Below are 72,089 nucleotides of genomic sequence, written 5' to 3' on the forward strand. Positions count from 1 at the left end.
CGCAGAAGTTTCTGGGCTTTGATGCACGAAATGATGCGAAGGTTTGAACTGAGTTTATCCCCGTAGATTACAAGAGTTTCATCCGAAGGAAGATTGAGACGGATAGCTTTTTCGAAACAGAGGATGTCTGCACGATTGGGGCTCAACCAATCCATGCCAATGATGGCATCAAAGCTTTTTATGGAGACTGGCATAAGGTCAATGAGAAATGAACGGTCGTTTAAGGATAGGGTACACCCTACGTATATCTCGTTAGTGCTCTCTTTCTCACCGTTAGCCATTTCGACGGTAAACTTTTCGGTTAATGGTTGGGATTTTTGTTTAAGAAATTGTTTGAATGCATGACTAACAAAGCTCCTTTCAGCACCAGAATCGAAAAGAATGCATGCATAAGAGTTGTCGAGGAGGAACGTACCCGTGACAACGGTGGGGGTCAGCGACTGCCTCTTCTTGTCCCATGTTGGTTGTTGCTGCTTTGGGGCAGTTCCTCTTGAAATGCCCGACCTCCCCACAGTTGTAGCAGGCTCGACCAACACCCGCTCCAGAGGCTTGATTTGTTGGTTGGGCTGGGGTTCTACAAAATCGCATCGTGTGCCCCTTTTTGCCACAGCTTGTGCATGACATCTCCCGGCACGGGCCGGGATTATGGTGGTAGTTACACTTGTCACACCGAGCAAGGGTGCCAGTGTACCTGCTGGTAGGAGCCTGGGTGGCAGGAGTAGCAACAGGGGTAGTAGCAGCGTGGACCGCCACAGTTTGCTGTTTCTTTGAGGATCCTTGCGAACCCTGACCCTTTCGTTTGATCCAGGATTTCTTCTTGTTTTCACCGCTCCCTTTAGCCGGATCAGAGGCGGTGGCTATTTCCTCGGGATCGTCGCTATGATCAATCAGAATTTGTGCCAAACACTTGGCGCTATCGAAGGTTTCAGGCTCTGCAGACAAAACATTTCCCTTGGTTGGCTGGGTCAGCCCCCAAATGAATCGTTCGATCTTTTTGCTTTCCGGGGATATCATTCCCGGACAAAGGAGTGCTAGGTCCTCGAACCTAGAAGTGTAGGAGGCAATGTCAGAACCCTTCATCTTTAGGGTCCAGAGTTTGTGTTCGAGTTTCTTCATCTTGCCCCGTGGGCAATACTGGGCTATCATGAGTTCCTTCAGTTTGTCCCAACCCATGGCATTTGCCACTGGCAGGGTTAAGGACTTGACCCGGCCGTTCCACCAGGTTAATGCTTTGTTGAGGAAAGTGCAAGCGGCGTACTTCACTTTGTTGGATTCGGAGACTGCGCAATCTCGAATATGGACTCAATCTTTTCAAATCATTGAGTCAGAGCAATAACACCTCCTTTGCCGTCGAAAGATGTGGGTTTTGCGTTCATGAAGTCTTTACAGGAGCACTCCTTTTGGTGTCCCTGACCACTTTCCTGTAATTGAGGATGCGCACCACTTCCCTGACCACCAGATCCACCGGAATTTATTTGCGACATGGCAGCAGCCACTGCAGCAGTAACAGCTGCCTGAAACATGACAGGATCAAATTGGGGAGGAGGCGGTGGTGGAGGAGTGTCGTTGTTTCTCCTGGTAGATCTCCTTCGGGGAGGCATCTTGATCTGAAATGACCAAGAAAGAGGAGGATGGAATTTAGAGATATGAAGCAAGGATATATCTCATAATAATTTTTTTTAGAGTGTTCTACTAAGTGATAGGACAGGAAAATTACTTAAAGTAAGTAAACTATCGCTAAGGGAGGAATGAGTAGTAACACTCGGAACGGATTTCCATGAGGTATTTGGTTCGGACTAAAATACTCCCATGGTATTTTATGTTGAATGGATATTAGGTAAGTTATAGGCCTGCTGTACACCACAGTCACTCCCAAGCACATGTTGGTCGTGTCTCGAATGAATATAGTTGATCAGGCCATATTGACCCTAGACATGACTACATAACTGCCCAGGTTTAACCACAGTGCACAACACCCAAATTACTTATGCTTTGTTCTCTTCGCGATACGGATTTCGGTGCTCGGGAATACTTGTATACTTTTATAAAAATACTGGTATTTTAAAAGCATACTTTTAGTTTAGAGCACTTAGGCCCCTTAGTGTTTATAGTTGTATACCATGTAAGGTTCGGTATACTTAGTTCACTATAAACAAGGGCTCTGATACCAATCTGTCACACCCCGAAACCGATGGCGGAAACGTTCCGGGGCGGAGTGACGTCATGTAGAGTATCACAACCAATGTACATAGCAAGCATAGTAAACACAACCATTACATTACATGAGAAAGTTTTACATTTGTTTGAAATGAAGTGCTACAAGTTTTCTTAGATATATTGGTTAGAACAAAAGTAAAGACGAGTCTTCTATATGCTCCGTCTTCTCCAAAAAGTTAGTAGGAGTACCTGTCTATGGATGCCCTGAGAATACAAGCAGTTTTAAAATATCAGCATAAAGCTGGTGAGTTCATAAGCGGTTTGTTTTCTGGAAAAAGATTCAGTTTCCTTTAGTTTCATGAATAGTTGATATCCAAGAAAATCCCGTATTTTCTTATAAAAGTAGTTTGGTTATCCCTTTATTACACAATTTGAATTAAGAAAATCCTGCAAGTTTCCTTATGAAAATATGATTTGATTTCTCGTTAGATGTACCATACAACCTTGTTTATGAAAAGTTACGTTATCCCAAGAAAAACCTATGTTTTCTTATGAAAAATATTCGCTGGTTATAGATTCTGAAATGATGTGTACAAGTATCTACCATACTTGTATCGATTAAGTGGAACATACTGAATGACTAGTTATCCCGTGGTAAGCATGTTAGTTTTGACACGTACACAAAACTAATAAGTAAGTAGTGAACTAGTAGTAATCAAAGACAGTTATTACTAGGAGGTTAGTTCACTAGGTTCGTTATTACTTTATCAGTAAATCTCCATTATCTAAGTTGCGAGTTCCATAACCATACGATAGACCAGATATGGCAATAAGAAGTCCATCATCATTTTATGACTTTTGTCACCCATGGACCTGACGATCCTACTGTAGCTAGCAGCAGGGTGCGGGGTAGTCAGCCCCGTATAGATCTATACACTCAAGTCACGCTCTCCCTCCAAGAGATTCTGGTTACGGGAGTAGTCCTCCACTCTCGTATCCATGTGGAGTGTTACCGAGGACGTGTCTCCAATCATAAGAATAATGAACTTTACAAGTAATAGTATAGAAAATCCCGGTTTATGAAATGACATGAAATCCTTGTGAAATGTAAAAATATAACATTTTATAATGAGTTTCACAATTGGTTTTGAAAACTAACTCCACGAGTTAGACGGTTGGTTAATACGGATTTCAATGTTTAAAACATATTGAACATGTAGTTATGTTATAAGAAATAATAGATTTGAGTACAAGTTTCCTTGTACTTTTGCTTGTATTCCCCCCTGAAAACATGAAAAACACAGAAAATGGTGTAGGGGTATGAACTCACCTGACGAGAATGTGCCGATTTAGATGCTAAGTATCAGTTTAGGGCTTGAACACGCGTGAGGTTCCTATGTAACATGAAGAGATACATAATTGTATCTACTTAGACTTTGGTTTACTAAGATAGCAGGATAATACACTCCGAGGCACGAAAACACTTCAATTCAAGTGTTAGGGATGGTACGGGTTGTATCTAAGGAGTGTAGGGCCTAGATAAGGTGTTTACTCTTCAAGTGTAACCCTTAGGGGAGTTTACGGTCCAAAGACCACATCCCCCATGAGTTTACGGCCATAAACTCATGGGTGATGTGTTCTTGGTTGATCAATGACCTTATCTTGCACACGGGAAGGTTCTAAGGTTGATTCCATGGCTTAGGAAGTGATCGGGACATGAAATGGCCTAGGAATTAGGGTTTACGGTCCTTGGACCACCCTTGGGGAGTTTACGGTCGTAAACTCATGGGTTTACGGCCGTAAACCCACCCTTGTCCATGTTTGTCCATTTTCCATGTGTTTTGGTGGTTTGTAGGCCATTCATGCAAGTTCTAGACTCAAATACAAGCCATGCAAAGTGTTTGGAGCATTAAAACACCCTTGGAAGGTGTTTACGGTTTTGGGAGATGTTCCCAAACCGTAAACTCAAGTTTATGCTCATTTGGACATGTTTTAGGTTTCTAAGATCATCCAAGCAAGTTTTAAGGCCATTAGACATGCATTGGAAGTGTTAAGGAACATCAAAACCCCATAAAAGGGTGTTTACGGTTCTTGAACATTCAAGAACCGTAAACTCATGTTCATGGCCAAAAATTCATGATCTTGTGGTTCTAACTCCATGCATGTAAGGATCTAAGCATTAGAAGAGGTTTGGAAGGGTTTTGGGGCTTCAAAACCCCCATTGAAGGAGTTTACGGTTTTGGGAGGCTCCCCCAAACCGTAAACACATACTTTTGGTGATTTTTGGGAAGTTCAAACATAGATTTGCATGCATGATAGGATAAACAACTAGTTAGGAAGGATCACTTACCAAATTGGAGCTTGAAAGTGAAGATTTCTTGAGAGAGTTCGATTTCTAGAGAGAGAGTAGAGAGAGAAAGTTGAAGTGGGGAAAAGGGCTCAAAAGTGCCCACTCATCCTTTATATATGACTAGAGTTAGTGACCCGGTGGGAATACACCCAATACCGGCATTAAACGGAGCTTAATATTTTACCCGGGTAAATAACTATTACCCGCACTAGTCATAGTCTAGAAATTTTCAAAAGATTATTTAGAGTGTTTTCATTCAAATAAATATTTCGTTTCAACACATAGGAAATTATAATAATAATTCTAAATGAATTATTTAATTTGAAGGTGAACGGAAAAACCCAAAATAAAATAAATTTTATTAACGGCATGGTTTATGTTAACGGAATATCTTTCGGGTTGTCACATTATGAGTTACATGGTGTAACCCTAATAGCCACCATATAAAAGAATCCCATGGCTCAAGAAATCGTGCACTAATGTGTGAGTGTAAGGGCTAGACGATTTCAAGGAGTGTTCAAGTTTCTCTCAAGTTATTCCAAGTGTATTTGGTGTTGTGTGAACCATTTGAGGTGTCACACTTGGGGCACTAGGCACTCAAGCTTCATGAAGACATTCTACATCAAAGACGTATGTATTCTATCTTGTTATATTTATTATTTTGTATGCTAGATTAGGATAATACCTTGGATGTTCATAATTGTATGTATAATAGAGAAAACATAGATCCAAGGTATTTAGGGTTGCATGTACACTTAGGAGTGTTAGAATGCTCATAACCCAACAAAACAAACATCTCGGTCTGACACCACCGAGACATGCACTCCATATCGTGCCACTATCTCACGCACGTAGATATCGGCCATCTTCTCAACCGATATACTCTCCTGGACCGGGATAAAGTGAGCACTCTTGGTCAACCGATCCACGATGACCCATATCGAATCTACTCCACGTGCGGACCTGGGAAGCTTCGTAATGAAGTCCATAGTGATATCTTTCCATTTCCACATGGGAATATCCAATGGTTGCATCTTTTCATGGGGTCGCTGGTGCTCGGCCTTGACCTTCCTGCAGGTCAAGCACCTCTCTACATACCATGCTACGTCCCGCTTCATGCAGGGCCGCTAGTAATCAGGGCGAAGATCCTGATACATCTTCGTCGCTCCGGGATGGATAGAGAACCTCAACTTGTGGGCCTCATCCATCAGAACCTGTCGTACTCCGCCCCAGTACGGAACCCAGACCCTTCCATTCAGGGTCAACAAACCGCGACCGTCATAATCAAATGAGGCCACCCGGCCTACGATCCGCTCTCACTTCTGGCGCTCTTCCTTCAGGCCCTCAACCTACGTCTCTCTAATCCGCTCCAACAATGGAGTAATCACTATCATCGTAAGACATATGTCTCGAATCGGGGCCGGCACTGCCTTACGGCTCAGAGCATCAGCCACCACGTTGGCATTGTCTGGGTGGTAAAGGATCTCACAATCGTAATCCTTCACCACATCTAACCACCGACGATGTGTCATGTTCAGATTCGATTGATCCATGAGGTACCTTAAACTCTTGTAGTCCGTTTAAATGGTACAACGAACCCCATAGAGGTAATGCCGCCAAATATTGAGGGCAAAAACCACAGCCCCAGCTCTAAATCATGCGCCAGATAGTTAGCCTCGTGAGGCTTCAACTTCCTCGAAGCGTAAGCTATCACGTGACTCCGCTGCATCAATACCGCACCCAAGCCAGTGATCGAAGCGTCACAGTAAACCACGAAGTCATCAACTCCCTCCGGCAACGTCAGAATCGGTGCCTCGCATAACCGTTGTCTGATAGTCTCGAGGGATGCTTGCTGCTCAGGCCCCCAATGGAATGTCACCGACTTCTTGGTCAATCGGGTCAAAGGAACAGCAATCTTGGAGAAATCCTGGATGAATCTCCAGTAATAACCCACTAGACCAAGAAAACTCCGAATCTCAGTTGGAGACCTCGGAACCTCCCACTGCATCACAGCCTCTATCTTGTCCGGATCGACCAAAATACCCTTCTGGTTGATATGTGCCCCAGAACTCACACTTTGAGAACTTTGCGAAAAGTATCTCCCTCCTCAAAGTCTCCAGCACCTCCCTCAGGTGCTCCTCGTGCTACTCCTGAGTCTTGGAATAAACGAAGATGTCATCAATGAAAACTATCACAGACCGGTCCAGCATCGGTCTGCACACACGGTTCATGAGGTCCATGAATGTGGCTGGAGCATTGGTGAGCCCAAACGGTATCACCACAAACTCGTAGTGACCATAGCGAGTCCTAAAAGCTGTCTTCTACACATCCTCGTCCCAGACTCGCATCTGGTGATAACCCGATCGCAGATCAATCTTGGAAATCCAAGACGCACCCCGTAGATGGTCAAACAAATCATCAATCCTCGGGAGGGGATAACAGTTCTTCACTGTTTCCTTATTCAGCTCCCGGTAGTCTATGTACATCCGATGTGACCCGTCCTTCTTTTTCAAAAACAGGATCGGGGCTCCCCATGGAGAACTACTCGGCCTGATAAATCCCTTGTCTAGCATCTCTTGCAACTGCGTAGACAACTCCTGCATCTTGGGATGAGCCAACCGGTATGTTGCCTTGGCTATCGGAGCCGGACCAGGGACCAGGTCAATCCTGAACTCAACCTATCTCTCCGGAGGTATCCCAGGAAAATCCTTCGGGAATACATCCGGGTACTCTCGCACGATGGTACAACATCCACTGTCGCCTTACCCTTATCTCGGGTATCCATAACATAGGCGACATATCCTGCGCAACCCTGCTGAAGGTAGAGCCCCGTCCTCGCTGTTGAACATCAAGTCGGTCCATGCTACGGCCTCTCGCCCTGAATTTCTAACTCTCCCCCACTAGGAGTCCGAACTCTCATTAGTTGTTGCTCGCAGTCGATCACTGCCCCATTGGGGCTCAACCAGTCCATACCCACTATAACCTTGTTCCCTATTAGACTGGTCGTCGAACAACTATAGTGTGCATCCCCGATGCACCCTCGCAACTCGAACGGTCCTATCATCTGCTATTTCTATATCCAAAGGACAGTCTAGCTCCCCCGGAGCTCCAACAAATCGCCTGCTAAGTGAAAGCGACACAAAAGATCGGGTGGCCCCCGAATCGAACAATACCAGGGCTGGTATACGGTTCACTAAGAACGATCCTATAATGAAACAAGTAAACATAAGCGACAAGCAATACAAATAAAGAGAAAATGAGAGAATACATATCCGTCACAACATCAGGAGCCACACGTTCCTCCTCTGCAGTAAACTGAAAAGCCCTGCTCCTCTCCGTAGGCACCTCTTGCCGGCCCTAACGGCCATCTGTAATCCTCAACGTGGTAGGAGCGGGTGCCGCTACTTGTCCTGCTGCTAAATCCGGACACTCGGCCTTTTTGTGGCCCCTCTGATTTCACTGAAAGCAAATTAGATCTGAAATTGTTATGGTTGTGGTGGTGGTAGCTGTACAATCCCTACTCATGTGAACAGTTCAGCCACACTTGAAGCAGCCCGAACTCCCCGCCCTGCACGCCCCCTCGTGCATCTTGCCGCACTTGCCGCACCGGTTGCGGCGCTGCTGGCTCCTCGATTTGTGATCTGATACCTTGGGCTTCTTACTATAACTACCTGAATGAACCCCATCTGGTTCCCTCTTCCTCTCTATCTCCAAATCCAGCTCCCTCTCCCGAGCCCTAGCAATCAAATCCTCCAACGTCTTGCAGCTGGATCGGCTCACAAACTGGCGGATATCACTCTGCGGCATCTCATGATATCGGGCCTTTTTCATCTCCTCGTCCTCGACGTACTACAGAACGAGAAGGGCCCTCTCCCTAAACTTGGCGATGATCTCCGCCACCGTCTCAGTCGTCTGCTCGAAATCCTGGAACTCCCTAGCAAGCTGTTGCACCTCAATCACAGGTGCAAACTCGACCCTGAACCTGGCCAAAAACTCACTCCAGGTCATCGCATCTAGAACTGCATCATCTCCAATGGCTCGTCCGACCTCCTCCCACTAGTCGTGTGCCCTGTCGTTCAGAAGACAGGACACAAGTCGGACCTTGTCCCCCTCGGGACATCGGATCGTACGGAACGCGTTGGTGACATCAGCCAACCATCTCCTGCTAGCAATTGGGTCCCGATCCCCATGGTAGTCTGGAGCTCTGTAAGCTCGGAACTCCCTGAACATCAGTGTGCGTGACCCCATCATGTTCGCCACCTCGGTGCGGAATGCACTCAGTCTCTCATCCAACAGCTCCATGATACCCTCCTTGATCGTACCAAAGATCACAGTAGTATGGTCTACAATACTGCGCGTGATCTCAGATGAGATGAACTCCCTCATCTGGTCATCTAGCTGTTGGATAAGGTGTCTAATTCTGTAACTATATTTGGTATGTACTTGACCCGACCCGGCATGGTCCATTTGGGTTGCACTTCACCGAAATAATTTCTATGGATAATCTTTTGAGAATAGTATGTTCATGATTTATTAATATATTATAAGTTATAATATATTAGTATGAAATCATATTATTTAATTAGTATTGATCAAGAATTAATTTGGAATTAATTAGTGATCAAAAGGAACTAATTAAATATGGACTCTTATATATATATAGAATGGGCCAAAGTTCAATTAGGATGGGCTAAGCTTGCATGGATAGTCCATGGAGTTTTTAACCCATGGATCCTATGGAAATGAAAGGTCATGGGTATTAGGGTTTACATGGATGTAACCCTAATCCACCATACTATATAAAGAGGTCTTTGGCACATGAAATGGCACTAGAGTGTGTGATAGAGAAGGTGGGCCGATTTCTAGTGTGAATTACTATTCTCTCAAGTTTTCCAAGTTGTGTGGTGATTTGTGATTCCACTTGAGGCATCCACATTATTGGTGCTAGGCTCTCAAAACTCCAAGCAATCAACCACAAGAAAAGGTATGCCATTCTACTAGATTTTTATGTTACAAGTACCCCATAATATGCTAGTTAGGATGAGATCCTTGGAAAAATCAAATTTGCATGTATATTAGAGAAAACATAGATCCAAGGTTACTGGGGTTGCATGTACACCATTGGAGTGTTAGAATGCTCAAAACCCTTCACTAGCTTCCCAGCTTCAGAGCACAAGCCTGATCCATCACCAGTGCCTGAAGTGCCAACTGGCCTAGTGCGTTGCATCACCATACTGAAAATACACCATAACAAACATCAGAATACTCATCATAACTCGAGGGATCTCACATACTTCAAGTTTCCTGGATTGATCTCAATCTTCCTTGATTCGAGTATGGATCCTCTTCTTTCAGTAGTATGGGCCCATACTACCTTCCACATCTATCCATACTTTCCTCAAGAAATGCCTTGACTCCACCAAGTCCCTTCTACTACTATTGTCATTCTCATGCTAAACTCATCCTAGGCTTGCCCTTGGGTAATCACCAACCCACTCTCCGCCATCAGTTGCATAATAAGTCCCTGCTATCTCCCCTAACCAGCTCGCGAATACCATTACATATCACTAAAAGTAGATAATTCTTCGAATGAGAGGTCCTACCCTACAACAGTTGGACTCAAACAAGAGCTGCGAAATAGTGCTAGACCTAACCTTCTGAAATTATTTAGTGCTTGTAATATGTAACTTAATATATTCATTTACTAGTAAGTTAAAGATAACTAGAACTCCTAAAAGCACAAAGCAAGCAGCATTCGAGCATTGAGTACACATAATCAAGCATATTCTAATCAGGCCATCATATCACTGACTAATATATACTAGCATGTAGTTTATAAAGTTGATATACATATAACGAGAACATAAGGCATCCTTCCAAGATCCTTAGCCCTAATCTAGCATGCAGTTCTCATATCATAACATAACATAAACTTGTATGGGTAATTTGGGAGTACTTACTTGAGCTCGACTGATTGCATACACCACACCCTTTTCTCTTTTCAAAATCTTTTCTCTTTTTAAAGTTCTTTTGATAAAAATGATTTTCTTTTGAAAATTTTCATACCAATTCCTCAGTTTGAGTTCAGACACAACCGAGAGTGTGCCCAAATCCCTCAAACCAAGGCTCTGATACCAACTTGAAACATCCCAAAAATATAGCCCAAAAATTTCTTTTTAAACCATTAATAAAAACCATAAATATCATCCATCATATAAAGGACATAAATCGTATATCTCAAAAATATCATAATAGCTGACAGTGTATCAAAATCATAGGTCAAAACATCCGAGTGAATCCTCCCAGGCTAAAAAATGTGGAGTGTGCCATGCAGTCATCCTGAGCTCTTCCCCTTACTAGCGGAAGTACCTGAAACCAAAACTGAAAACTGTAAGCACGAAGCTTAGTGAGTCTCCTCAAACTACCACATATCATACACATAATCACATATATCATATATTGGGCCCTACCCCCACTACATCAAGCACTGCCCGGCATCGGCTTGTCAGGCATCGGGCCCCGCCCAGCATCAAACCGCATCTAGCATCGGGCCCCGCCCAGCATCAGACCGCATCTAGCATCGGGCCCTGGCCGACATCGAGCACAGCTTGGCATACATATGAGCATAAACTACTAACACGCATAACGTAAGCATAACCACTTAACTATAGACATATAAACATTCCTAGGGCCCCACCCGACATCGAACCGAATTCCAGAAACATACAAACATTCCTCGCGAACCGCCCCGACATCAAACCGTAGTTTGAAAACATACAAATACATTCACATGAAAGAATCACAAAGACATCAAGCATACTAACATCCTTCGAGTACCGTCCCGGCATCGGATCAAAATCCGTAAAATAAATAAACCTACATCGGACCCCGCCCGACATCTGATCTTAATCCGTAACATACTAACACACATAAACGGGTCGACCTTGGTGTCTTAGACCCGTTCCTACTAAAGGAAAACTCACCTCTCAAGTTGGCTGCTGAAATCTCGTGTGAGGAATCTCTAATAGTTGCTCCAACGACTCCCCGACTATCATTATCACAATAATCACTTAGTCAAAAACTGATAATCCTTATAAGGGTAAAATGACCATTTTACCCCTGGTCAAATTCATCATTCTGTTCAAAGTTAGCATTCTGGTTGACTCAAATCACCGAGTGTACCTATCAACTCGTCGAGTTCTATAACTCAAAAATCCTAGAAATCACGATTCAACTCGCCGAGTCGTCCCCCCGACTCGTCGAGCTCTATCTGGCACAAAATTGGGACAACACAATTCAACTCGTCGATTCCTTCTATGGACTTGCCGAGTTCCTCAGTCTGTTTGATCCATCATAATGGATTAAGCTCATATCCTTCAGATCCAAACCCCATACTTCATCTACATACTGGGAACACACCTTTAAGGGTAAAGTTTCCAACTTTACCCGATATTAATACTTCTTAAAGGGTTTAGCTCAAACCATAGCTCTCTAGATCATAGATCTTGGTCCAAAAGCCATAAAACTCCAAACTAAATCATACTAACATAGATCTAGGCCTTAGACATCACCTGGACACGTAAAGCTCCTAACTTTCCTTCCATGCATGGCCTTTTGGGGCTAAAAGGGCCAAAATAACACCTTAGAGCTTGCATGGGGGTTCCAATGGCATAAAATTTGCACCTTTATGCCATAACAACCCTTAATAGTTCAAGATCTGAAAGGATCCTTGCTTGGGACGTCCATATCCCAAGGGTCAAGTTTCTTGGACCGAAAAACCCAATAAAGCGACAAAGAAGAGATCTAACAAGCTACTAAGCAAGGTTGAGACTTGATTACCATAAAATGAAGAGGATGAGATGTTGTTTTTAGATCTACTAGCTTCCTTCTGAAGCTCCATGCTTCTTCTCTTCTTCACAAGCTTCAAGTACACAAGGTTCACTCAAAAATGGATCATAAACTCACAAAAGGCTCTAGGGTTTCGAGGATTAGGGTTTAGGACTTGGAGGCTGGAAATGAGGCTGATAGATGGACATTAAGATGCTTAAATAGGGTGCAAAACCCCGAAATTAGGGTTTCTGAAACATTCCAAAAATACGGTCCAAAAATTTCGTTTTCAAAATCATTATTTAAACCATAAATCATCCATACTCATAAATAAAATCATGTATCATGTATCATAAAGTATCATTAATCTGTCACATGTCAAAATCTCATATCAAAATATCAGAGTAAACTCCAAGGCTGAAGATTGTGGCGTGTGCCATGCGATCATCCCGAGCCCTTTCCCTTGCCAGTGGAAGTACCTGAAACCAACACTGAAAACTGTAAGCACGAAGCTTAGTGAGTTCCCCAAACTACCACATACCATACACATATAACATGCAATTAAGAGATACGGGCCCCGCCCACACTCCGTTGACTCTGAGATACAGGCCCTGCCCACACTCGGCTACTATGAGATACGGGCCCCGCCCACACTCATTTACTGCGAGATACGGGCCCCGCCGACACTCAGCCACTAATCAAACAGACACTCAGCTACTAATCAAACATACAAGTATCACACAGACAACAAGTATAACTAAATCTAACAGTCAGGCATATATCCATAATCAAGCTAAACTGCAAGATACGGGCCCTGCCCACACTCGGCTACAAAGAGATATCATACTACGGGCCGGCCTTGGTGCCTTAGACCTGTTCCTACTGAAAGGAAACTCACATCGCAAGACTGACTGCTGAAAATCTAGGTGAGAAATCCTTGTCTGCTGCTCCGGTAACTCTCCGGCTATAAATTTCATAATGACACTTAGTCAGAAACTGATAACTATTCTAAGGGTAAAATGACCATTCTACCCCTGGTTCAAGTCAACATCCTGGTTAAGGTCAACTTTCCAAGTTGACCAGACTCGCCGAATCAGCCTTGTGACTCGTCGAGTCCTAGAACTCAGAACCCTGGAATCGCGACTTGACTCGCCGAGTCACCCCATGACTCGTCGAGTTCCCAAGCTACTTGTTATCGCGATTCGTCGAACTGACTCGTCGAGTTATCCTCAGACTCTCTGAGTACTGGCATAATCAGAAAAAGGGACAAAATCATACTACTCGCCGAGTTCCTCAATCAACTCGTCGAGTCCTATGAACATCATCGGGGTTTCTTCATCGGACTCATCGAGTTCCCTTATGAACTCGTCGAGTCCCTTGCAGATCTAACCTAGATAATTGGTTTCACACTTCTACAGCTCCAAATTATATATCTTTGTCGTTTCCAATGTCCATATCTATAAAGTTGGAGACTTGATGGCTTTGCACACCTCAAATGGACCCAAAATCAAGTTATAGCAATCTACTTCCATAAATATGACCATGGCTTGGATGAAAATGGATTCAAGCCTCTTTTTATGACCCTAGAGGCTAAATACTATAGGGAGAAGGGGTTACTTTGCATGCAACTCATTAAACTAACTCATCCTTCTCAAAAGGGTGAAAAGACCTAAAACTCAACATGCAAAGAGATCTAAGCTATAGTTCACCAAGCTAAGAGCTTTTTACCTTGGAAAGCTGCCAAAGATGAGTGTGTTCCTGAATCTTGTTCTCTTTCCCCAAGCTTTTTAGCTCCAAGCTCTTGCAACTACCTTCAATGGCACCAAAACAGACTCAAAAACTCAAGGAAGGAGCTCTCTAACGAACTAGGGTTTCTGAAGGACAGGGAGGCTGATAAGGAAGGCCCAAAGGGGGTTTAAGATGTTTAAATAGGGTGCAAAACCCCGAAAATACGGTTTCCCCAGGCAGACCTACTCGTCGAGTCCATGCTTGGACTCGCCGAGTAGACTCTTTAAACCCCGCGTCCAAACTGGTATCTACTCGACGAGTCAGGGCTACCAACTCGTCGAGTAGCTCAAACTAAATACTTGAATAATTTAAATAATTGCGTACCAGGAACGGGGCGTTACAATTCTCCCCCACTTTTCTTAGACTTCATCCTCGAAGTCTGTTGCGCCTGAGAACAACTCTGGATAGTGCTCCCTCATTTCCTCCTCGGGCTCTCACGTCCACTCTGAACCCTTGCAGTGCTCCCACTAAACCTTCATTAGCTCGACCCTTTTGTTCCTCAACTCCTTAGTCTTGCGATCCATAATCGCTACTGGTCTCTCTATGTAATTCAGGCTGTCATCGACCTGAATATCCTCTATGGGTACTACTGCTGAATCATCCACCAAGCACTTCCGCAGTTGGGAAACATGGAAAGTGTTGTGGATTTGGCTGAGTTCTGCTGGAAGATCTAATCGGTAAGAAACCCGGCCCACCCGGGCCAAAACCCTAAACGGACCAATGAACCTGGGGCCCAGCTTTCCCCGCTTCTGAAACCTGATAACACCCTTCCACGGTGACACTTTCAGGAGGACCATGTCGTCCACCTGGAACTCCAAGTCCAAACGCCGCTTGTCGGCGTAACTTTTATGTCGACTCTGAGCAGTCTGAAGCCTGCTCCGGACCTGCTGGGTCCGCTCTGTGGTCTTGAGTACCACCCCCGTACTCCCCATGACCCTATCACCGACCTCACCCCAACAGATCGGGGTCCTAAACTTTCTCCTGTAAAGCATCGAGAAGGGAGGCCTGTCTATACTGGAGTGGTAGCTGTTGTTATACGAAAATTCCGCTAACGAAAGATAGGTATCCCAACTGCCAACGAAATCTAGCATGCATGCATGAAGCATGTCCTCGAGAGTCTGAATCGTCCTCTCACTCTGACCGTCCGCCTGAGGGTAGAAAGCAGTGCTAAAATGGAGACGAGTACCCATCTCGTCGTGAAACCGCTTCCAAAACCTGGAAGTAAAATGGACATCTCGGTCTGACACCACTGAGACAGGCACTCCATGATGTGCCACAATCTCTCGCACATAAATCTCAACCAGCTTCTTGCTCGAGACGCTCTCCTAGATCGGTATGAAATAAGCGCTCTTGGTCAACCGATCCACGATGACCCATATCGAATCGACCCCACGTGTAGTCCTAGGAAGCTTAGTAATGAAATCCATGGTGATATCCTCCCATTTCCACACGGGAATGTCTAACGGCTGCATCTTGCCGTGAGGCCTCTGGTGTTCCGCCTTGACCTTCCTTCAAGTCAGTGATGTGTGTGAAACGTACTAGTTTTAATCCTACTAACTTAAACACAAAGACAAACACACAAAAGGTAGTGTACCTATCGATTAGTACTTTAGTTCAGGTAAGTAGGGTATCGAACACAGGGAACGGTAAACAATCTAAATAAATGCTAATATTATCTAAATAAAACAATATAAAAGGGGGTTTCTCTAGTTTTGCAAAACTAGAAACTTAAATAATCAATTAACACTCAAACAAAATACAGTTAACAATTAAGAAGAACAATAAAGGACAACTAGATTCAATAATAAAAGAGACTTCTGTTCAGATTTGATTCACTTATTCATATGGTTGATTTTATGGCAAGTGCAATGGATCAATATGTCAATGGTTACCGATTCCTAATATGATTGGGTTCATGTTCACTATTACCAATCCTTTAGTAGACAAATTAATTCAAACAGTGGCCAGTTGATTAAACTAACAAGATTACTAGTGTTCAGTTCGTATCAAGTAAGACTTGAAATAATAGCTAATCAAATTTGTTCAATTCAATCAACTCATGTGTGGTTGTTCATCACACATGCTCACACATTGATTTACATATTTTCTAGTTAACCTTAGTTTCATGTTCACTATCTAGGCATACAATCTTGTATTCTCAAAATTATATGAATCAAGTAATCAAGAAGATGTTCATGCAACTCAATAACTTACTTATTAACAGAAAATATTTATCATCAATACATGAGGATCTTTAACAAGCTTAACAAGATGAATAACCAAATCAATATTAATCCAACCACTCAATCAAACCATGTTCATAAGATTATCTCATCTAAACAAAAGTAAAAAACTTTTAGCTCATATCTATAGCAAGTTATAACCTAAATTCAAAATCTAAACATGGTTCAAAAAAAACATTAAGAAAAAAAGAATAATTATTTGGCTTTTATTCTCTTCTAAATTGTCTCTTAGGTTGCAATCTCGAAAACTGAAGCTCCAAGAACCCTTCTGATCTTCAATAATCGCAGCTAGCCTCCAGAAAGTGTTAGGGTTTCGGGTATAGGTGTTCTCTATTTATAGTTACCAAGAATCAACCTAACTCGTTGAGTTTTCAAGACAAACTCGACGAGTTTTTTCGATAATCCGCGTATACAGCGTGTACAGCAAGGCATCTTCGAATCGGGAACATTCTGACCAACTCGTCGAGTTGAGGGCCAACTCGTCGAGTTCTCTTCGAATCAACATTTTCTCAAAACATGAAAGTCGTCCGAAATTGTGTCTAGTTTTCAGAACATTTTGAATCTTGTCAATCAGAGTTACGGTTCATGAGATATGGACAAAACACTGATGAGGGGTCAAGCTGTCTAGCAACATCCTTCTTTCTTCAGTCTTCAATCTCCAAGCTTCCAATCACTCAATCCTCTTCCTTTTTCACCCGAGCATGTCTTTTATTTCTGAAATTGAATATTAAGCTAATTAAGTACCTTTTGTCCATAAAATGTTATAAAATCAACAATAATTAATAAGATAATGAATGATTTCTATGACTAAATAAGCCCATATCAAAATACCCCACACTTAACTTTTGTTTGCCCCCAAGCAAAATCGAATTTTAACACGCTAATATCACATAAGACAATCCCAATTGAACCCAACCATTATGTCAAGACCGCAACACATGCATTTGTGTCTAAAATTTTCCTAAGGACCCCCCTCAATTCTAAATACTTACAATCCTAATAAACACTCTCCCACTTCTTTTGAACAACACTCATTTTATGCATCCCTCCGAATCCATCCCCAGAAAACCTTCTTAACCTCAAGTCATTTTTGGTTAAACCCCCAAGCATACATATGGTAAAATAACATAGAAAACAAAATTAAAATAAAAATAAATAACTTTATAACTTTTTGCCTTGAATCTTCAATATTTTGCAGCTTTTCTTCAATGTATTTCTTCTTTGTCTTCATAGCTTTGTAGATTCTTTCAAACATTTCATCACTTTTTTTTAATCAACACACTTTTTCCACTCAAAACTAAAAACCTAGAAAAACATATGCTTAAGCAATGGAATTTAACTTCATCCTTTATTGGTTAAAGGCATTAGTCTTATGTGCAATGACTACTTAAGCTTTCCTGGATACATTTCTGGTACACGATGCTAAACATGTTGCGATCCTCAAAATAAGCGATGTTGTGTTTTTGTCTCATGATTTCACAAGAATAAAGGGGGACACAAATGCACTGTAACGTATGTTCGCTCAACTAAACATTTAGATCCTCATAGAATCATCAAACACAATACTAGCATGGAATCCTAATTGCCTTTACCAAAATTTTCTGAATTAACCCTATCAATTTTTATGCAAATTTTTTTTTAAAAAAAAACCTAGGATTCTAAATTTGACTTAATGTAATCAACCCCCTACCCCACACTTAATTTATGCAATGTCCCCATTGCATGTTAAAACAATTAAAGAACATAAAAGTAAAGAGAGAATTGGAACAGACTCCCCTGGGATAGAAGTTGTGAGGTTGATATTCTTCTTGTTAAGCTCCATATTCAGCTGACTTTAGACATGGGAACAGCTCATCCACGCCTTGGGTGTCAAAATCACGTGTTGTACAGCTCCAAAAAATCGAGGAAAAAGGTCTTGGAAATTCTCGGAAATTGATCTTGAATAGTATAGCCAATTGCCCTTGACAAATGTAATCAAATCACCAACTTGAAGATAAGAGAAAGAGTAACTCGTCGAGTCTAGAGGGAACTCGCCGAGTTGAGTCGTTAAAGTTGGCAATAATCGGGTTTTTCCGCATGGACTCGTCGAGTTGGCTAAATGGAACTCGATGAGTTTTCTTTACTTAGTGAATAAAAATAGCTCCGGCTTCAGGTTCGTTACGGACTCGTAATTGGACTTAATTCTCCTAATCCTCTCGTTTTAGACTTGATTTCACGTTTATTCCTCACGCTTTATTCTTTCATTCTATCCCTCACCCTATATTCTGAAAAGATCAAAAACAAATAGCAACTAATAAAAAAAACAAACATCTAAATAAAAATCCTAAATTATCCCTAAATACTAGAAGTTTAGAAAGAAAAAGAAAAGAATACTGTAATGACGGGTTGCCTCCCACAAGCGCTTCTTTTTGTGCGAGTCTTGAGCTGGACTCTCAACTTAATAAACTTCCAATAAACTCAATGCCAATCCATCCGTTGCATTGAATATCTTCTTTGGTGGACCAATTTGTAAAATTTGGCTCTTTGCTTCAAAAATTGGCCAAACGAGCTTGAAATCATAAAACCCAAGAATCTTGACAAGGGTTGGAACTGGTTGGATAATAATCAGAAATGGATCGCGCTTCAGAACTTTCTCCAAAGTTGGAATCGTCACGCCATGCTTCGAAACACAAACTAGAAGTACATGGGGCCATGTCGTGGTAACGGTCAAACCACGACTTGGTTCCTGCATATCAACTTGTTCTTGTTCTTCGTCCGACCTCTCTGCTAGCAACCTTTCCAGCTCCTCCAAATCTTTTTCTAGATTAAATTCTTCATCTTGTAACTTTAGCTCTTGTGACTCAGATTGTTCTTGTTCGTTAGACAAGATGTTATCTAACCATCTTCCAAATTTCTTCAAATCATCATCTGAGTCATACTCCTCATCATCCCTCTCAAATTCCTGTAGTACTTCCTCAAGAAAAACATCAAAAGCATCGAGATTTGGAAAATACATAATAAATAAAAAATTAAAATTAAAATTAAACTAAATAATAAAAAAATTAATCAATAAATTAAAAACGATAACAATTAGCAAATAAAATTAACTATTTGAACCGTTCCCCGGCAACGGCGCCAAAAACTTGATGTGTGTGAAACGTACTAGTTTTAATCCTACTAACTTAAACACAAAGACAAACACACAAAAGGCAGCGTACCTATCGATTAGTAGTTTAGTTCTGGTAAGTAGGGTATCGAACACAGGTAATGGTAAACAATTAAAATAAATGCTAATATTATCTAAATAAAACAATATAAAAGGGGGTTTCTCTAGTTTTGCAGGACTAGAAACTTAAACAATCAATTAACACTCAAACAAAATACAGTTAACAATTAAGAAGAACAAGAAAGGACAACTAGATTCAATGATAAAAGAAACTTCTGTTCAGATTTGATTCACTTATTCCAATGGTTAATTTCGTGGCAAGTGCAATGCATCAATATGTCAATGGTTACCAATTCCTAATATGATTGGGTTCATGTTCACTATTACCAATCCTTTAGTAGACAAGTTAATTCAAACAGTGGCCAGTTGATTAAACTAACAAGTTTCCTAGTGTTCAGTTCGTATCAAGTAAGACTTGTAATAATAGCTAATCAAATTTGTTCAATTCAATCAACTCATATGTGCTTGTTCATCACACATGCTCACACATTGATTTACATATTTTCTAGTTAACCCTAGTTTCATGTTCACTATTCCTAGGCATACAATCTTGTATTCTCAAAATTATATGAATCAAGTAATCAAGAAGATGTTCATGCAACTCAATAACTTACTTATTAACAGAAAATATTTATCATCAATACATGAGGATCTTTAACAAGCTTAACAAGATGAATAACCAAATCAATATTAATCCAACCACTCAATCAAACCATGTTCATAAGATTATCTCATCTAAACAGAAGTAAAAAGCTTTTAGCTCATATCTATAGCAAGTAATAACCTAAATTCAAAATCTAATGATTCAAACATGGTTCAAAACAAAGATTAAGAAAAGAAGAATAATTATTTGCCTTTGATTCTCTTCTAAATTGTCTCTTAGGTTGCAATCTCAAAAACTGAAGCTCCAAGAACCCTTATGATCTTCAATAATCGCAGCTAGCCTCCAGAAAGTGTTAGGGTTTCGGACATAGGTGTTCTCTATTTATAGTTACCAAAAAACAACCCAACTCGTCGAGTTTTCAAGACAAACTCAATGAGTTTTTTCGATAATCCGCGTATACAGCGTGTACGGCAAGGCATCTTCGAATCGGGAACATTCTGGCCAACTCGTCGCGTTGAGGGCCAACACGTCGAGTTCTCTTGGAAACAACATTTTCTCAAAACATGAAAGTCATCCGAAATTGTGTCTAGTTTTCAGAACATTTTGAATCTCATCAATCAGAGTTACGGTTCATGAGATATGGCCAAAACACTGACGAAGGGTCAAGCTGTCCAGCAACATCCTTCTTTCTTCAGTCTTCAATCTCCAAGCTTCCAATCACTCAATCCTCTTCTTTTTTCACCCGAACATGTCTTTTATTGTTTAAATTGAAATATTAAGCTAATTAAGTACCTTTTGTCCATAAAATTATATAAAATCAACAATAATTAATAAGATAATGAATGATCTCTATGACTAAATAAGCCCACATCAGTGAGGCATCTCTCCACGTACCAAGCTACGTCTCGCTTCATGCAGGGCCACCAGTAATCGGGTCGAAGATCTCTGTACATCTTTTTCACCCCTGGATGGATGGAGAACCGGGACTTGTGGGCCTCATCCATCAATACGTGTCGTACTCCTCCCCAGTAGGGTACCCAGACCTTCCCATGCAGGGTCAACAACCCTCGGCTATCGTAATCAAACGAAGCTACTCGGCCCACAATCCTCTCGCACTTCTGGCGCTCCTCCTTCAGGCCCTCAACCTGCGCCTCCTTAATCTGCTCCAGCAGTGGAGTAATCACTGTCATCCTTAAACAGATGTCTCGGATCGGGGCCGCCGTCGCCTTGCGGCTCAGGGCATCAACCACTACATTGGCCTTGCCCACGTGGTAAATGATCTCACAATCATAATCCTTCACCACGTCTAACCACCGATGCTGCCTCATGTTCTTATTCGGATGATCCATGAGGTACCTCAAACTCTTATGGTCCGTGTAAATGGTACACCAGACCCCATAGAGGTAATGCCGCCAAATCTTGAGGGCGAACACCACAGCACCCAGCTCCAAATCATGCGTCGGATAGTTAGCCTCATGAGGCTTCAGTTGCCTCGAAGCATAGGCTATCACATGACTTTGCTGCATCAACACTACTCTCATACCTGTGATCGAAGCGTCACAGTAGACTACGAAGTCATCTACTCCCTCTAGCAGGGTGAGAATCGGCGCCTCACACAATCGCTGTCTAAGCGTCTCAAAGGTTGTCTGCTGCTCAGGACCCTAACGAAAAACCACCGACTTATTGGTCATTCGGGTTGTTAGATCAAAAATATGGTTTATACTTTGCTTTTCTAGGAAAATATATTATTATATAATGTAATATGTAATTTTGTGGCTGTGTACGGTCGTACTCATGTATACGGCCGCACACCTGTGTACGGCCATACACGGGTGTACGGCTGGTGTCTCATATATATAGGATGAGGAGTGCATGCAAGTGCACGGCCAGAAGAGAAAGAGAAGAGAGCATATTGTAGAGAGAGAAACTAGAGAGAAGAAGAGTGTGTGTTAATGTGTATGAATCTTGTATTTAGATCTACATTCTAATCATCAAATACTACAAGATTCATCATCTTCTTCTTCTCCTTCTCTTCTTATTGTGATCTGGCAGCATCCGTTTGATTGGGATTCCGCACCATCAAACGGATCTGATTGGTACTCAAGCATTAGGGGACTTACAAGTGGTATCAGAGCTTGGATTGTATCAATCAATTTTGTCAGATCTGGAGCTTATTTGATCTTATTTTTGAAGGATTCCTGCGTTTTTGGATAGATCTCTGAAAATTAGGGGGGTTTGTTCTTCGCGTTTTCATAAAAACGAGTTTTTGATTGAGTTTTGGAGCAAAAAGGGTGAAAAACGTCGTTTTTTCTTCGCATCTGTTGAAGGTGTGCGGTTGGACTTTGAAGGTGTGTGGTTAAAGCCTTTGAAGGTGTGCGGTTAAGCCTTTGAAGGTGTGCGGCTGGTTGAAGGTGTACGGCTCGGAGTGTGCGGCTCGGGGTGTGCGGCTCGGTGTACGACTCGGAGTGTACGGCTCGGTGTGTGCGGCCTCGGTGTACGGCTCGGACGTGTGCGGCTTCGCACCTTGTTCTCAGTCTTCGCTTCGGTCTTGGTCAGCGGAAGTCTTCGCAAGTCGCATTCTCGCACGTGTTCGCAGCGTTCATTGAAAAAAATTCGTGGGAGTTTTGGGGTTGAAAGGGATCGAACCCGGGTCCCCAGGTTTATAATCCAAGCGCCTTACTAGTTGATCTAGCTTGATAGATGGTACAAGCCTTCGAAATTTAAGTGAAATATTAATCTTTCGCTGCCCCACTTTCGCATTTTTGACATTTTTAACCCCAAAATCAATTTCTTTTATTTTTAAGCTACATTTTCTTCCAAAAATTTTAGTTTTTAAATTTTGACTTTTATTTTTTATTTTTTACTTAAAATTTTGACTTTGACTTTTAAAGTTTGACCTTTGACTTTCTCGTTTAACTTTTAAATTTTCAAATTTAGCTTTTCGGTTTGACTTTTAAGTTTGACTTTTCAAGTTTGACTTTTGAGTTTGACTCTTTAAATTTGACTTTTAAGGTTGACTTTTGAGTTTTTAGTCAAAGAATTTTTTTTAAAAAAAATAATAATAAATAAAACAAAAAAATGAGTTCTGAATCCATTCCGGTAAATGAAGTTTCATGTACTCCAGCTTGTAAAACTACGATTAAATTTCTTCGGGAACAAATTGATTTATTAAAAAGAGAAGTTGAGGACCTGAGATATGAAGGATATCAACTCAGGAAAGGACAGAAACCCCTAAAGGCCCAGTTAGAAACAAAAATAAAGGACTTTAAGAGAATTCAGACAGAATACAGTGAAAAATGTGAACTTTATGATTGTATTAAGAGACAGAATGATGAGTTAATTGCTGAGCTTGATACATTAAAAAGACAATTTGAAACTGCAAATTTTGATTTTAAAAGGTTTGATGTATCAAGCGAGGTAGTTGCCAACATGATTGACCATTGCCTGCAGTTCAAATGAAACCAGCAAAAGGGTTTAGGATACGATAATGTACCTCCTCCTTTTAATCATGCATATCAGTATCAACCTTTGTCTAAAGAGGAGATTGCCAACGAACCATTCATGGTTTATGGCAAGCCATCTGGTTTTGTTTCAGGAGGATTTATTAATGTTGAAAGTACTAACGTTTCTACTTCCCCTGCAGATCAATCCTTAGATCAGGAAAAGCAAGAAGTTGGAGAATCTGTTTCTGATAATAAAACTCAGTCTGATTCTGATGTTTTTGTTTCTGATGTTAAAAATGACAATGTTTTTTGTGATGCTTCCACATCTGCTCCTGTTGAATTTAATTTCTTTGAAATGTTTGATGATTTGTTTGAAAATACTGATGTTCCTGTTTCTAGCACATCTACTTCATGTGCAGGTAAAGTAGTAAAGGATGAGGATAAGGATAGCAGAACTAATTCTAGTTCTGCAAATTCTTTGATGTGTTTGATTTTTTGTTTGACAATTCTGATGTTCCTGATTCAAGCACATCCACTTCACCTCCTCCCTCACCAGTCACACAACCTGCTGTTGGTAAATACAGGCCACCAAAACAAGCAAATCAGAGTGCCTGTTGCATGTGTGCTTGTGGGAAAAATAAGAGACAAGGCAAGGGTACGCCACCAGGGGCAGGAAGAAACAACTTCACAGTGAAGAAAAAGGCATGTTTTCACTGTGGAACACCTGGACACATTGCCAGAAACTGTCCTAATCGCGCACACGTTCCATACTATGAACAAGGGTGGCAGAACGCGCCAAGAGGGAGATACTCCAAAAGAAACCCCTCAAGGTCACGTTCAGACCATGGTGACTAGAACGCGCAGAAGGCCAAGAATCAAACCCACAAGGCCAAGAATCCGAATCCCAAGGGCAAGAAGGGAATTTCGGCCAAGAAGTCCAATCCAAGAGATGCTCCCGTGAAGCCAAAATCAAAGTCATCTCGAAGATCGGCTTCGAGATCAAAAGCGAGTACTGAGCCACCCATCGGATCGAAAAAAGAAATGGGTCAAACCCAACTACAAATGGGTTGCAAAGGCTCACTCTCCCAAATCTTCTAACGATTCTAATTTTTCTTCATCTTCAGTTTGTGATAAACAGGATATGTCATGGGAGAGAGTACCGTGCAAGGATGAAAAAGGTCAACCCAGTTTCAAAATGGACTAGGTTCCAAAGACCAACTGATCCCGCTCGGTGTCGGAGCAGCTATGGAGGCATATCTTCAGACTTCGGTTTGTTGGTAGTGGCTGTTCCAGGCACATGATAGGGGACATCTCTCAACTGTACAACACTCGGAATTTTGTTTGAGAGTATGTGTCCTTTGCGGGAAGGGAAGAAAGGAAGGGATCACATGGGGTTAGTGCTTAATGACATGAAGAATTTTCGGATCTGTTCTGAGATTACGCGTGCTGTTCTCAGACCTTCTGGATGCAAATTCAATCGGTGACTTACGGTTTGAGTTTTCTTCTCTATACTCCTGAGTTTTTCTTAAGCTTATTCGCTTTAAAGACTAATTTTTGTTTTAGGATAGTTTAAATTTGCGCATTTACTTTCGTTTCTCTCCTATGCACAAATTTAGGGGGAGAAATATAAACAAAACAAAAATTTTAAAATTTTAAAAAAATCCAAAAACATTAGCAAATCAGAAAATCCAAAACTATGTTGGTTATGGAATGTGCTTGCAGGTGATTTGATGGGAAGTGATATAATCATGTGATAACAGGCAATCTGAATCTGTGTAAGGGACTGAATCTGAATTGTCTAGGCTCTGTGTTCGATGCGCTGGTAGGCACGAGAGATTAAAATGGACTTGACTAGGCATTAATGAACTTAAGGAATCTAGAGACTTGAAAAATCTTGACCTAGATAGATCCATTTAGCCTGAAAATACGACGCTCAGATAGGTTGAGCAGGGAGATATACATGATAATCCACCGGTCACACTAAAATAATATGTATCTAGAACCGTGGTTTAACTCTTCCTCGATGTACGGACTTTGTCCTTAATTCCGGTATTGATGGGGCGACTGGGGAATTCCGATAAAGTAGGTCTGTAGGAAATTACTTTCTTGCTTTCGTTCTGTTAGTCATATGTTGCCTCCTCTGCGTGATTGAAATACATCCGACCTGGACTGCAACATATGCAATTCTATTTCTCTGCATCTTCTATCTATGCAATTCTTCCTGTCTGTTAGTCATATGCTGTCTCCTTTGCGTGATTGAAATACATCCGACCTGGTACACATCATATGCATCATTCTACTTCTCAATCCCTCTAAATCTGGTTAGTCATATGTTTCACCCTCTGCGTGATCGGAAGATCCGACCTGGGTGTACAGCATATGCATTCTAAATCTGACTTCTCTCATAATAATTGTCTGCTCACCTAAAGTAAGGAGTACTATGGAAGTTCCTGATTATTGGGGTATATAAGGAAGCGGGAAACATGTTCTAGTACATTTAAAATTGAACAATCACTAGGTTGTTTGTAGATCTCGCTGCTCAATTTAGGTGGACAGCAATATCTTTGGTCGTCGTCAGCTGAATGGTCCTTAAGGAATATTATCTAGGAACTTAGGATCACATTGCCTTGTCACTTATAGTATGTCCTAATTTTGTCACGATCTCTCGTGTTTAAGTGGACCACAATACCGGCGATTGACCAGATCTATTCATGAAGGGAGAGGTACTGATAAACGGATAAAGGTTGTGTAAAAACTTTGATCCCAAATCACTCTTAAAGTTAGATATCATTTTTATTTTTGTTAAATTTGTTCATAGTTTTCTTCTAATTTAAATATCAGGGGAGAATTAAAAATTTTAAAAATAAACCAAACAAAAATCAGAAAATTAAAAAAAAAATCCAAAAATAGTGTTATTTCTGTTTTATTTCTTTTTCAGAAAATATGAAAAATCCAAAAAATATTGTGTGCTAAGTTTTCTTTTATTTTTGTTTTGTCTTGAAAGGTGAATTCAGGTGTAGATGAGACTCATGGAGTTTGAATCGAAAATTTCTAAGCCAAGGCTTCATCCGTGAGCATCGAAGAATTCTCATTCGAAGGAGCAAGAAATGAAGATTATTCTTTCAAACATTCAATCCTTCAACCCCAGAAGCAAGGTGAAGCTGACTTGAAGATTATGTGCCAGATTGCATGGAAGCCTCCTCAATCAATTTGCTGCTATCTTGTACCTGCTGAAGTGATCCAGAAGATTAGTTCTCTCTGATGTTCTCTCTGAAGATTCTCAAGCTGAAAGCGCTATCTTTCAAGAATCAGTACAAGAAGCCTCCTCACCCAATGTGCGTTCAATGAAAAATTCTGCAGAAAAACCAGCTACTTTTTAGGGGGAGCTTGTTGGGTCAATTAAGAAAAGAAAGCTATAAACCAAGGGGGAGATTGTTGGGTCAAAAATATGGTTTATACTTTGCTTTTCTAGGAAAATATATTTTTCTATAATGTAATATGTAATTTTGTGGCTGTGTACGGCCGTCCACGTGTGTACGGCCGCACACATGTGTACGGCCGTACACGGGTGTACGGCTGGTGTCTCATATATATAGGATGAGGAGTGCATGCAAGTGCACGGCCAGAAGAGAGAGAGAAGAGAGCATATTGTAGAGAGAGAAACTAGAGAGAAGAAGAGTGTGTGTTAGTGTGTGTGAATCTTGTATTTGGATCTACATTCTAATCATCAAATAATACAAGATTCATCATCTTCTTCTTCTCCTTCTCTTCTTATTGTGATCTGGCATCATCCGTTTGATTGGGATTCCGCACCATCAAACGGATCTGATTGATACTCAAGCATTAGGGGACTTACACGAGTCAACGGAACTGCTATCTTGGAGAAATCCTGGATAAATCTCCTGTAATACCCTGTCAGACCCAGGAAAATCTGAATCACAGATGGAGACCTCGGAATCTCCCACCGCATCACGGCTTCTATATTGGCCGGATCTACCAAAATACCCTTCTGGTTGACGAGGTGCCCAAGAAACCGCACCTCGCGCAACCAGAACTCACACTTGGAGAACTTCGTGAAAAGTCTCTCCCTCCTCAGTGTCTCTAGCACCTCCTTCAGGTGCTCCTCATGCTGCTCCTGAGTCTTGGAGTAAACCAAAATGTCATCAATGAAGACTATTACAGACCGATCTAGCATCGGTCTGCACACGCGGTTCATGAGGTCCATGAATGCGGCTGGAGCATTGATGAGCCCAAACGGCATCACCACAAACTCATAATGACCATAGCGAGTCCTAAAAGTTGTCTTCTGCACATCAACATCCCTGACTCGAATCTGGTGATACCCTGACCGTAGATCAATCTTGGAGAACCAAGATGCACCCTGAAGCTGATCAAACAAATCATCTATCCTCGGAAGTGGGTAACGATTCTTCACCGTTACCTTGTTCAGCTCCCGGTAATCGATACACATGCAATGTGACCCGTCCTTCTTCTTCACAAACAAAATCGGGGCTCCCCATGGTGAACTGCTCGGCCTGATGAAACCCTTGTCTAGTAGCTCCGGCAGCTGCGTAGACAACTCCTGCATCTCGGGAGGAGCCAACCGATATGGTGCCTTGGCTATTAGAGCCGCAGCAGGGACCAGGTAAATCCGGAACTCAACCTGTCTCTCCGGAGGTACCCCAGGTAAATCCTCTAGGAAAACGTCCGGGTACTCTCGCAGTACCGGTACATAATCAATGATCGTCTTACCCTTATCCCGGGTATCCATGACATAGGCGATGAATCCTGCGTAACCCTGTTGGAGGTGGCGCCTCGCCCTCGCCGCTGAATATAATATCGGTCTGCATTGTGGCCTCTCGCCCTGAATCACTAGCTCTCCCCCACTAGGAGTACGAACCCTCACTAGTTGCTGCTCACAATCAATCATTACCCCATTGGAGCTCAACCAATCCATACCCACTATGACCTTATTCCCTCGCAGGGGAATAGGAACCAAGTCCACTGAAAACTGCTCATCAAATAACCGTAGCGTACATCCTCTATGAACCCTCGCGACCCTGACGGTCCTATCATCTGTTATCTCGACGTCGAGTGGACAATCCAGCTCCCCTGGAGCTCTACTAAATCGCTTTCTAAGTGCAAGCGATACAAAAGATCGGGTAGCACCCGAATCAAACAGTACGATGGCTGATATGTCGTTCGCTGAGAACGACCCTATAAACAAACACACAAACATAAGTAATAATCAGAGATAAATAAGAGATAATGGAGAAGATACACACCCGTAACCACATCAGGAGCTGCTCGTGCCTCCTCTGCTGTCAACTGGAAGGCTCTGCTCTTCGCCACTGGCGCTTCGGCCCGACCCTAACGGCCATCTGTAATCCTCAATGTAGCAGGGGTGGGTGCCATCACCTTACCTAATGTTGCTAAACTCGGGCACTGGGACCTCTTGTGGCCCCTCTGATTGCACTGAAAGCAAATCAGGTCAGATGGTGCCGTGGTAGTAGTGGTAGAAGCAGCAATACAATCCCTGCTCACATGCCCTGATTAGCCGCATCTGAAGCAGCCCGAACTCCCTGCCCTCCACGTCCCCTCGTGCGACCTGCCACACTTGTCGCAGCGGCCTCGGCCCTTCTGGCCCTTCCCTCGGGAATCTGTCTTGGGCTTCTTGCTCGAGCCCTCCACATCAGATACCGTCTCTGGCTTCCTCTTCCTCTCCATATCCAAATCTATCTTCCTCTCACGAGCCCTAGCAATCATGTCCTTCAGTGTCTTGCAGCTGGAGCGGCTCACAAACTGGTGAATATCACACCGCAACATCTCATGATACCGGGCCTTTTTCATCTCCTCGTCCACCACATACTGCAGAACAAGAAGGGCCCTCTCCCTGAACTTGGCGTTAATCTCCGCTACCGTCTCAGTCGTCTGTCGGAGATCCTGGAACTCCCTAGCAAGCTGTTGTACCTCAATAACATGTCCGAACTCGGCCCTGAACCCAGTCATGAAATCAGTCCAGTTCATCGCATCCAACACTACATCATCACCAATAGCTCTCCCAACCTCCTCCCACCAATCACGTGCCCTGTCTTTCAAAAGACAGGACGCTAGCCTGACCTTGTCCCCCTCGGGACACCTCCTGGTACGGAACGCGTAGGCAACATCAGCCAACCACCTACGGCTAGCGATGGGGTCCTGAGCCCCATGATAGTCAGGAGCCCCACATACTCTGAACTCCCTAAACGTCAGTGTGCGCGACCCCATCATGGTCATTATCTCAGTACGGAAAGCGCTCAACTACTCATTCAGAAGCTCTAAAATACCATCCTTGACCGATCCAAATTTCATAGGAGTCTGCTCTAGAATGCTACGTGTAACCTCAGACGAAAAAAAACTCCCTCGTCTGCTCATCCATCTGCTCGGATCCAAAGCCCGAGCCTGATCCCTCACCTGAAGTGCCCGCCGGCCTAAGACGTAGAACCACCATATTGAAAATACACCATAACAAACATCAGTATACTCATCAAATCTCGAGGGATCTATCATACTGCAAGTTCCCTGGATTCATCTCAGCCTTTTCTGATTCGAGTACGGATCCTCTGCTTTAAGTAGTACGGGCCCATACTACCTTCCACATCTATCCGTACTTTCCTCAAGAACTGCCTCGACTCCACCAAGTCCCTTCCACTACTACTACTACTGATCTCTTACTAAACTCTTCCTACGATTTCCCTAGGCTAATCACCAACCCACTCTCCGCTATCAGCTGCATAAGAATTCCCTGCTACCTCCCGTTAACTAGCTCGTGAATATTATTACATATTACTAAGAATAGATAATTCTTCGAATGAGAGATCCTGTCCTACAACGGTTGGACTCAAACAAGAGCTGCGTAATAGAGTTAGAGCTAACCTTCTCAAATTATTTAATCCTCATAATATGTAACATAACATATTCATTTACTAGTTAGTAAAAGACAACTAAGAATCCTAAAAGCACAAAGCAAGCAGCATTCGAGCATCGAGTAAACATAATCAAGCATATCTCTTTCAGGCTATCCCTGACTAATCTGTACTAGCATGCAGTTCATAAAATGAGATACATATAACAGGCACATAAGGCATCCTTCCTAGATCCTTAGTCCTAATCTAGCATGCAATTCTCATAAAGCTGATAATCATAACATAGCATATACTTGTATGGGTAATTTGAGAGTACTTACTTGAGCTCGGCTAATTGCATGCACCATACCCTTTTCTCTTTTCAAAGTTCTTTTCTATTTTTCAAAATCCCTTTTGTAAAAATGATTTTCTTTTTGAAAAATTTTATACAACTTCCTTAGTTTGAGTTCAGACACACCTGAAAGTGTGCCCGAATCCCTCAAACCAAGGCTCTTATACCAACTAGAAACATTCCAAAAATACGGTCCAAAAATTTCGTTTTCAAAATCATTATTTAAACCATAAATCATCCATACTCATAAATAAAATCGTGTATCATGTATCATAAAGTATCATAATATCTGTCACATGTCAAAATCTCATATCAAAATATCATAGTAAACTCCCAGGTTGAAGACTATGGTGTGTGACATGCGATCATCCCGAGCCCTTTCCCTTGCCAGTGGAAGTACCTGAAACCAACACTGAAAACTGTAAGCACGAAGCTTAGTGAGTTACCCAAACTAACACATGCCATACACATATAACATGCAATTAAGATATACGGGCCCCGCCCACACTCATGGAGATACGGGCCCCGCCCACACTCCGCTGACTCTGAGGTACGGGCCCCGCCCACACTCAGATACTTCGAGATACGGGCCCCGCCCACACTCGGCTACTATGAGATACGGGCCCCGCCCACACTCATCTACTGCGAGATACAGGCCCCGCCCACACTCAGCCACTAACCAAACATACAAGTATCACACAGACAACAAGTATAACTAAATCTAACAGTGAGACATATATTCGTAATCAAGCTAAACTGCAAGATACGGGCCCCGTCCACACTCGTATACTAAGAGATATCATACTACGGGTCAGCCTTGCTGCCTTAGACCCGTTCCTACTGAAAGGAAACTCACCTCGCAAGACTGACTGCTGAAAATCTGGGTGAGAAATCCTTGTCTGCTGCTCCGGTAACTCTCCGACTATAAGTTTCATAATGACACTTAGTCAGAAATTGATAACTATTCTTAGGGTAAAATTACCATTCTACCCCTAGTCCAAGTCAACATCCTGGTCAAGGTCAACTTTCCAAGTTGACCAGACTCACCGAATCAGCCTTGTGACTCGCCGAGTCCTAGAACTCAGAACCCTGGAATCGCGACTTGACTCGCCGAGTCACCCCATGACTCGTCGAGTTCCCAAGCTACTTGTTATCGCGATTCGTCGAACTAACTCGTTGAGTCGTCCTCAGACTCGCCGAGTCCTGTCATAATCAGAAAAAGGGACAAAATCATACTACTCGCCGAGTTCCTCAATCAACTCGTCGAGTCCTATAAACATCATCGGGGTTTCTTCATCGGACTCGTCGAGTTCCCTTATGAACTCGTCGAGTCCCTTGCAGATCTAACCTAGATAACCGGTTTCACACTTATACAGCTCCAAATTACAAATCTATGTCGTTTCCAAGGTCCATATCTATAAATTTGGAGACTTGATGGCTTTGCACACCTCAAATGGACCCAAACTCAAGTTATAGCAATCTACTTCCATAAATATGACCATGGCTTGGATGAAAATGGATTCAAGCCTCTTTTTATGACCCTAGAGGCTAAATACTACAGGGACAAGGGGTTACTTTGCATGCAACTCATTAAACTAACTCATCCTTCTCAAAAGGGTCAAAAGACCCAAAACTCAACATGCAAAGAGATCTAAGCTATAGTTCACCAAGCAAAGAGCTTTTTACCTGAGAAAGCTGCCAAAGATGAGTGTGTTCCTGAATCTTGTTCTCTTTCCCCAAGCTTGTTAGCTCCAAGCTCTTGCTACTACCTTCAATGGCACCAAAACACACTCAAAAACTCAAGGACGGGGCTCTCTAACGAACTAGGGTTTCTGGAGGACAGGGAGGCTGATAAGGGTGGCCCAAAGGGGGTTTAAGATGTTTAAATAGGGTGCAAAACCCCGGAAATAGGGTTTCCCCCTGGCAGACCTACTCGTCGAGTCCATGCTTGGACTCGCCGAGTAGACTCTTTAAACCCCGCGTCCAAACTGGCATCTACTCGACGAGTCAGGGCTACCAACTCGTCGAGTTACTCAAAATAAGTACTTGAATAATTTAAATAATTGCGTACCAGGAACGGGGCGTTACAGTTTCATTCTGGCAAGCCTACTCGCCGAGTTGAAGGTCTCAACTCGTCGAGTAGATGGCTTAAAACCCGCATCCAATCTCGTTTCTACTCGACGAGTCTGGGGCTCCCAACTCGTCAAGTAGCTCATCAAAAATAAATAAATTATGAATAAATGCGTACCAGGAATCAAGCATTACAACTCATATTCTTTTTAACATTTGGAATATTTGTTTTGTTACTTTAGTAAGCATTCATGCTTAACACTTTTCAATGTTAATATCAAAACATGGAATTATTACATTTTTTGACATTTCATACTTTCTTATAAAATTTACATGACCCAATCTATTATGCCAAAACATAGGGTAATCAGTTTTTAAAGATGAAGAAGATGGAATAGATGCAAAATTAATAACCTTTCCCTTATTCTTGGCATTCTCTTGCACCCGAAGAGATTCTTCTATGTGCAAATGACTACCAAGTTGAACTAAAGACAATTCCTCCTTTTGATGTTTCAAAGCGTTTTTAAAATTCTTCCACGGAGAGGGAAGTTGATCAATTACATTTGAGACATCAATGGATTCATCCATATTTATCTTGTGTAAAGTGAATTTCCCCAAGATACGAACTAGTTCATTATATTTTTCAATTACAGGCATTGAATCAGTGATCTTATAGTTATTAAAATCACTAACAAAGAATTTCTTACTAGAAGCATCTTCAACGGTGTACTTTGATTCAAGGGATTTCCATAATGCTTTCACACTTTCAACATTTTGGTAGATATCAAACAAGGAATCAGACATACCGTTCAAAATGTGTCCTCCTCAGATATAATCATCGTTCTCACACTTACTACACTTCCAATTATGTTCCAGCTTCATATATTCCACTTCTTTAGGCATTAGAGTACTCAACACATACACCACTTTAAATGTTGTCAACAAAAAATGCATCTTTTTCTACCAACATCTGAAATTATTCCCTTCAAACTTGACAAGTTTGTTGAATTTTGAAATCATATCTTTCACAGAATCCACCATAATCACCAATAAAAAATATCAATTCTATTATTAGAGATTAGGGTAGAAACATAATAAATAATCAGAGGATTCTTCAAGGATCGTGTCGGCTCACATTCTTAGTCGATATTTCTCCCCTATGCCTAGGTTATGAGAAATTCGACATTGGATCATTCTTAAGGAAAAGATCAAGAATCTACACATAAAAAATGATCAAGAACGATAGAGAATATGACATGCGTTAATTTCATATATTTGAAAAGAAACAACGAGAAAATCTCATATCTCTCAGTATTCTAACCACTTTTAAATAAGTAAGTTAAGGTTTGAATAATATGTAACACCCATAAAATTTAAGCCAATTTAAAACATTTTAACCCGTTCAAAAACCATTAAGTTATTACAACTTGTTTTCAAAATAGTTTAAACATCAGAGTATCCCCAGAACCAAATCACAAAATCATGAAATATGAGGATCGGTACGATCACGCCTTTGCCTTGCCACGATCACCTGATGTACCTGAAACAATAAACTGAAACCGTAAGCTCGAAAGCTTAGTGAGTCCCCCCAAAATACCCGTACACACATAACCATACAAATACAGCAATGAACAGCATACTATGGGTCTAATCAACCATCAGGTTGGAATACCCCAGGCCCTCAACCGTCGGGTTGGAATGCCAACATACTACGAGTCCAATCATCCTCGGGATGGAATACTCTCGGCCCACAACCATCGGGTTGGAATGCCCACACACCTATACATACAATAACTACTATGGGTCCAATCATCCCTCGGGATGGAATACCCCAGGCCCTCAACCATCAGGTTGGAATGCCCACCTACTATGAGTCCAATCATCCTACCAGGATGGAATACTCCTGGCCCTCAACCATCGGGTTGGAATGCCCACATACTAGCAAACATGTGCACCTATCAAATAACCATATAACAGTCTACAAGACAACATACTAGGGCCCTATCATCCTACCGGGATGGAATACCCTCTACTACTGCTCAACACATGCACATATAACAGGTAATCTCTTACCAGCATACAGACAATCAGACCAACTACAGGTCACTAAGCATCGCCACATCCAATCTACCAGAATACCGATCTAACAGAGCATACCATCATATAGCCATCCTATCTACCAGGATGCCAACTAACATATCACAGCAGTAACTATCTCAAATAACAAATCAAAGGGCCGACCTTGGTACCTTAGACCCTTGGGTATAGTGAGAATAACTCACCTTGCAACTGCCGAACCGAACCACGAAAGCACCAACCCGAAGCACTGCCCCAAACTCCAACACCTATAGCCATCAATGATCCATTGACATAAATATCCAAATTACCATAATACCCTTGAAGGTCAAACTGGTCAAAGTCAAAGTCCTGGCCAAAGTCAAACTTCCTGATTGACCCTACTCGCTGAGTCAACCCGCTGAATCGCCTAGTTCCTAAACTCAGAAAACTCTCATATCACGACTCGACTCGCCGAGTTACCCCATGACTCGTCGAGATCAACAATCTCTGAGTCTTAACCAAAAGAGGTTGGGGTTTTGCGTTCTGACTTGCCGAGTCCAAGAACAGACTCGCCGAGTCCACGACAATCTTCAACAGACTCGCCGAGTTGTTCCTCCAACTCGTCGAGTCCATGCCTATCTTCAACAGACTCACCGATTCCAAGAACAGACTCGTCGAGTCTCTCCAGTCCTTTATTCATAAAGAGACTTTTCGAGTCATGCAGGGGCTCCAAACTGTATATCCACTCTTCTAGGGCATGACTCTCATGTAAAGTTACAAACTTTACGTGGAAACAAAGAGCTATAAGCCCAAATCAATCTAAGGCTAAGGTTTAAGACAAAGATGCTTCACCAACAAAGCAAGGGCTGATACTTTGTGAGTTTCTGGACCAGGACCTCAGATCTAGACCCCTAACCCGAAATAGATCCTTAACATGCCAAAAGGGCCCCAAATCTCATTCTTGAATAGATATAAATGCAATAGAGTCAAGGTAATAGCTTGTTACCTCCAAAATGTGCCCAAGCTGAAGTAGATTCTGGATCTACACCAATCCCTTTATGCTAGCCTCTTGATCTTCAAGCTCTCTTCTCAATATTCATCCTCCAAAGCTCAAATCTCTTTAACAATGGAAGCTCACACGATTTTAGGGTTTACTGACTCTCAAGGGCAATAACGAGGCTGAAGGGAGGACATATGGTCCTTTAAATAGGGTGCAACCCTTAAGATTAGGGTTTTCTCTTTTCAGCACCAACTCGTCGAGTCCAGCTACCGACTCGGCGAGTTGGTCACTTAACTCGCGACCAGAACCCGCTCCGACTCAACGAGTAAGCATACCTACTCGTCGAGTACCTTCTTCAATTTACACTTAAGTCCTTCAATCATACTTCTAAATTTTGGGATGTTACATAATTACACAAATTTACATTGAAACCCTTAAAAATTCACCAATTTATGTTAAGGTCCCTCTAGTAATTTCACATTATTCACACTTTAAGGCAGTTAAGGGTTAGGCACTCGCCAAGGGGCGCTGCCCCTTAAAACTCCGTAAGGAGGAGCAGCCCCCTTGACCCCCTCTTTTTTGGTTGTATCGGGATCAATCTGGACAAATACAAGTGTACACTCCGCACCTCCAACTTTGTATTAAAACAAACATATAATCCACTTTGAAAACATGTATAAATCTCATTACATAAAATGAACCGTTGATACTAAAATCACTAACATGATCTTCTTATCCCAAACTTAATTTCCAAATACAAAATATCATATCCCCTTTTCGAATATAATTTTGCATATTTAAAAAAAAATCAAGATAGACTTTCTAATCTCCTCTTAAATTACATAATTGTCTTATACATAACTAGAACCTTCAACGTTTTGGGCTGAAGGGATATACCAACATAGACATGGTTGAATTATAAACTCTTTGGTAATATACTTTATGCACATGGTACATGACATAAACGACTTTTGATCTCCTTAATAGACACTGTAACAGATACTAATTTGTTTATATATTTAACTTTGATTTATTCTTCTACTTTGATCTCAAAAGACTCTTTGGAAATAAGAGTTAAAAGATAGTTATCGATTAGGTTTGTTTACCTAGCAACAAATAATTTGAAAATCTCACCCCATTTTTTTTAACGGCAAATTTAATCTGCTCCTAAACTACTTTTTAATTTCACTTATGTCCATGACAGGACTAAAACACTCGACCACAAAAAGTAAGGACAAAACTTCATACTATTGGGCTAGAAGCCTTTTGGTGTCACCCCATTCCTATAACCCAATTCTTGGATCCATTATTACTAAACAAACTATATACGAGCCAACGTAATTTTTGTGGGCTAACTTGAACTTATCCTTAATAATTCATTAAAAAAGATAGGGAAATTTCTTCAATTTTAACCGTATTAACGGAAAAGGTATTCATGATTATTTTGTTTTTTTTAACGATTAAGCTCGATGTACCGGTAAATGTTTGCATAATGGTCCTTGTACCCAGTCAACACTTACGTTTACCGTTTTTTCAGGTTAATCGTAAATAAACAATAAAAGAAGATTTTTTCATTAATAGAATTAAAGTTTAGAGATTTTTCGGGAGATTATATACACTTCCTATTAAACCATTATGAACAATTAGAATTTTATTTTATTTATCAGGTTAACAAAATTTATTAAATTGAATCTTATTTCGTTTGATTACAATCGGTTTAAAATTATATTAAAAACTGATTATCCTAATCAAATAAACCAAAATTTGAGTACATGAGTATGTTATACTTTCGAGACTACATTCGGATTAATGCGGGAGTAGATAATATATATATATATATATATATATATATATATATATATATATATATATATATATATATATATATATATATATATATATATATATATATATATCTTGAGATTCAACCTCAACCACATATTTCTCATTTGCTACTCTAACGCTCGAACGTACCGACAACAACGTAGTATGCCTAATCATAAATGATTATATGGAAGAGAGGTATAAACATATATGATTATACATGTTTATACGTATATGTCAAGTCATAAATGATTATACATACATATTTGTTCTCAGATAGAGTAATCATATATGATTATGATAGTGGATGACAGAAGAGGTGGTGGTAACAAAGGTGGTGGTGAGATAAGTGACGGAGGTGACAGTGATAAGGTTAGCTGGTGTCAGAGGTGGTGGTAGTGATGATGGTTGTGGTGGCGGGGATGGTGACGGAGGAGAAAGGAACGGACGACGCTATATAATAATTTATGATTATAACAGACCTGTCGTACCGGTACGCCGGAGGTTAGAACGACAGATGTGAAATATGTTGCTGAGGTTATATATATATATATACATATATATATATATATATATATATATATATAATAGAATGGATTGTAGTAATAAGCATTTGAGTAGGGATGAGCAAAGGAACCGACTCGGCTGGAACCGACCCGGGAACCGAACTAGGTGGAAAATAGGAATCGAACCGGACCGCTGGTTCCGGTTCCTACCGGTTCTTCCCGTGTCTTCAATGTTGGAACCGGTCATCGAGATATAGCAACAAACGGTTCCGGTTTTTGCCGGTTCTATCGGCTCCGGTTCCGATTCCTACCGCTTCCCGGTTCCAAAAATCCACAACAATATCGTCCCGGTCCTGGCCCGACTGGTTCTATCGGGTTCCGGTTCCGACCGGTTCCCGGTCCATATGCTCATCCCTAGATTTGAGTGATAATTAGAGATGAAAACATTGATGTGATGGTTGTGACTTTTGTTCGAGATATTGAAAATAAAATGGAAAATTTGTTTATAACATACAAATAAAGGTTTGACAATGTCGTTACACTCTTTATCTCAAAAAGTATTTAATGAAAATGTTGTTTCATGTGATGACGGTAATGATAGTTTGGGTGAGTTCTACATGTTGAGGGAAACAATTCCGTTGCAATGGAAACAAAGTTAAAGCGGTACCGAATCTTGCTTACACTACTGCTTTTGAATTTCTTAAGTGGTGGAAACTAAATGCCTTACGAAATATTTTGGAACATTAAAACGTGACGCTGAGGAGACTAGAGCAATGTATTTACCAAACTTTTTAATTTGTTGCAGAATAATGGATTATTGGGCTTGCAACTCTTCGTACATATCATAAACATACATATTCTTTAAGTTCATGTTACCTTTTATAATCATATTAACCTTTAACCAACTTTCAATTAAACCATCTAAAAATTTAAGGTTGGTTTGGAGATAAGGATCACGATTGGATTGAACCTAGTGAAAGTTGCATGCATTTTTCTGGACATTAGTCGAAAGTTGTTAAAGTCAATTAGAGTCATGTCATTTTTTTAATCTTTAAACTCGTAATTCCCTTGAACATTTTTAGGAGAAGTATATTTATGTTTTAAAATAGTTTCGTGAAATTAGCGTCGTTGAACTACCTTATGTTCTCTCTTGTCATGTCCCCAATCGGATTTTGGTTTCTTTAATTCGGTTTAATCAATTGTTAATATGATTTTAAACTGTATATAATCAAACGAAATAAAATTCAGTTTAATATGTTTGGTTAACTAGATAAACAAAACAAAAATTTAATTCTGGATTTCTTTAAGATAAAAGGTTAGCGAAATAAATCGTAATTACTCACAATAGTTTAAAGAAATATAAAGAAATCTTAGGAAGAATCTCTAAACTTTTACCATTTTAACAAAAGTTATCATTTATTACTTATTACAATTAAGCCCGAAAAACCGGTAATTTGCAAACATTTACAATTATAATTGACTTAATCGTTAAAAAATCAATAGTAATTCTTCCCTTAATACCGACTAAATTTAAAAAAATTCTCTAGATTTCCTTAAAAAATACCCTAGGTTTAAACTCAAAATCATTATTAAGGGGAAGAAATTGATTTATCCTTTTGTTTATTTTTTGAAAAAGGTCAATGTTCCTTTCATCTTTCAGGTAGAATTAAAAGACACAATGAATGTATAAGTCAAATCATGAAAGAATCATGTAGCAAAAGCTAAAAGGATATGGCAACAGTAAAAGTAGCAGAGATTTTGTAGGTCTGTTTTGACGTGTTTAAGAAGCAAAGGGGGTGCAGTTGTAAATTGCCAGGTTTTGTTCTTTTGGCTTTAACTCTGTTTTTACATTGGGCCCCAGACACTTTATGTGTTTAGGTATTTCAGTCCCGATTGTTTTAATTTTCTTTTCATTTCAATCAAATTTAACCTAGACTTCTCAATTTGTACATTCCCCTTTGAAACAACTTTTCTAAGATCAATTGTGGGGATATCGACAGAAATTCTTAAATTTGCTAAAACAATTCGGTTTTTCTTTATATATATATATATATATATATATATATATATATATATATATATATATATATATATATATATATATATATATATAGGGCTAGGTTATAATATGAATTGTAAATATTGTGTGGATATAGTGATGAATGTGGACGTAGAGTTTAAAATACATATTCTAATAGAATACATATTCTGATTGAATGAAATTTTTTAGAATAACAAATTTTTGAACCATGAGTTGAAAAATAACAATATTCTTAAAGAATAATAATCTATTATTAATATTATTGAAGAATCGAAGGTCAAAAAATAAACAAAAAACAATTTTTACTGTCACATTCTATAAAAATACAATATCATTTTTTGAATTTTTGCCACGTTCTATAAGAATACAAGCTTTATAGTAAGTCGTTCTTAAAGACTGAAACTAAGAATGGTTAAAAAAACATCAAAATCTAACAAAAACACTAATTCATTCTTAAAGAATATTATTGGTAAGAATCACTTCAAATTTTGTGCTAAATATTCTAAATATTCTGACAGAACATATTTGGCTAGAATACACTTTCATTCCGTTTTCTTTCTGTTCCATATCAATGACAACCTCTTCAAAACCTAAACCACAAAAAAATATAATCAACTTTCAAATATTTAAAATTTCATCACATATATGAAACTAAACATTACCTTGTCCTTTGGCTTCATGAACTTCTTGCTTCATCATCAACATCCTTGAATTCATCATCCACTTCTTCAAAAATGTTAAATATTCCATCATCTTCCTGGTGCATATAATTAGTCACAACAGATGTTTGATTAACAATTCTACAATAAAGTAAAAATAAAATTAACAAAAATTTTTATGCATGTTTTGTAATACACGAAATGAACATTAATATATAAAAAATTACATTGTAAACACAAATTCCAATTAACTTAATTAAGAATAGAAAATAAACACAAAATAAAAAGGTTTTGATTTTCGGGAATATGCGGTGAAGGTTCATTACCGTTCAAAAGAAAGAAAGGAAATTAAAATTCATTACATTTCCTACTGTTTCACTTATTTGCATTTGTATAGAATATAGGAGAATTGTCATTTTCCATTAAAAACATAAATCAAATTAAACCAAAAACATATTGCATTGTAAATAAAATTAAAAACACCCAAAGAAACCATCTGCGCACCTAGTGATTTGAGGGTATGTGGAATGATGGCTAAGAATCCGATGGAATCCAAACCCATTTCACATAATCCCAACTCATTTTTAACCAACGACAAATTGGAATAAAATTCAAGTCCAATTTCACCAAATTCCATGGAATATGGCACCCCCTGTAAGATGCACATCAAAATAGGAACTGAAACAAAAAATTACCTGTAAGATGCATTTGCATCTGTATCACCATTTCCAGTAACAGATTTGAGTAAAAAGTAGGTTAAGAACACATACATGTTCTAAAAAACACCAAATTTTGTTGAAAATTATTCTTTGGCATTACATCGAACACTTGTAAGGCATACTAAAATGACCCTTACCATTTACCAATTTCCAATAATAAGAATTCCCCATATGAATTAAATCTTATTAACGATTGCATATGATATTGATAATGAAAAAATGAACAACATTTATGGAAACCCATTTGAATTTCAAATTAAAACTGAATGGGGGAATCGATCGCGTATTGGAATCGATGAGAACGTGTATTTGTGAGAAAGAAGGAGAGAGACAGTGAGGGACGTCATACCGTAGGGTTTTGGCGATGAAAATTCGAGCAGGTGGAAGAAAATATGTTCCTTCTCTCTATATTAAGGACATCGATAATGTGTGAAGATAATGAAGCTGATATGAACGATTGCACAGGGTTAATAAGATTTTATTGTAACTGTACATTGAACGCACGTTGATTGAACGAGCCCCGGAGGGTTGGTTCCCGATTCTGATTTCGATTTTGAAGTCGTTCCATCCAACGATCTTGTCATCGTCGAACGTGGGTGGGTTAGGATTGATCGCCTGTAAGAGATTGAGATGGGTAGAAGTGTAGAAGCGGGAGGGATATGATTTTGTGGGTATTGATGATGGAAGAGGCAATAGGGTTTTAAATAAAGTAATTTGCCTAAATTCAAGGGTGGATGATTTAATTAATTAATTATTAAAATTAAATAATACTTGGCTCATATTAATCCCTACATCCACACAATATTTGTTAATCCACATTTGAACCTATATATATATATATATATATATATATATATATATATATATATATATATATATATATATATATATATATATATATATATATATATATATATATATATATATATATATCAACAATGAACTTAATTGAGAAAGCAAACCACCAAACCAAGATGAGTTGCTATTAAATCGTACCTTTAATCGATTTCTTTTTTGAATAATTTTTTTCCATTCCTCGCAATTAAAGGAAAGAACCAATAAACTAATTAAAAAATCATTGTTCGATTACAGAGATTGAGAACTTAGTAATTTGAAGTAAACTTATATATATATATATATATATATATATATATATATATATATATATATATATATATATATATATATATATATATATATATATTATACATTTTATTGATGCATTATTTTTTTTTCTATTTGTTGGGCTTATAGTGTTGCGTCATGGGCTCGGTGCTTAGCCCAGTTTTGGATGCCGGTTTGGGCCTGTCCAACCCTGCATGTTTTTCTCTAGGGTTTAGTATTTAAGCTACATGCATGCAGTCTTTGTGATTAAGGTTTTTATTATTTTCTCACACAAGTTTTGTAAACCCTAGGTCGCCTCTACAGTGGAAGTTCTTCATCGAGCTCTGCTGAGGCGTGACTATATTTGAATCATAAGCATATCGTTGATTCTATTCTATGTTCATAATATTATTGTGTTTGTTTTGTTTGATCTTCATCTTTTACCTGTGAAAGATCTAATCGGTCAGAGATTTATTCTCATCAATTGGTATCAGAGCAGGAGACTGTGTAATTCATACACATCTCTTCTGTCGAAGAAGTTATTAGGGTTTTATTCCGCATTGATTGATATTAATTGAGCCGTCATTCCATATTGACGTATCTCATTAATCGTCGATCTTACTCTAATTGATAAAATTACAATTCTGATCTTTAAACAGGTAATCGATCAAACGCTATCACAATGCCCATGGATGATTCTCAAACCAATCCAATCAACATCTCTAACAGCATTGGTTCAACAACAAGGATTCCAATCTTGTATACACAAGATTATGAAGTTTGGACACATCATTTTGAAGATTATGTGATCGGATCGGAAGATAATGGGTACTTGATCTGGGAAGCAATCACTGTTGGCCCATTCGCTCACTCAAGCTCCTCAAAGATTGTCAAAACTCAGAAGGAGTACAATCAGCTTGTTAATGATGTAAAAGATATTCCTCAAGATGAGAAGGAAAAGTTTCAATGTAACATCAAGGCCTTGAGGATGATTAGGTTTGCTTTGCAGTCAGATACGTTCCGTTTGGTGAGTTCTTGCGCTACAGCTAAAGAGATATGGGACAGGCTAAAAGAATTGTATTCCACTGATGCAGATATGGAACATTCGATTCAAACTCTTTTGCTTTTTGAATTTGGTGGTTTCAAACAGAAGCCCGAAGAGAAATTGATTCAGGCTTTTGATCGCTTTAATCACCTCTTAAGTAAGATGATGAAGCATGGGATCGAAAGGAAGGTTATTGAACAGAAGGTTACATTCATGAATGGTCTAAGACCTGAATGGATGGCTGTCGTATCCACTGTTAAAGCACATGAACAGTTTAAATCATATTCTCTGGCGAAACTGGTGGGAATTTTGAAATCCCATGAAAGTGCACTATCTAAGGAAACGAATGTGGTTTCTAGTTTGGGTTCGTTAGCCCTTGTTTCTAAAGGGAAAAGTTCTGTTGAAGAAGAAGAAGAATTGGATCTTGCCGACTACGATCTAACCAGTGAAGAGTATGCCCTGATGGTGTCCAATCCTAGAAAGTTCATTAAAAGAAAGTTCCCAGCCAACAAGAACCAAAACTGGCAGGGTAGTTACAGCGCTGAAAAGGTTTAGGAGGAACCGAAGATAGGATTGAAGTCAGAAGAGTCCAAGAAAGAAGTGAAAATTGGTGGAGACTCAGGATTTGATTGCCATTACTGTGGAGGCAAGAATCACTTTGCTAAAGACTGCATGCTGAAAAAGAAAGCGGAAAAGATAGATGAGGATGATGAGGAAGCGAGCCTCCTGAGACGACTGGAGGAAATCAAGAAAAAAAAGTCAGCTGCTAACAATAAAACTATGAATGCTTTAATTGTACAGGATACAGGCAACCGTGATGAATTCGGTGGCGTGGAAGTATGGTCCATGGATTCAGAGGATGAAGAAGTAAGAAAACCCACTCATGGCAAGGCGATGCTGGTGAAAGAAGAACCTGCTGCAGGAAGGTGTTTAATGGTGACCGAAGGTGTATCTCAGATGAGGGGATATGCAACAGATAATAGGCTGGAAGAAGAGAAGGAGCGAGAGGACATGTGCTTTGCTGCAAAACCTGTCAATGCACAGATCAACGAATGTGATGAGTTGATCAGGAAGGTACAAAATATTCTCTCTTCTCTAAATATACCTGTAACTAACTATGAAAAGGAATTGAATAGCTTGAAATCTAAATTTTCAAGTATAAGTAGTAGTCTCACCCAAACCCGTGTCACAAATTCTAACCTGACTGATCAAATTAGCAGGATATCGTCGAAGAGCGAGGAAAGGAGGATGTGGATTGAGCAGAAAGAGAAAGAGTTGATTAGGTCTAAGGATGAATCCATTTATTTGCAACGAGACAATCTTAAACTTTTAAAACAACGAAATGTGTTTTGTTTGATTGCTAAGAGACTTTATTTTAATATTACTAAATTGCATCTCGATTGTGAAATAGGAAAGAAAATACATCGCATGATTTTACCCTTCCTTGAGTTAAAGGAATATGAAATCGATGCTGAAGCTTACAACTGTGAAAGCGTTGTATCTTCTGATGAGGTCTCATCGGCATACAAAATTGGTCTTGACAAAATTGAGTCCTATATTAAGTCCAAAGACCATAAGGACATGCTTAAAAATCTATTAGACGAAAGTGATAGATTGAAGTTAAGAACCGAAACTGTACAGAAGTTTGACTCATTGAATGCCAAACTAAGTTCAGAAAATAAAATTGATGTTGAAAATGCATCTGAACTTATTGAGGATAATGATATGAGTGAAATCTCTGTAGAGGATTTGGTGGACTGTTCTGAATTTGTCAAAAGCGAACCTGAAACACGCAAAAATCTGATTTCTGAAAACTCTGTTGAGTTCGCCCGTTTCTCGAAAGACAAGACCAAAATTCTCAAGGAAAAGGCCGTCGTGTATCAAAAGGTCCAAACTACTCCAAATCAGGTATACAAAGTAGATGGAGTTACACAGCAACAAACAGTCGAACTGACTGCAATAGTAACAAAAGATAATGCTGAAGGCTGTGATGAATTTTTCTGGTCAGCACCCATTGACAACGCTGATGAAACAGTAGGCTTGTCACAGAAAACTTCATGGAGAGTGAAAGGAAGATATGTAGCCGAACCTCTCAATGATCATACTCGTTTTGATGAGCCTGGCACAAGTGGCACCAAAAGCCCTTCAACTGGACTAGTCGCAGTCTCAAGCGAAGCCTCCTCTCTTAAAAGCGCAGCTTATGCTCAAGCATCTGAAAAAGGGCTAATATTCACAGAAATCCAAAACAGGTGAAAGATCGAAAGCATCAAAGGAATGTGAGGTACAAGAAAAACCTTACTGAAAGGAAGCAGTTCTGGCGTTCTCAAAATCCCAACTATGTTCGCTACGAAAAACCTTCTAAGCAAAAAGAGGCAGGAATCGACAATTCTTCTACTCGCACTCATGGCGAAACAAACCGAAACCAGAGTTTCGGTCCTCAGAAGGGTTTCGGTCCTAAGTATGAACCCAACCGAAAGCAGAGTTTCGGTCCTCAGAAGGGTTTCGGTCCTAAGTATGAACCCAACCGAAAGCAGAGTTTCGGTCCTCAGAAGGGTTTCGGTCCTCAGAAGGGTTTCGGTCCTCTGAACCATCTTGACCGAAAAGAGAGTTTCGGTCCTCAATCACAAAAGGGCCATAACCGAAGAACTAACTCTAAATCTAATTTCTCCAATTCTCATCTTCAGTCTCAGAATGATCAAAAAGGAAAAGAAAAAGTTTGTCCAGAAAATGCAAAGGATTCATCAATCCAGCATAATGTTGATCGGAGATATGCAAACGTACAATACACATATTTGGCAACTTCACCTAGCAACAAAGTTAAAGTTTTTACTATAAAAAGAAAAGATAAAACAACTTTGATTAAACGTACTTATTTGGTTGATATCTCTCTTACGAATCCTTGTTCTGTACAAAGCTCACGAGGACCCAAGACTCTTTGGGTTCCTAAATTTGTTTGATTTTTGCAGGTTATTCGTGACGAGCAGTTTGACGAAGAATGGTATATTGATAGTGGCTGCGCGTGTCACATGACAGGTAGAAAGGAAGAACTGAGAGAGTTTCGATCTCTCAAGGATGGTGGAATAGTGAACTACGGCAACAATTCGTTTGGGACTATCAAAGGCTACAGAATGATTACGAATGGTGATTTCTCAATAAGAAAGGTCGCATATGTTGAAGGATTGCAGCACAACCTTATCAGTGTATCACAGCTAGTGGTTGGGACTGGATTGAAAGTCTCGTTTGATGATGACGGCTCAGAGATTGTTGAGAAGAAGTCCAATAACATTCTGCTGAAATCGAAGTGAAAAGGGGAAATGTATCCTTTAAACCTCAACCCAATTCGAGGTAAACCAGCAGTTTGCTTACTCACTAAGGCTCACTCAGATGACAGCTGGTTATGGCATCGAAGACTCTCTCATCTTAATTTCAAGGATATCAACAAGCTGGTTTTAGGAGATCATGTTCGGGGTCTTCCAGTTCTCAAATTCGACAAAGAACATCTATGCGCAGCCTGTGAAATGGGAAAGCAGAGTAGACAAAGTCATCCCTCAATTATCAATACAAAAGTGATAGAACCATTGGAGTTACTGCACATCGATCTGTGTGGTCCCTCTTCCATTGAAAGCATTGGTGGAAACAAGTACATTCTGGTCATAGTGGATGATTTCTCTCGATTCACATGGGTGTTCTTCTTGAAGCAAAAAATCTGAGGCTACTCCAAAGCTCAAGCTCTTCATAAAACAGGTAGAAATTCAACTGAGGAAAGTTGTTCGTAACGTAAGAAGCGACAACGGCTTGGAATTCAAAAACAAAGATTTTGAAGATTTTCTTGCTGAAAAGGGAACGACTCATAATTTCTCAGCCCCATATACTCCATAGCAAAATGGTATCGTTGAAAGGCGAAACCGATCTCTGTGTGAAGCAGCTCGAACGATGTTATGCTTCGCATCCTTGCCTTTGTATTTCTGGGCTGATGCAATTGCTGCTGCTTGTTATACTCAGAACAGATCATATCTAAACAAGCGATTCTCTATAACTCCTTACGAGATCTTGAACAATCGCAAACCGAATGTGAAATTCTTCCATGTGTTCGGTTCAACATGCTTCGTCTTCAACTCTAAAGAGAATCGAACCAAGTTTGATGCTAAGACTGACGAACGAATATTCTTAGGTTACTCACTGAATTCTAAGGCATATAGAGTTCTAAACAAGCGCTCTAAGAAGATTGAAGAAACATACTACGTCACTTTTGACGATAGCTATGTTAAGAAGATAAAGACAGCCGAAGGTTCATTGCAGGAAATTTTTCCAAAGACTAGTCAAGTTACAGCCTCCATTTCAAATCTTTTCGAGCAATATATGCTTCTTTTTGATGAGCATCAAAAGGCAATTGATTCTGAATCAAAGGCTAAAGACAACAAGGTTGATAGTCTAAGACAAATCATTGACGATGCTGCTCAAAAGATGGCTGATGATCAACCTAAAGCAACCGAAAGGCCAGACATAAGCGAACCTTTGAATGACTGTCCTTCTGTCCAGGGGGAGGGTCCGTTTCCAGAACAAGATCAAGGTTCTTCATTCCTGGGGGAGAATTTAGTGTCACAATCTTCCGGCTCTACTGAATGTCCAAACGAAGGGGAACATTCTGATCCAGATGTTGAACTCCTATCATCATTCGAGGGGGAGAGTAAACATGTCAATGATGATGATACCCTATCTGAATTGGAAGAAGAAATCAATGCAGAATTGGATCCCTCTTGTGATCCAAATTACCCACCTCTTATTAAATGGACCAAAGATCATCCACAAAGTCAAATTATTGGGGAATCTTCAGAAAAGGTGTTAACTTGCTCTCAGATCAAAGCGAAACAAGTTGCACTCTTTTCTCAAGTAGAGTTTTGCATGTTCAACTCCTTTGTTTCCAAAGTTGAACCGAAGACTGTTAATTCAGCACTTGATCATTCCGACTGGGTTCAAGCCATGCAAGATGAGTTGAATGAGTTTGAAAGAAACAAAGTATGGCATCTAATTCCAACTCCAAAGGATGCTTCGGTTTTCGGTCTCAAATGGGTATTCAGAAATAAGATGGATAAGGAGGGGAACGTGATTCGTAACAAAGCTCGGTTGGTTGTGAAAGGTTACTGTCAGGAAGAAGGTATCGATTATGAAGAGACCTTCGCTCCTGTTGCAAGATTAGAGTCCGTCCGTATCTTTCTTGCCTATGCTGCACACAAAAACTTTGAAGTCTATCAGATGGACGTCAAGTGTGCCTTTCTCAACGGTGAACTTGAAGAAATTGTGTACGTTGAGCAACCGCCAGGCTTCGTGAACGAGAAGTATCCAGGTCACTGCTACATACTTGACAAAGCGGTATATGGCTTAAAGCAGGCTCCCAGAGCATGGTATGAAACTCTTACTCGGTTCTTAAAAATGTCTAGATTCAAACAAGGTTCGGTTGACCCAACCTTCTTTCGAAAAAGAGAGGGTAACCACCGTATGATAGTCCAAATTTATGTTGATGACATCATCTTCGGCTCCACGAATCCCAGCTTAACAGCTGAATTCAGGAAGTTGATGGAAACCAAATTTAAGATGAGCTCAATGGGTCCAATTAACTTTTTCCTTGACTTAAACATTAGACAGGCACCCGAAGGCATCTTTATTAACCAGGAGGCATACACCAAGACACTGCTTGCTAAGTTTGGTATGATGGGAGACTCCAAAGTTAAAGTTCCAATGGCTTTTGGCACTAAACTTACACCCTCATTGGAGAAGCCAGCCGCTGACATGAAGCTCTATCGTCAAATGATTGGGTCTCTAATGTATCTCACGGCTAGTAGACCTGACATCATGTTTTCAGTCTGTTACTGTGCCAGATTCCAAGCTAACCCACGCGAACCTCATTTGCAAGCTGTGAAAAACATCTTTCGCTATCTGAAGCGAACCTCCTCTCAGACGCTGACTTAGGTGGCTGTGGATTAGATCGTAAAAGCACAACTGGAGGATGTCAATTTCTCGACGGTAAATTGGTTAGCTGGCAATCAAAGAAACAAACATGTGTTTCTCTCTCAACTGCAGAAGCTGAATACATCGCTGCAGCATCCTGCACATCACAAGTTGTATGGATACAAAGTCAGCTTAGAGATTACGGGCTGAACATGAAGAAAATCCCACTATATTGCGACTCTGAAAGTGCAATTAGGATTTTGTCACAACCCAATGCAACACTCGAAGACTAAACACATAGCACTGAGGTATCACTTTATCAAGGATCACGTGGAAGATGGCAACGTGGAAATTCATTTCGTAAGGACGACTGATCAACTGGCAGATATATTCACTAAGGCTTTACCTGAAGCAAGCTACAACAAGATTTTGCAAGGCCTAGGAATGATGGAAGCAGAATCAGTACCAAAATCGCCTTCGCTTCAATAAAGGTAAGAAGCGAAATAGAGCGAACCGAAATGAACCGAACATTCGGTCTATTTCGGGTTCGGTCTATTTCGGGTGAAGCTCGACCATGAACCGAAATGAACCGAGCGTTCGGTCTATTTCGGGTTCGGTCCTTCTGAAGTCGTTCGCCTCTTTTTCTTATCAAGGCATTTTGATTGTATTCCTATGTACACTCTTTTAAAATTCTTCTTATATTCATAAAATCCAAAAATATTTTCCTTTTTCGTTCAATTGAATAATTTTCACAAAATACAAAAATATTTTCCGTTTTTGATCTAATGATTTCTTTTGCATAAAGTGTTACTCTCGATGATGACGATTCAGAAGGTAAAATCTCTTTTCTATAAACTTTCTACGCGTCCCTAGAAGCATGCTGCTGCATGTTGACTAAAGCCTCGACAAATTTTGAGTGAAGCCTTAATAACATGATACATACAAATCATGTTTTCCCAAGCTAGGCTGCAATGTTCACTCTAATCTTGAGCTACCTTACTCTACTCACATTGAGCTTAGAGTTTTCTGCTTAGTCCTTCCTTTACAGCAGAGGTACATTTGTTTCGTATACCACCTCCATCATTTTTCTCCATTATACTTCGTCTCACCAATATAACCCTTGAGACTCTCAGCATTTACCACTGTGGTTTATGGTTATACAAAAATATGTGTTAATGATCTTAGTTTCGTGTCACTATGTACTGAGTGAAACCCACCATTCAACACCATTAATGAATTGACGACACATGGACTATATGTTACAAATGAAATCTCTTTTTATTTTGCGTGATTCTTCTGAAATTTTCTATTACCAAGAATTTTTCTTCCCCAAGGATCCAGTTAAACTTTTTTTTGGGATTTCTCACCTATCCAACAGTCAATAAATATTTTCCCTACCTACTTGTTCAACATATCACATTGATCTCACAAGTACTTCGTTCAGTTTCGGTCTTATATCAAGTATCGATATCACGGATTGAAGCAAAAGCCACCCTTTATAAGCTTTAATTAAAAGATGCCTTTCAATACTTCTTAACAAGTACTTGATCGTTATTTAATGGGGAGCCACACAAGCACTTTAAAGTCTCTCTTGACTTTGAAGGATGAGATTCGTGCCTAGAATCAGCTGCTTTATGTCTTGTTAAGACTTCACAAATTATCACAAAAAGTTTGCTTTATTTCTTTATCTTTGACACTCTTTGCACGAAAATTTTTTATTTTCCAAAATCTGGTTATATTCATGGTGTTCTAATATCTTCAAGTATTACAATGCTCGATAAAGTTACAAAGGCAATGACGGTTCATGAGAAATATGGGGTGACCTTTGGGATATAGTTAAAGCTGAGTCAGCTGTTAACCAATTGTTTCGACGATTTGAAAAAGCACTTTTTATGGACTGGTGTGTAAAAAGGAAACCTCCTTTCTCTTTCATGTGTCATCATCGTGTATGACAACTGTTCATCGGTCAAATCAGGCGCAGTTTCAAATAAATCCAAGATATCAGCTGAATTTTTCTCTCTCCTACTCAACCACCTCCTGAACCGAAATCAACTGCTGAACCGAAGGATAATGAAGCTTCGGTCAGTAAAAGGAACAAGAACAAAAAGAAGATCGGTGAAGATGACATTGATGATGAAAATGATGTTTTTGAAGAAAATCCTGAAAAGCCTTATCAGAAAACAAAACCAACTGATAAAGAGCTTGAAGAAAAGATCAAGAAGCTAACGGCTGACCAAGAGAAGAAGCAAAAAGAGAAGGAGCTTATGGAAAAGAAAAAGTCCATTTTTCCAGAATGGACTATTGACTCGCTTCAAAGAAGCGCCATAGACGAACCAAGTGTTCTTTGGCTCGAACCAGTCATGTGCTTTGGGCTTGAAAACTCCAAGGATGCACAGTTTGACATGCCAATCACTCGAAAGGCATTCATCTTTCACTGCTTCTACTCAACTGCTGCTATCCCTTCTCCAGACCCGAAGGTGGATCGGGATATATTGGAATTCTATCTGGAGTTCGCTCAACCCCAGTACTTGACCTAGAGTTCGCAGAAAATCACAACTGTCAAGGTTCTGAAGCCCTACTCAGCAGGGAAGTTTGTTAATGTGAAATTCAAAGTGACTCGAGGATCTGAAGGCTCGGTTCACAACTTCACTCTTGCTGATCTACCGAACCTCAATCCCCACGACTGGATACTCCTCAACAACATCTTACTGTCAAATCCTCAGGAGTATCAGCCAATCATTGATCATATCAAGCGAATGCTTGTCTGCTACATTCACGAAGTGGCAAAAATGGATCAAGAGATCGCTTCAGCAATTCACAAGCGAACCACGATCAAACCGATGGGAAGAGCTGGCGATATTAACTCGATGGTCAAAGGCAAGATTGACCCAACATTCCACACAGTGATGTTTATCAGGGGTGAAGGTCAAAAATGCCTATTCGCTCTTGTTGACAAACACCTCTTCTCAACTGCTTGCTTGGAGCACATTTTGGAGATTATTCAGAGGTGTAGTCAGAACACAGCAGCCGACAAGAAGATGTTTATTGACATGCTGAGATGGTACATTCAATTTCGGCAGACTCTTCTTGCAATCATCCCTCGGCTGTTCAAGGTGGTGAAAACTGTGAAGCATACTCAAAGAAAATGATCTCTCGCCTCATTTGACGCAAAGGGGGAGATTGTTGGGCGTATAGTGTTGTGTCATGGGCTCGGTCCTTAGCCCAGTTTTGGATGCCGGTTTGGGCCTGTCGAACCGTGCATGTTTTTCTCTAGGGTTTAGTATTTAAGCTGCATGCATGCAGTCTTTGTGATTAAGGTTTTTATTATTTTCTCACACAAGTTTTGTAAACCCTAGCTCGCCTCTACAGTGGAAGTTCTTCATCGAGCTCTGCTGAGGCGTGACTATATTTGAATCATAAGCATATCGTTGATTCTATTCTGTGTTCATAATATTATTGTCTTTGTTTTGTTTGATCTTCATCTTTTACCTGTGAAAGATCTAATCGGTCAGAGATTTATTCTCATCACTATTTATTTCACAGTTAACTTCAAAATTAGGATCCATTACATGATTAGATAAATTATGTTTTTTTAGTTTTGTAACACCCGTTTTCCGAGAGGATTTGAATTAGGGTTTCAAGGAGTCAAAAGGCTAGATTTTGGAAGAAAATAAGCCTCACGACGTGATACATAGAGGCTCGTGATATGAGATGGGTGTTATAAAAGCTTTTTTTTTTCGGGACTGGTCTCACGACGTAAGGGCTGTTGCAGCCCAAGCCCATGATCTTTTAGGGTTTCCTTCATATTTAAGCGTCTCTAACCTCATTTTAGGTTTCTTATCAGCCCCAAACCCTCTTTCACCTCAGAAAAAACCCTAGTCTTCATCCTTGCTTGATCTTTGGTCATTTTGGAGCTTTTCTTGGCTTGGAAGAAGGAGAAAAGAAGAAGAAGAAGAAGAAGGTGATCTTGTGTTGAGGCTTGCAAGGAATCATCATCATCATCATCATCATCTTACATTGTTTATGGACCATTATGAGTATCAAAGATTCCTCCTTTATTGTTCTATGAGGATAGATCAAGGTTTTGTCCCACTTTTCCTCTTGGTTTGTGCAAGTTTGATGAATGGAAACCATAAAGTTGGCAACTTTATGTGTTATTACAGTCTTAAGAGTGATATAGAGTTCAGATCTAGTGAATGGTTGAGTTTTGGAACCTTGCATGAAAGTTGGATGTCTTTTCTTTAACTTTTGACCCAAATGAGATCTAGAAATGTATTGGACATATATGTCTCAAAATCATTGACTTTCCAGTGTAGAATGGAGTTATAAGACCCTCTGGAAAGTTAGGGTTCAAGGCTTAATGGATTAAGGACTTAAAAGTTAGACTATTGGCTTCAGACTGTTCTCACGATGTGAGACTTGGGGTCTCACGACGTAAGTGTTAAATGATCCCGTTTTGGGTTAGCTTCTTGGATCTCACGACGCGATAGGAGGGTTCTCACGACGTGAACTCTAGTAACTTTTCATGTCTGAGTTGACTGATTTGAGTCGGGATGAGTTGGAATCGAACTGTGTAAGCTCTCACGACGTGATCAAGGACTGGTCACGACGTGAGGTTGAATAGTTGACAATTTGGGCTTTTGGTTGGGCGTTTATGGAATTGGGCATTGGGTGTATTTTGGATTTGGGCCAGTTATTGGGCTTTTAGTGTCATTGAGTTTGGGCCTTGGTCTTTGGGCTACTTGAGGGGAAGGGTAAATTTGTCTTTTACCCTAAGAGTCGGGATTAGTGAATTAAGTCCCGATTATGGTTAGGACCTGATTATTAATCATAATTGTATTTGATTGGTTAGCGTGAGGATTCTCCGGTCCAATAACTCGAGCATCTGTTGGATTGTCAAGAGGACTGAGGTGAGTTTGATCACTGTACTGTAGGACATTAGGATTGTATGTGCTTATAGTCTTTGTAACTCCTGTTGTATGTATGTATGCCTATGTGCCTGTTTGCTATATGTGTGTGGGATGAAATAGACCCGTTACAGCCTTGTGCTGACATATGAGTGATATAGACTCGGGGGTGAAATAGACCCGGGAGTGAAATAGACCTGGTACGGCCATGGGCCGACACATGAATTGAAATAGACTCGAGGGTGAAATAGACTCTGCACAACCTTGAGTTGACATATATATATGGTATGCGTTATTTTGGGGAAATCACTTAGCTTCTTGCTTAAAGTTTATGTTTAAAATGTTTTTCAGGTACTCCCGGTTCTCAAGGGAAGGGCCCGGCTTGATCGCAACGCATCCACCCATGTTTTCGCACTTAATGATTTTGGTCATTGTACTCCGATAACTATTTTTACTCCGATATACTTTTGAATGTTTAAAATGATTAAATGGTGTTTAAGGTTGAACTAAAAATGAAATTTTTACCTTATAATTTTGGGATGTTACAAGGGTGGTGCAAGAAATCAGCCGAGCTCAAGTAAGTGATTCCCAAAATTCTCATACATGTTGTTTATGTTATATGTTATGAGAATTGCATGCTAGATTAGGGCTAGGGATCTGCTCGTGATTTTATGCTAGGAGATATGCCTTTATATGCTTGATTGGTTGAGCTTTTGAGTTGCATGTTGTTTGGATTAGCCTGATATGTGATGCCTTGTAGCCTAAGAGGAATTGAATGATGTTTTAGATTCGAAATCTTTATTGGTAGTAAGTAAGTTTAAGATGTCCTCTGGTTGGCTTGTGGTTGAGGAGTTTTTGCTAGAATGTTGCTTGCTTTGTGCTTTGTGGAACTCTTAGTGATGTGAGTTAACTATTAAGTAAATACATTAAGTCACATGTTTCAAAGGTTAAATAATCTCAGAGTGATGGATTTGACTCTATTGCGCAACTCTCGTTTGAGTCTAACCGTTGTAAGGATGAGTCTTTTACTTGAAGGATTATCTAAGATTTGTTGCATGTGATTGTATTCATGAAAGTAGTTAACTGACATTAGTGGGAGTTCTTCATGAGCTGATGGTAGGGTGAGGTCGAGAACCTAGGAGAGCCTAGGATGTGTTGTAGTGAGTTGGTTGCGCTATTTAGCATGTATTTGGAGTATCAGTTTGAGAAGGTGACTTGGACGATCCATGATAATTCTTGAGGAAAGTATGGATATGTGTGGAAGGTGGTATTGGGCTCCTACTACTGAAAGCATAGGATCCATACTTGACTTAAGGAGAGTCACAGAGAATCTAGGAAGCCAGTGGGATGAGGATTATTGGATATGCTTTGATCATGTGTACGGTTGCTTTTCAAAATGGTTATGAGCACACGTGGAGGAGGTTCAAGTTCTGGTTCAGTCTCTGATGCTAGTACCGAGCCGATGGATGAGCGGATGTGGGAGTTTATCTCGTTTAATATCACCCGTAGTATTTTGGATCAGTCTCATGTGATGTTTGGTACCATCAAGGAAGGGATCATGGAACTCTTGGATGATCGTCTCGGGGCTCTTCGGGCCGAGATTACAACAGGACTGTTGGGGACCCATCGGGATCTCAGGGCTTGTGGAGCCATAGAATCTTTCGGTGAGTAGGATCGTATTGCTAGCTCTTGTCATGAGGGATCGAAGGTTGGTTATGCATCATGCCTTCTGGGGGATCGATTCCATGATTGGATAGACACTGAGGTTTACCGAACCTTACATGTGGTGTTACCTGACATTACTTGTCATGTCACTAACAGACTGGTTGCCAGGTTTGAGGATCAGATCTTGGCCATTCAGAGAGTTGATGGGATGGTCTGGGTGACTCGGGAGTAGGAGCTTGGTTTGGAGTGGCAACTGGGAAAGAGGAAGCGGACTCATGATACGACTCTGCTAGTAACATCTAAGCAGTTTGATGTTGCCATGTCTAGTGATAGAGGACCGAGTCGCCACGACATTTATGCGAAGGATGAAGGAACACATGGGCGTGTTCGCGGCAAGTCCAAATGCGGCAGGTGCGGATGGAAGGGCCACCTTCGCTAAGAATGCACCCTAGAGACATAATTGTGTCATCATTGTCATCAGCTTGGTCAGATCAGGGCAAATTGCTCACGTTTAGTGGTTGGGACGGATCGGGTTCCATTGCAAGTGCTTCTGCAGGAAGGGAGAGCAGAACCCTGAGACACTACAGATATGTATCGTATTCTTCTCTTTCACGCTTAAATAATTATGCTAATAATTCCGTGTTGGTGTGTGTGAAATGTTATGCCCTGATTATCTAAGAATGGAAGCACGTGTATGAGTAATATAGTTATTTTATCCGGAAAGTTTTCATATGCCATTATGCATACCGAGGGTCGTTTTTAGAAGAGGTTTGACTATTCTGTTTAGCGGATCAGCAGCCGGTCAGATCTTTAGTGGTATCAGGGAGAATTCAAGGAATCGTAAGGTAGGCATTGTAAGGGTCGAAGACCTGTTGTAATATGTCGAAGTCATAAGTTTATTTTACAAGGCATTTTATGTAACGAACCATACTGTTTTCGTCCTTGTAATTTTTTGTGAGCTTTCATGTTTCCTATAAATAGGGACATTACTTAGAGTTAGAGAATAGTCTTTGTATGAACTTGTCTACATACTCTCTGTAACAGTGAAAGCATAATAGAGCTGAAACCAGATCATATTTACATCGTGTGTTCAATCTACATTCATATAACTCTGATTTGATTCATACTTGATTCTACACTTCATCAATTGGTATCAGAGCAGGAATCATGATCTGAGATCTAATTTTCACTCTGATTCAAAAGGTTTTTCAATCAATTTTCTGGTTCAAAAAGTTTCGCACCTTTTGACGTGAAAAAGCGTTCTAGATCTTTAGTTGTGATTTGATTCTGCAACTGATTTGTCGAATTGAGTATTCTACTTGATATTTCTGTTCAAATTCAACAATTTGCTTTCAAATTCTCTTCAATCTCAACTCGATGACTTCATACTCTCATCTGCTAGGATCTTCAACTAAGATTCCTATGCTCATTCCGGAATACTATGATCAGTGGTCTGATCGTATGCAAAATTAATTGAATGGAATCGATGAAGAGCTTTGGTCTTGCATCTCAGGGAATGTTACTCTTCTGACGAATCTTCAACCAATTGGATCGTCGTCTGCTACTATGAGTGTGGAAGATCAAAATGTTCGAATGAAGAAACTTGAAAAATGAAGCATAAGGGAGTTACGTGGTGCATTGCCTCCAGTTGTGTATAACTATGTCAGAAGTTGTACAACTCCAAAAGACATCTGGAATAATCTCAAAGAAAAGTTTCAAGGTAGCGAGAAGACGAAAATCAATTCAGTTAAGCAATGTTTGATTGAATTGAAGGATTTCAAGCAAAAAAATGGTGAAACGATTGAAAGTTACTATGATAGGCTGAACGAGCTGATTTACAAATGCAATCGTTATGGAATCACGAGGTCTGCTATGGAATTCAATCTCACCTTTGTTATGGGACTCCGTAAAGAATGGAGGAGTGTTAGCATGATGGTGAAAAATCAACAGAGTTTCGACACATCTTCTTTGAACGATTTGTACAATCAACTGAAAACTCTCGAAAGTGAAGTGAACGAAATGGCAGAAGAGTTGAAGCTTAGTCTGGGAGGTCCATTAGCACTTGTCTCTAAAGTGTCTGAAAAGGAAGCAGTCGAAAAAGGTGATTCTGATGATGAAGAGGGGTTTATCATTAATTCGGATGATGAGGCAATTGATTTTTACTCAAACAACCGAGTCAAAAAGTTTTTCAAGAAACCTTTTAATCCAAAGGTAAAGCAAAGTGAGGGAAAAGGACGTTTCGTGAACAAGGCTGTAGGAGAAGAGACGAAGAAGTATGAGAAGAATGATGCAAAGGGTGCTGAGGAGAAGAAAGAGAAGAAATTGAAAGGAGATTCTGGTATGGATTGTCATTATTGCAATGGAGCCAATCATCTAGCAAATGATTGCATGCTTCGAAAGAAGGATGAGAAAAAGAATAGAGTAAAGGATGAAGCATGTCGGGTTTGAAAGCAGGATATGTAGTTCATGGTTTCGAGGTAGTGTGGATTTGGTTCGGTCATGATTGTAAAATTGGTAGTTTTCAAGTTCACGTCTTCGAAGCAAGGTCAGTTGCAGGTTGCATGGAAATTGCTCTAAGTGCAGGTAAGTGGTTGAGCGGGTTGGGTACTTGCTCGATATTGATACGTTGTTCCTCATCGACTGATCATGTAACATCTCGACGTTGAGGTATTTTAAAATTTAACCCTTAAGTATAAATTCTTATATTATTTAGCCCTTATGTATGAGAAAGTTGGCAAAATGGCCCGTAGTGGCATTTTTGTAAATTCAAGGTTGAGGCTTAGTACGTTGGGCGTACGTTGTGTACGTTGAGTGTACATGTGCAGTTCTAAGTATGTTGGGCGTACACTGAGTATGCAAGGCAGATGTAAGAGATACTCAAACCCTAATTTTTAGGGTTTGGACCCTATTTAAACATCATTATGTCCTCTAACCTCATCTCTCATCAGCCTCCAACACCTCCAATCGATTTTAGAAAACCCTAGCCACTTGTTTGAGCATCATTAACCCTTGTGTGTGTGTGTTTGGTAATCTTGAAGGAGAAATAAGGAAGTATAACCACCTTAGAAGCATGAAGGAGCCTTGGATTTGGGATCTTCACCTCTCTAGCAACCTCCAAGAGGTATAAAGTTGCAAACTTGACTTGTATTTCATTAGATCTTGCTAAGTCCTTGATTCATGAGCATTTTGTCCCAAGTCTTACACTTTTTGGAGTATGGCATGCTCTAGTCCATTCTAGCTATCCTTTCAGATGTTTTGAGGGGTTTAGAAGCATAAAAATAGGGTCTTGGCTCTTAATCCTTGTCCATGCATGTGGTTGATTGTCTTAATGGGTTAAGAGGATGGATTTTTAGCATTTAGCACTTATTGGCCATTCAAGACCATAAAGTTGGAAACTTTATGGTCAAGGTTGATATTTGGGACTTGGATATACAATTTGGTCGTTATAGCTTATGTATTAAGCTCTTAAGTCGTTAAGAAATAGCCAGTTGCATACGCTGGGCGTACCATTTGGTACATTGTGTGTACACAGTTCAACCCCGAATCCTGGGACAGTGAATACGCCCCACATACATCCGAAGTACGCCCCGCATACGAGGGCTAAGTTGACTCGATTGAGTTGACTCGGCTGATTTCGTTGATTTTGACCGGTTTTAACCAAGGGTATTTTGGGAAATTGATATTATTTTAGATTGGGAAATTTTTTTTATTATTAGGAGTCTAGTAGAGCCGGTTGTCGGAGCAGTGATTCATTCAGACTGTTTTCGGACTGAGATGTGAGTTTTCTTCACTGTACTTATGGGTCGAAGACACCAAGGTCGGCCCATTGGATTACATATCCTATTTTGTTGTATGCTGTTATGCTGAGATATGTGTTTACTTGTTATATGATTAGAGTGGTAGATCTGTAGGACTACCTGTGTTGCTAATTATTATGATAATGTTTATATCAATATGTTATGGTTGTGGTTTACTGGGTTGAGGCGGACTAGCTGATACTGAAGGCCAAGACACCCAGGGTGGTCCGGATTAGAGATGAGATTCAGACCGGAACCGAAACCGTTAGAACCAGAATATGTAAAACCGGTCCGGGTCCTGGGTTAAAAAATGGCTCTATCTGGGTTCCGGGTAATCCGGGTTTCGGGTTCTTCGGGTCCGGTTAAACCGGATTTAAGAACCGGAACCGTGTTAGGAACCGGAACCGGTTTTAGGGGCTGGAACCGGTTTCTGTGAAAAGTTTAAAACATGCATATCTCATTCGTTTGAAGTCGGAACATGATATTTTTTCCAGAGTGTAGCTTATAGTTTGTACATGATTTTAGATTATACTTTTGTCATTTTTGGGTTTATATTCATTGACTTACAGTCTCTCAAAGTCGGGATATCAAAGTTGGATGTTTTATGTTTTTCAGCTTTTTTTGTATTTTGTGATAGTTTTAAAACATACATATCTCGTTCGTTTAAAGTCGGATTGGCATGAGGTTTTTTCCAGAGTGTAGTTAATAGTTTGTACATGATTTTAGACTATAATTTTGTCATTTTTTGATTAATATTCATTGACTTATAGTCTCTCAAAGTTGGGATATCAAAGCTGAAAATTTTATGTTTTTCAACTTTCTTTGTATTTTGTAATAGTTTTAAAACATGCATATCTACTTCATTTGAAGTCGGAATTGCATGCGGTTTTTTCCAAAGTGTAGTATAGAGTTTTTAAATGATTTTAAACTATTATTTTGTCATTTTTGGTTTCATATTTATTGATTTATAGTCTCCCAAAGTCGGGATATCAAAGCTGCGATTTTTTTTCAGCTTTATTTTTGTATTCTGTGAAATTTAAAACATGCATATCTAATTCATTTTAAGTCGAATTATCATGAGGTTTTTTGAAATGTGTAGCTTAGAGTATGTACATTATTTTAGACTATATTTTTGTCATTTTTGGTTTAATATCAATGACTTACAGTCCCCCAAAGTTGGGATATCAAAGTTGAAAATTTTCAAAGTTCAACCACCTAGTAATTACCAAAAAATTCCGCTTTTCCTGGGTTTTCCGGTTCTAGACCCACTTTACCAGGTTCCATCCGGCCCACTTTGATATTTTCGGGTTTTTCGGTTCTAGACCCACTTTACCCGGTACCTTACCCGGAACCGAACCGAAACCGGTTCCTATATACCGGTCCGGTTTCTGGTCCTATAAAATCTCGTTAACCGGTTCCCGGGCTTTCCGGGTCCGGGTTTGGACCCACTCTCATCCCTAGTCTGGATAGACTGAAGGCCTATGAGGCAGTCCAGTCAGGCCGAAGGCCCAGAGAGCGGCCCAGATAGGCTGAAGGCCCGGTGAGGCGGTCCATTCATGTTGAATGCTCTGGATGCATGTTGTTGTTTGTTATGTTTATCTGGTGGTACTGTGGGGGAACTCACTACGCGTTGTCTTACAGTTTTAGTTTTGTTCCAGGTACTTCTGAGGACCGTGGCAAGGCGAAGATGTGACCGTACACATCCTTGGTTTTATATTGTTGGATCTTGGGAGACTCTGATTTTAAATAATGTTTTTGAGAACAATGGTTATGTACAAACTTTTTGAGTAATTGAGATGTTTTTGAAAATTTTAAATTTGTGGTGATTTTTAAACGTTACAGATCAGTCGCCAAGGACTTGTAGTGGATTCAGTGGAAAGTGCGTAAAGATTTTGAGATTCGTTGAGGTATTGGGAATGATCACCCAGTCTTGGAATGTAGAAGCGATATGCTTGGATGGTCAAGGAAGGCTAGCTGTTGTAAAGCTCGGGTTTTCAATTGCTTCCGTTATTAGGGATGGAGCACTGGTAACGTATCACTCTTAAGTAATGGGAAAGTGTTGTTCACATGGGTTATTTCAGCCATTGTGATTTTCAGCAGAAATCAAATGGCATCTATTGGCGAAGTTTGAGTACATTGCTCCTTCGACAGGTCAGTTGTTGAACTGATGATCCGTCTATTTCGGTCAAGGGTTATAGTTCTATGCCACGATCTGAAGTGGCTTAAGGATTTGGAGTTGTATTATGGGAAGTACTTGAAATTATTGAGCTCGTTGGGATTTCAGAAAGTGTTCAGCTGGTTTTGGAATGTGTTTGATCACTAAGGTTGTCTAGTAATGGAATACTATTTCTTGCAAGATCAGGTTGTTGACAAGTTTGAGTTGTAAGATGGATTGGGAATCCATCAATTTTTGATGAATTGGAAGAGTGCAGTCGAATCCATGCGGGGGAGAATCGTTTGGTCTAAAGGTTTCACAAGAGTGGATATTCAGGTTTTGCATGGTGGGTATATTGATGGATCCAGGTTGAGGGTTGTGTTAGAGCCTCTTTTCATGTTCTTTTCTGATGGAGGGTTGGGGGTTCGAAGCATAACCCGGACACCTGATTGGGTTATAGTCGGATGCAGGTTCGACTCATGATTATTATGGTTGGTTTAGTAGATGGACAGTAACACTATGGGTGGGTCCATGTAAGTATGGAAGTGTTGTAAGACTACGAGGTAGTCGTAGCATTCACCATATTGATAGGAAGTTGCGGAAGTGTTGTAAGTCTACGACAAGATCGTAGCATTCACTAGCATAATGCAGGCCATGGTTCGAGTGATCAGTTGTGCTGAGGAGAAATCAGGACATGATTGGGTCGAGGCATATAGTATTGACGGAGGACCACTCCTTGAGCAGTATGAGGATTGATGGATCCGAGGCAATGAGGGGCCTGTTTGATTGTGTAGTGTGGGTGAGATCCGGTAGGATCAGCTTGGGCAAGGTATCAGGTTGCGTTAAGAGTGAGATGACTCTGGAGTCATTAGTTGGCATCAATGTGTTTGTTAGGCTTGAGTAGCCCTTATTAGTTGGAATCTTAGTTGGAGTCTTGTGGAAGGACCATGTAACGCCTGGTTCCTGGTATGTAATTAAATTTATAAATTATTCATTTTTTTATTGAAACTCGACGAGTGGGAGGCCCCAAACTCATCGAGTAGAGATGGATTGGGATGCGGGATAATAAGTCTAGTCGACGAGTTTAGAAGCCACAACTCGACGAGTAGGCTAGCTGAATGAAAACTTAATTTTCAGGGTTTTGCATCCTATTTAAATACCTTAACCCCCATAAGCTGGCCTCATTTCCAGCCTCTATTATCCCAAACCCTAGCGTCGAAACCCTAATTCAATTTTGAAAGTTTTGAGCCAACCTTTGTTCATTCTTGGTGATTTTGAAGAAGAAGGTACTTGAAGAAGGAGCAAGGACGTGTAGAAGGAGAGTAGATCCAGAAGTTGGGCTTCATTTCTGGTTTATCTGAGGTATAATGCTCCTACCTTGTCTATAGCATGCTTAGATCTAGTTTTAGGATGCTTTCTTCATGTTGTGGTCCAATAATATTGGTTGTTGGGATTTGGACGTCCCATGTGGGAAAACCCTTCAGATCTAGGGTCTTGAGGGGGCTTCATGGCATAAAGTTGCCAACTTTATGGCCATGGAATCCCCATGCAACTTTTAGACCATCTTTTTTGTCTTTTGAGCCAAGTAGGTAATGCATGCAAGTAAAGATAGGAACTTTACGTGACCAAACTGTCCCTAGAGTCCAGATGTATGACCTTATGGTCTATCTTGAAGTTTTGATGGCCTTTGGAGTTGGATCTAAGCCATTTTGAGTTAGAGTTAGAGTTTATTTCTTCTAGGATAGGTTTTGATGAGAATAATATTCTCTAAGATCGATAGATTCAAACAGATAATAATAAGACAATAACAAGTAATAGAAAATGATGAACACCACAATGAATCAAACGAGTGTCGAATGATTAAACTGCTCTACCTCAGAAGAATTCAATGAGAATTGCTAATGTGGAGGTGTGCTAGGGTTACAGTACAAGATCTATAAAATAATAATAAAGAAGCGTAATCAATATAATGCATGCATGCACTATATATATACTAAACCCTAAAAGCAAAACACGGTTGGACAGGCCTAGACCGAGTATACAAATGGACCTAAGATCTAAGCCCAATGACGCGACCTCTTAGACTCAACAATCTCCCCCTTTGCGTCAATTGGGGCGAGAGATCAAGTTGGTTGAGCAAGAGTGCTTTTCTTCACCGTCTTGAATAACTTCGGTATGATAGCAAGAAGAGTTTGGCGAAAAGAAATGTACCACCGAAGCATATCCGTAAAGTTCTTCTTATCATTCTCATTGTTCTGTTTACACCTGTGTATAATGTCAAGAATGTGCTCCAAACATGTAGTGGAGAACATGTGTTTATCTTCGAGAGCGAACACAAATCTTTGACCTTCGCCTCGAGTGAACATAACGGTGTGATATTTTGAATCAATTTTGCCCATCTGCATTATGTTCACATCTCTAATCTTCCCAATAGGTTTGACAGTGGGCTTCTTCCTTAAGACGCTTGTAATCTCTTGATCCATCTTTACAACCTCCATGATGTAAGAGGATAACATTCTCTTGATGTGATCAATAATTAGCTCATACTGCTGTTGATCAGTCAGCAAAATGTTGTTGAGAAGGATCCAATCAAGTGGATTCAGATTCGGTAGATCAGCCAATGAGATCATATGGACCGAATTGTCTGATCCTCGGGTCACTTTGAATTTGACATTTAAAAACGAACCCGCAGGAGTCGGTTTCAATACCTTAACTGATGTAATCTTTTGAGCGCTCCATGTCAGGTATGGTGGTTGAGAAAATTCAAGATAGTAATTGATTTGATCTCGATCAACCTTCGGATCAGGAGAAGGAACGTTGGCAATTGAATCGAAACAGTGAAATACAAATGCTTTTCGGGTGATAGGCATGTCAAATTGAGAATCCTTTGTATTATCACAGTCAAAAGAAACGACTAGTTCAAGCCAATGAGTGCTAGGGAGCTCAATCGCTTCCTTGATCAATTTCTCCAATGACCACAGTGGAAAGAGAGCTTGTCTACAAACCAAGGTGTCATGAGCATCTTTCTCTCTTTTTTCCCCTTCTTCTTCGGTTTCCTCCTCTTCAGCATTCTGACCCATAATACCCTTCACTTTGTTCTTCACACTAAGACCCGAAGCTTCATTACCCTTCAGTTTAGTGGTGACTTGTTGTTTGGGAGGGTTTTGCGGATCTTCTCCACCTTGTTACGGAGTAACAATCGGCTCCGTAACACCCTCAATCCGGCTCAAAAGTTCGAGAGCAGGAAGTAACTTCTCAGTTAAGTGGTTTCGAACCGAGAGAGTTAGAACCGAATCATGGGCATTGACCAGATTGGAGAGAATGGCAAATACATTAGAAACACAACTTTTGATGACAGCTCGCTCCGTATTTAGTGAATCAATCTCCTTATTCACCTGGGTTAGCTGAACAGACTGAACTTCAAGCAAAGTAGTTTTGCGAGCAAGTTCATCCTTAATGTTGTTCTCCATGGCAAGGTCAGCTTGAGTTTGTCAAGGCGAGTGGTGATAGAGGACAGAAGAGTGGTTTGATATGCTTGAAGACTGGTTCGCACCAAATCAAATTTGTCTTTCTCAGCCTGAAGAGATTTGGAAAGCGACTCAATGGCAGTGTTAACCTTGTTGGAGTTAGTCTCTGCAGCTCCTTGGAGAATCCAGAAGAAGCTTGGCATCTAAAATTAATGTGGCTACTTCTTCTGATGCTTTCTTACATGACAAAGTGGAGGCATCCACATCTATGGTTGCCTTCTGGATAGACTCATCATGCTGTTTGAGGGATGTTTCAATTAGGGCTTGAACAGCAGTATCCGCGTAAGCTGATTTGGAGGAAGAGGAAGATGAAGCGAGCAGCTTGTCAAGTTTTTCATTTAGATCTTTTATGTGTCGCTTTGTAAGGGGAGCATCATCATCATACTCACTTAGAACTCTATAAGGGCTGTAGTAATAAGATTCAAATTCAACATCTTCTCCACCAAGAACTAGGAAAGAGTATGTGGTAGGAGATGGGTAAATAGGTTTGGAAGTGACAGGGGTTTTGGTTCCTGAGGTAAGTGCCCCCGTATCAGATACGTTGACATGAACCGTAGGTTGGGGTGTGTTGGTTGTTGTTGAAGTTGCTTGAGTGAAGATCGGTGGAGGGAGAGGTGCAGTGGAGGTAGGTTGAGAAGAAGCAGGTGGTGGAAGTGGTGCAATGGAAATAGGTACTGTAGTATGAGATGGAGAAGGAGGAGGAGTTGGAATTGAATCATTAAGTGGTACCTCGGGAAATGGAGAACGTGGAGGCGTATTTCCTCTTGGTGATCCTTTAAGGTGAGCATCTTCACCTTCGGCTGATTTCTCTTGATCGTGATCGGAAGGAACGAAATCCGAATCACTAGGCGTATCTGCCTTCGGTTTTCTTACCATCTTCTTCACCTTTCGCTTCTTTGGGGCAGAAGGAGCTGCTTGTTCGGCCTTACGATTTTTGGGCGTAGAGACTTTGGAGTATTAACCTTCTTTCTCCGGCTTCTTTTGATCAGGCTTCTTCCCACGTTTTGCTGGCCTGTCAGCTTCATCAAGGGATTTCTGCATCTCGGGAGTGAGTTGTCTCGGTCCTGAAGAAGGAAGCTTTTTGTATTCGCTGATGACCTTACTTTCGGCAGAGACACACCGATACATTGAATCGGGAATAGAACCAACAAACAAGAATTTGGTGGGATCTGAGACAATGATCTTGGTGGTGTGGATGGTGCCAATTGACGATCGCAGTGCATCATCCATGATAGGAACATTAAACTTCTCAATAGCTCGTTGAGTGACAAGGGTCCAAAACCTGCCACAGGAGATTTCAGAGTGTCGAGAAGAAGAAATGAGGCTTTGTACTAGTTGGGACCATAAAATGGATCCATAGGCCAAGTTGATGCCGTGATAAAGACCATATAGTAAGATCATGGATGCCTTGTTATCCCCATCTGACCCAGCAACCCTTTCAGCAAATGCCTTGAAAAAAAGGGTAAATAACCCGTTCCACTGTGATGGGAGGCAAGATTTCTTGAACTTGGTCACCGTTGTAAGAAGATATGTATACCCCATATCATAAAACATTGTGAAAAGCTGAGTCGTAGATATGGAGTCAGGATTAACCAAGGAATCATCAGAAGCTAGCCCTAACAGGGAGCAAAATCGTACTTTAGAGACGGAAGTTTTGTGATTGAAAATTTCAAAGAAAATACGTTCCTTACTTTTGTCAAAAGAAGTTTTTGTATAGACTTGAGAGAGCAAAGACATCAAAACTGATTCCACCTGGGTCATAGCGATCATGAGTGGTGAATATTTGAGGCATTCAACCACTTGGAGCATATAAGGATCATAAAGAAAAGGATTCAGATCGATAATCAGGTTCTGGTTGGGCTTGATGGACAACTGAGAGGATGAGGCAGTTTGTTCAAGAACGGATGAAGATTCAACCATTGTTACAGGTGTGAAGAAGAAGATGAATAGTAGAAATTTGCCGGTGTGTTCTTGAGAGAGTTTGGAAGTGGTAAAGTGGTACAAGGGGTGTGAGAAAACCTTATATACCATTTCTAGGAGAGAGAAAAGAATCCGTAGTAATGATGTTACGATCTTCTGAATCGGCGCCTGAAAAAGCGCGATTTGACAGTTGTGTTTCCCTAGGAAGACGTCATCAGGCGTGATGTTAGGAACCGTTTCAAATTCACGCGCCCGTTGCAAATCTTATCCAATGACTCGGTTTGAAATCTTATCTTGTTACCGCCTTTTCAACTTCGAAAACCTTTCAAATTCCTTTTCAAACGGTGACAAACCCTTTCGCTTCATATAAGGTTGGCAATGTTCGCGCCTTAACATAGTGTACCACCATAACATTTACAACCGAAGCATCAAATCTGAAAAATTGCCATTAGTACCACGAAAAAGAGTTGGGAAAATCATAAAGATCTTTGTGCGAGAGTGTGCCAATAGAAAAGAAATAAAGCAAAGTATTTGTGGGATTAAAGTGATGTCTATTTAGACATGAAACTATGTATCCCGGGCACGAATTGCTTCCTTCAAAGTCAATAGAGACTTAGAAGTGTCTGTGTGGTTTCCTGTTGAAATACGATCAAATGTTTATTAAGAAACATTGAAAGGCATCTTTTCAAATTTAAGTTATAAGGGGTGGCTTAGCTTCAACCGAACTTCAGTACTTGACATAAGACCGAAAGTTGGATGAAGTACTTATGAGACCAGTGTAGCCTATTAAACAAGTAGGTTTGATCATTTTCAGCGACTTGGTGAGTTTTGTAGAAATCTCAAAAACAAGAATAAACTGGATCTTATGGGAAGAAAAGCCTTGGTGTCAGACAATTTCATAAAGATCGCACAAAAATTAAAAAGAGATTTCTTGGTACCTTCCACTAAAGTGGTTTTGTTAAAACGTAGGTGAAAACTAGAACATTTGATTGTTCACCGTCAATTCGTTATAGGTGTTGGATTTTGGGTTTCACTTAGCACGTGGTGAAACAAAGCTAAGATCATTAACACAGATGTTGTGTAACCATAAACCTCAGTGGTCAATTCTGAGAGTCTCAAGGGTTACGATTAGGAACCGAAGTGTGATAAGGAGGTTAAAGAACCGAAAGTACCTCTGCTATATAGAAAGGACCGAGTAGAAAACTCTTAACTCAATGTGAGACGAGTAAGGTAGCTCATGACATAAGTGATTTTATCAGCCTGATTGGGAAGATTTGATTTGTGTATATCAAATCAGTAAGGCTTCACTTGAAGTCTTTGAGGCTTTGGTCAACATACAACATTATGCTTCTAGGGACACTTAGCTAGTACATAGATAAAGAGTGTTATACCTGTCCCAACTCCATCATTTGAATGATTCATGATACCTTTCAATGATAATTTTGGTGTTTCTGATTTTTATAAAAGGCAACAGGAACAACAAATATATATATATATATTTGGATTTTATGAATTTTCTGAAAAAGAAATAAAAACAGAAAGGAAAATATTTTTGAGTTTTTATCAATTTTCTGAAAAAGAAATAAAAACAGAAAGGAAAATATTTTTGAATTTTATGAGAAGAAATGAATTAAGAAAAGATATACACAGTGTACAAAGTATACAACCGAAACTTCACCTAAAAGTAGTGAAGCGAAATGGACCGAGCGTTTGCTCTATTTCGCGTTCTGTCCATTTCGGTTCCCGAAAAATCTGGAGCCAAAATAGACCGAGCGTTGGCTCTATTTCGCTTGTTCAATTTTAAAGAGGCGAGAGTAGTTTCGGTACTGATTCAGCTTCCATCGTTTCTAAGCCTTGGAGTATTTTATTAAAACTTGCTTCAGGTAAGGCTTTCGTAAAGATGTCAGCTAGTTGATCAACAGATCTATCAAAGTGGATTTCCACATTACCATCTTCAACGTGATCTTTGATGAAGTGGTATCTCAGTGCTATATGTTTTGTCTTGGAATGCTGCACTGGATTATGAAAAATCCTGATGGCGCTTTCAGAATCACAATAAAGAGGAATCTTCATCATATTCAGCCCATAATCTCTTAATTGGCTTTGGATCCAAATGACCTGGGAAGTGCAAGATGCTACAACAATATATTCAACTTCGGCTGTAGAGAGTGAAACGCATGTTTGTTTCTTGGACTGCCAGCTGACGAGTTTACCATCGAGGAATTGACATCCGCCTGTAGTGCTCTTTCGGTCCAAACCGCATCCTCCAAGATCAGCATCAGAGAATGCTTGAACGAAAAATCCTGATTTAGCAGGATACCACAATCCGAGAGATGAGGTTTGCTTCAAATATATGAAGATGCTCTTAACAGCCACCATATGAGGTTCACATGGATTAGCTTGGAACCTGGCACAATAACAAACAAAAAACATAATATCTGGTTTACTAGGTGTTAGATACATTAGAGACCCTATCATTTGCCGACAGAGAGTCATATCAATAGCCGGTTTCTCCAAAGATGGTGTTAACTTCGTTCCAAATGCCATAGGAACCTTTACTTTGGAATCTCCCATCATGCCAAACTTAGCCAATAGGGTCTTCGTATAAGCCTCCTGATTGATAAATATGCCTTCGGGTCCCTGTCTAATATTCAAGCCAAGGAAAAAGTTAATTGGACCCATTGAGCTCATCTCAAACTTAGTCTCCATCAACTTCCAGAATTCAGCTGTTAAGCTAGGATTCGTGGAACCGAAGATGATGTCATCGACATAAATTTGGACGATCATTAAGTGGTCACCCTCTTTCTTGCAAAAGAAGGTTGGGTCAACCGAACCTTGTTTAAACTTGGACATTTTTAGAAATGGAGTAAGGGTTTCATACCAGGCTCTAGGAGCTTGCTTCAAACCATAGACGACTTTATCCAGAATATAGCAATGATTAGGATACCTTTCGTTCACGAAACCCGGTGGTTGCTCAACATATACAATTTCCTCTAGTTCTCCATTCAGGAAGGCACACTTGACATCCATTTGAAATACTTCAAAGTTTTTATATGCATCATATGCCAAAAAGATTCGCACTGATTCTAACCTTGCTACAGGAGCGAAGGTTTCTTCATAGTCTATACCTTCTTCCTAACAATATACCTTCACAACCAACCTTGCTTTATTACGAATCACATTCCCTTCTTTTTCTATTTTGTTTCTAAAAACCCATTTCAATCCAACCATAGATGCATCCTTTGGTGTGGGAATCAGTCTCCAGACTCGATTTCGCTCAAACTTATTGAGTTTGTCTTGCATGGCCTGTACCCTATCGGAGTGATCAAGTGCATTATTCACTGTTTTCGGCTCTATCTTGGAAACAAACGAATTAAACATGCAGAATTCTACTTGAGAGAATAAAGCAGTTTGCTTCGCTTTCAGTTGAGAACGTGTGAGCACTCCCTCAGATGATTCGCCAATTACTTGAGTTTTTGGATGATCGCGTGTCCATTTTACGACTGGAGGATAATCTGGATCATAAGCAGGATCCAATTCAACATTTATTTCTACTTCGAATTCTGATTGAGAATCTTCGTCATTTGTATTGTTAGTCTCCCCCTCGAATGACGAAACAATCTCAACATCTGGTTCAGAATTCTCCCCCTCGATTGGATTTTCATGAGTCATTGTTGGAGATGGGTTCTCCCCCTGGAATGGCAAGTCAGGTCGCCTTGGTGTAGATGAACTCTCCCCCTGGAGTGTAGAACATCTGTGAGTAGGATCGCTCGAGCTTTGGGTTTCGCCTTGAACTTGAGGTTCGCTTGAGCTTTGAGGTTCGCTTGGACCTGGCTGTTCGGTTGGTCCTTGATGTTCGCTTTCTATTTCTTTTGGTGCTTTATCGATAATTTTCTTCAAGTTGTCGATCTTGTTGTCAGCTGCTTTTGTCTCAGAATTAATTGCTTTCTCTGGTTCATCAAAGAGCAACATGTATTCTGCAAATAGATTGGAAATTGGAACCGAGACTTGACCTGATTTTGGAAAGATTTCCTCCGTTGGTCGTTTGCTTGATTGAAGTTTCTTCACCTAATCATCATCAAAGGTGACATAGTAGGTTTCTTCAATTTTTTTGAACGTTTATTCAGAACCCTAAATGCCTTTGAAGTTAGCGAGTAACCAAGAAAAATCCCTTCATCTGCCTTTACATCGAACTTGTTTCGGTTCGCTTTGGAGTTGAAAATAAAGCACCTTGAACCGAGTACATGGAAGAACTTGACATCTGGCTTGCGATTATTCAAGATTTCGTATGGA

At 40.2% G+C, this 72,089-nt stretch overlaps 1 protein-coding gene across 1 annotated transcript; it reads right to left on the minus strand.

Annotated features, from left to right (window-relative positions):
* Positions 1–33,178: 33,178 nt before the first annotated feature.
* LOC145111254 (uncharacterized) lies at positions 33,179–33,727 on the minus strand. The gene has a single exon (XM_079047550.1). The coding sequence runs from the start codon at positions 33,725–33,727 to the stop codon at positions 33,179–33,181; it is 549 nt and encodes a 182-aa protein (XP_078903676.1).
* Positions 33,728–72,089: the final 38,362 nt, after the last annotated feature.

Source organism: Lactuca virosa, chromosome 5 (genome assembly GCF_052849685.1).
Source record: "Lactuca virosa cultivar CGN04683 chromosome 5, Lactuca_virosa_CGN04683_v6, whole genome shotgun sequence".
Lineage (NCBI taxonomy): Eukaryota > Viridiplantae > Streptophyta > Magnoliopsida > Asterales > Asteraceae > Lactuca > Lactuca virosa.

Excerpts from the sequence above, each read along its gene's own strand:
- LOC145111254 (XM_079047550.1), bottom strand. The coding sequence starts at position 33,727 with ATGTCTGATTCCTTGTTTGATATCTACCAAAATGTTGAAAGTGTGAAA.